This window comes from Cupressus sempervirens, chromosome 8, assembly GCF_028749045.1.
Source record: "Cupressus sempervirens isolate cs-2001-9-10 chromosome 8, ASM2874904v1, whole genome shotgun sequence".
Lineage (NCBI taxonomy): Eukaryota > Viridiplantae > Streptophyta > Pinopsida > Cupressales > Cupressaceae > Cupressus > Cupressus sempervirens.
Genome location: NC_143125.1, coordinates 277,244,855 through 277,316,943, shown reverse-complemented (window position 1 = coordinate 277,316,943; position 72,089 = coordinate 277,244,855).

Below are 72,089 nucleotides of genomic sequence, written 5' to 3'. Positions count from 1 at the left end.
AAGCTTGGCAAACAAACTTCATTTAACTTTCTCATCTAAACTTACTTAGTGTAACCAACCTTTGCAACCTTAAGTAAATTATCAATGCACTATAATATCACTGTCTTAATTGATTTTTGTACTCCTTTTCATATCATAACTCAACCTTTCCTCTAGGTGCTATTGGTATCTCATTTGATCAAATCCTCTTCATCAATCAAACAAATGATAGTACTTAAATCATATAGGTAATTGTCTTACCAACAAGAAGCAAGTTTAACATCACTGACAAAATAATGATTGAAACACATTTATCATACTTATATCAATCTATTTTCAACAGTAAAGAGGGCTACAACCAAGATCATGAGATAATGCAAGTACTATAGGTCCTGGTTAGACACTTAATGGACAACTATGTAGGGACTAACAACATGGAGAGTCTCTTGGCATGAAAAAGCCCAAGCTCAAATCATGTGCGGAATGAACCCCTCAAGAAACCATCACACTGAAATTAGGTACAAAATGAATTCCTCGGGAAACCATCACACTAGTGTGGAACAAATCCCTCAAGAAACCATCACACCCATGTGAAATGAATCCCTCAAAAAATATTCATGTCATGACTTTGGAAACATCATACAAAAATTCACTTATATGAATTAACTTTTATTACCCATTAATTAATTTAGTTAGTACTTGTTTAAAAACTTCTTCATGCCAATTGGGAAAATAGTCACCAAGGTTGTGAGGGAAGCTCGTCCACTGTCTACCCTACATACCCATGCTCATCACACGATGAGTGCCCAAAGGCAATGCAAGTTCCCAATGCAACCCTAATGAACATAACTCCATTAAAATACAACCAAGAGTTCAGGCCTCTCAAGTCACCCAAAAAATGCATGCACACATGATCGTGTGTGGTGCACCACCATCATGAAGATCATAAAACAAGGGTTCACTAAGAACACAAGAAAAATAACAGTTAACCGAATACAAGCTCAAAAGTATAGATTCTACATGAATCCCAATGAAAAATAAAATCATACGTCATGAACTCACTCAATTAGCCTCAATCCAGGAGAATGGATTCTACACAAATCCTAATGATGCAACAAAACCAAACACCATGGACTTTCTCAATTGGCTTCAATCGAGGAGAATGGATTCTACACAAATCCTAGTGTCCACAAAATAACAACAAGAGTCCAAAGGAAATAAAAACACCAAGTATAAAAATCACTCAACTGAATACAACGTCAGGAGTACAGATGCAATACACATCCCAATATAAAAATAAAGATGTAATAATGGTCAGATTGACATCCTATGGATAATATAAAACCATGACCAATACCATGCCAAGAAAACCCAAGAAAATTGGGTGGCACACAAATCGAAGTAAAAACCCCAAAATCTAGAAAACTTCAAAATTAAAACCCATTTGATCTTAGGGAATGAAAGCCACAAATATCAAATAAAAACTAGGTTTAGAGTTTGCATACAAAAATGGCCAGCATAATGATGCAAAAACCCAAACCTTTATCCCAAAAAATAGGAAAATGCTCATACCCAACTAATCTAGTAGAGCTAACATACAAAAACTAAGGGGAACACTAGTTCTCAGTCTCCTAACAAATGGATACAAAAAAAAAAAGTAGAAATGGAGCTAAAACATTAAAATAGGAGAGCCCCACCTCGCAACCAAAAGGGGCAAAATGGGAATTTGAACCATAAAATAAAAATCATGCAGAAGTTTCTAAAAATTGTGGCAATACAAGGTCTCCCTGAGCTGAATCTAATGAGATTGATCTCATGATAATCCTATGCCCATAGCTCCCACAACATACAAAACATTAATTCCTCATGAAGAGGATTTTGGGATTTACTCTCCAACTTTCTAATTCAAAAGTGAGAAGTGAGGAATTAAATTCTTTTTTCAATACTTATTCACTTTTTGAGTGAATAATCAATTAGGGCAAATAACTAGCCAACCTAGTTAAACCCTAAATTGACCCAAATGAAAATAGGATATTCCAAGTAATTGGAATTCATCTATGGAAAAGCTACCAAAAACTAAAAATCAATTAAATAAATCCTGAAAACCCAAAAACATGAAATGTCCTTAACAACTTCTACAATAATGTGAACCTCTAAATGCACAAACGCATTCATAGGTCTAGTCACATAATGCAAATGAGTTTGGATTTATTAAATCACTAGAAGGTTTAATTAAAATATTTAAATAAGATGTGATGACCATAAAGGTATGACATTGGTAAAATATGAACAGTCTAATCACTAACTCCATATGCCACTAATAGGGATATAAATCCTACACACTAAAATACATGATCAAATGCAATTACATGTAATAACATAGTCGAAGCAATAATTGCATTAAATACCTAATTTAACCATTTACTTAAATCTATTAAAATAATCCATTTACATCACTCACATTCGCATAAAGCATATCAAAGCAAGAATGAAGTAAATCACCATAGCATTAAATCCACATCTAATATAATCAGAGATATGTCCAACTAACAGATAACCAGATATCATCTTAACACATATTGTCATCTCAAAATGGCATCATCATGCAATTATGATAAACTAAATAGCATAGGAGTCTAACATCTAAGATACTAAAATAAAAGTATAATATCTAACTCTTGGGTCATCACAAATGTAAAATATAAAATGAGTAACAAGTATCTCTCAAGTGATGAAGAGTAGATAGTGCCAAAAACTCAAGTGCCTCAAGGTACTAAGGAGGCTCCCTCATGACCTCTAGGGGATCATTTAGCATGCATCCATTAATTTAGGAATTAGGATTCTAGATTTGGTCAGAAATTCTTCCCCTAGATAGATTTCAAGAATGGAGGAATGGCTTGAGATTTTCTCAAATGAGAACAAGGGGATTTGGACCAAGGTTAAGAAGAAGAAAAGTAGAGATCCTTCCCCAGTGTCACCAATAGTGACTAGGAGTCGAGTTAAAGCTGATATGGGGGTCAAACCAAAGACACTTGGCAGAAAGAGTTTAAGCCAAACCATTCAAGAGGAGGCTAGAAGGAATTTGGTTGATGGAAGCCAAAGAACCATCAAGGAGTGCTTTGTTAAAAATAAATGAAGATAATATCCTAGAATATAAGGGGGCTAAATGGAGCCCATAAATAGGAGGTAGTAAGGAACATGATTAGGGATCATAGACTTGATTTTATGTTGATCCGAGAAACTAAAATGAAGAAGGACCTGGTGGGTAAGATTTACTTTAGTAATAGCATGGATGGAGAGGCCACAAATTTTGAGGGAGCATTTGGATGATTGCTCACACTCTACAATAATAAGAATTTCCTAGTAACTACCATTTATAATGAAGGTAATTCACTATTATGTAAAATTCTCCATATTAATAGCAAAGACTCTTGGTTTCTTTTAAATGTGTATGCTTCTAATTCAAATTGGGAGAGGAAGGATTATTGGACCAAGCTTTATACTATAATTCAAAATTCTAACCTTAAAAAAGGAATAATAATGGGAGATTTTAATACTCCCCTTACTAATGAGGAAAAATCTAGGGGTTTTGCCTCAAACTTGCATAGCAAGTTGGATCTCTCAAATTTCATAAATAGTTTGGCTCTCCTGGATGTTGATCTTTCTGGTGAAGTTTTCACTTTATCCAATAGGCAAATAGGGAGTGATCGTATCTAGGTTCACCTTGATAGAGCTCTCATAGCACCAGACTGGTTGAACTCTCTCTCTTACAAGCTCTCCCTTCTTCCCAGAGTTGGGTCTAATCATTCCCCTATTTCCCTTTTGATAGCCTCTCTTGCAGCTAGGCAAAATTTTTCTTTTCATTTTGAATAGATGTGGATATCCCACCTGGACTTGTAATCTAGGATCTTCTCTTGGTGGACCATTAAGGTAGAAGGGACTACAATGTTTAGGGTTTCCAAGAAACTAAGAAATGTAAAATATAATATTAGAGTTTGGAACAAGAGATACTTTGGTCATATTTTCCAAGCCAAGGAGGAGAAGTCTGATTAGCTTCGTACTATTCAACATATAATACAACAAGAAGGATATAATGACCATAATAGGAACATAGAAATGTCTATTCTCTCTAATCTCTATAACATTATTAGTAAAGAAGAGAACTTTTGGAAACAAAGATCCAGAATTAACTGGCTTAAAGAGGGTAATCAAAATACCAAGTTTTTCCACCTTTCCACTCTTAAGCATAGAGAAAACAATAGGATTACAGGTATCAAGAAGGGCCAGTCTCTTTTGTCTAATGATAGTGATATTTCTACTAAGGTTCTTAATTTTTTCTCTTCACTTCTTTCTTGGGATCCTATGTTATTTGTGGAGGACCAGAAGGAAATTGTTTCATCTCTTCCCCTGTTGATTCAACCTCATCATAATTTTATGTGGAGGGCAATACTAGATTATCAAGAAGTAAAACAAGATCTTTTTTCTCTCTTCACTAATAAAGCTCTAGGGCCAGATGGTTTTCCTACTTTCTTCTTATAGGTGTATTCAGAGTTGGTTAAGGTGGATGTTATCAAGGTAGTATAGAAATTTTTGGAGCCAAGAATCTTCTGAAAGAGCTCAACTCTACCTTTCTGGTTCTTATTCCTAAAATCCTTGGGTCAAATACTATGGACCAATTTAGGGCAATTAGTCTCTCCAATTATTTTTACAAGATCATTTCAAAAGTTCTGATGACCAAAATCCTCAAATTTCTTCCTTTGATCATTTCCCTATAGTAGACAGGCTTTGTCCTTGGTAGACAGATCCTAGATTCTATTATGATCATTCATGAATTCATTCATTCATTGGAGGGTAGGAAGAGGGAAGGCCTTCTCCTCAAACTAGATCTCTCCAAATCTTATGACCAGGTGGATTGGACATTCCTTGGTTCAGTTCTTCAAGCTTTTGGCTTTGATCATCAAGTATGTAAACTCATCTCCCAACATGTTTCTACCTCTTCGCTTGCTATCATGATTAATGGGGCTCCATCAGATTTCTTCAAACCATCAAGAGGCTTAAGATAGGGAGATCCCCTATCTCTCATCCTTTTCATAATCTTGGTTGAGTGTATAGGGAGATTGATTCAGAGAAAAAGATAGGAAGGGATCTTGAAAGGAATAAAGCCCTCCCCAGGGCATGTTTCTTTCACTCACCAATAGTTTGTGGATGATATTATTATGGGAGGAGAAGCTTCGATTTAGGAAGCCAAATCAATGAAGAGATTATTGGACTTGTATACTAGGGGAATTGGCTAGGTAATTAATTGGGTAAAAAGCTTAGTTTTCTTTATCAACTCCCCTGTTGATAAACAAAGGAAGATTACTAGTATTCTTGGGTGTGGGGTGGGAAACCTGCCTTTGAACTATCTTGGACTTTCATTGGGGACAAATTTGCCAAACTCTTTTTGGAATGGGATTATTGGTAGGTTTAGTAAGAAGCTGGTAGGTTGGAAAGGTACCACTCTCAACCAAGCTGGAAAATGTCTTTTGGTGAAGTCCACTCTTCAAAATCTTCCAATGTATGCCTTGAGTCTCTTTGGGATCCCGATAAAACATGTTGTTAAAATGGAAAATATCCAAAGAGATTTTCTATGGTCTAGCCTAGAGGAACATAAAAGATACCCTCTAGTGTCCTAGGATAATGTATGTCTCCCCAAGTGCTATGGAGGGTTGGGAATTAGAAAACTTAGGCATCTCAATAATGCACTTCTAGCTAAGTAGGTATAGAAAATATTTAACAGTACTAGGGAATGGAGGGACATTTTGTTGGAGAAGTATATTAGGAGGCCATCTCTAAGGTTTTTTCTCAATGACCCTGACATCTCGAATGGTTTGGTTATTTGGAATAAAATCTTAAAGGCAAGATCTTAAGCTAACTCTAAGGAAAAATGGAAAGTGGGAAATAGAGAAAACATCCTCTTCTAGCATGATAATTGGTTGATTCAAGGTCCTCTCATTAATAACCCTACATATGATAATTGGGCCAATACTTCTATAAGGTTGTTCAAAATGAAAGTAAGAGACTATAGAATGGACCAAGGATGGAGAGACTTGTCTTTAATTTTGAATGACCTTAAGCCAATAATGGTGATGTTGAATTCTTTTTTTTTGAATAATAATAAGGATGAACTAATATGGGAGGTTAATCCTAGTGGATCATACTCAATGGCCTTGGGGTACAACTCCCTTTGGGCTAAGGCCTGGTTGCCTGGCCTTACCCCTAAAATTAACATTTTCTTTTTACTGATGCTCCAAGATAAAATTCTCACTATAGATAATTTGGAAAAAAGAGGTCAGTATATCCGTAACAGATGTATTCTTTGCAAGCACCATTAAAAGATGGTTAATCACATTTTCATCCATTTCCCTTATTCAATGGACGTCTGGGAATATCTCACCAAGAACTTCTTTTGTCAATGGGATAGCATGTACAAAGGCACAAAATCACATAGTATTAGCTTATGTACTTTGCCCCACTTCTGCTGGGGAGTTTGGGATGAGAGAAACAATTGAATTTTTAGAGATATAGAGGCTCCTACTTATGTACTTGTAGATAAAATCAATAGCACTATGAGAGAAAATTTTGTTATAAGGAAGGGTGGAGATATTGATGAAGGAGGTAAGAGTAAGGAAAGGTAAAAGAACATGAGATTGATATGACAAGAGGTGAAGTGTAAACCCCCCTCGAAGGATGGCATAAAGTCAATTTTGATGGAGTGGCTAAAGGTAAGGTAACCTTCATCCTTCAAGATGCAGGGGCATCATTAGAAATAGCCATGGTGTGGGTGTTGCTACTCTATCCTATCCCTTGGGAATTTAGACAAATCACTATGCAGAAGCCAGTGCTACTCTCCACACTATTAAACTGGCTCTAGAGGTAGGAGTCAAAAACCTATGGCTAGAGAGGGACTCATACAATATCATCAGATGTATTAAAGGATTTCTCCAACCTACCTAGACCATTGAAAATATAGTGGAAGAAATTTGTATAACACTTGGAAAATTTAAGAGTGTCCATGTCAGCCATGAGTACAAGGAGTCTAACTCAATGGCTAATTGGTTTACCAATGAGGTAGTCAAGAAATAAATTACAATGATATGGAACACCAAAGGGAATATTCTGTCAGTCGCAAAAGGCTTAATTGATCAGGAGAGGATCTAGGGAGGTATGGATGAAATCCCTAGTTAATTATGGGAACTAATGCAAATATGTGTGAAAGCCAATGCATTTATGGAAAATATAGGAGGAGTTGGTAGATGACACATTCAATGTCTAATTAGCATGCTTTATCGATTTCTTATTTTGTTTATCATTTCACTAGAACTGAAAGAAAAGATAGTTTTTGACTGAACAAAAAGAGGATAAAGGAAGGAGAGGAGAGGACTATGTTTTTGTGAAAGGGTATCACTAAGTTTATCAAGATGGTGGGAGAATGGAGTAGAAGAGAACCAGTGGGAGAGGTGGACAAATGGAAATAAAGAACCAAGGTCTAGGAGAAACTTGAAAAGGGTGGCATTGCAAACTACATTGCCAAGATTCATGGGTATGATTCAACGATTACCAATCTCATGGTAGAGTCTTGGAAGGATGGTAGAGTTAAGATTGATGGGGTGTCACATCATGTAAATGTGGAGGTCATTTCCCATAGCACAGAAATACCTGATGATGGTTTAAAGTTTCATAGAGACAAAAAAATTCTACAAAAGTGGTGAAGGATTTTGCCAAGAACATGAATCTGAGAAGGAGTTGGTGAAGAGTGAGACTTAATATGAGATGGACTTGATCAAGAAGCTTTGGAGGTATGTACTAAGGGATATTATCGAGTTTATTTCTTTGGACGTGAGGTTTGATAGGGTTAGAACCCATCATTTCATTTTTCTCAATCATTTCCATTATGGGGCTAAGATTTATTTTCCTTTTTATTTGTATTCTTCCATGAACAAGAATATTTTGGGTATAAGAAAAAACCTAGTGTTGACCCTACCCTACATGACAGTTTACTTATTTTTCTCTATGAATATTTAAAAGCTCAATCTAGGAGCAAATCTCTGGCTCAAACTATGGTTTCTTTGGAGGAGATAGGGAGCTCCAATTTATCCTCAGATACAGAGAAAATCCAGAGCATAAGCTCGAAGGATGAGGAAGAATATCATTCATTGAGGAAGAAAACTAGGGGAAAGACAAGGATAATCCTACTCCAAGTAAATTTCCCTACAAGAAAATCCCCAAGGCACATGTGTCTAAAATAGTTGGTCAATAGGAAGAAGTGTACAATGAGGAAGGAGAAGATATAAATATGGAGGATGAGAATGATGCAGAGCCCTCTGTATTTATCTTCAAAGAATCTTAGTTCAACTCAAGAGATTCACAATAGTCTGGTACACCCTCAAGGAACCAAGAACATCTCAAAGATTACAACAAAGAACCCTGACATTATACACCGATAAAGACAAAATCTTCACTCACACAATCAGATTTCTATGTCTGATTACATTCTTCATAACTTTAGTTCTAAATACCTTCTTGAAAAACCCTTTGGATGAATTGTTAAAAATTAGTATTTCTAAAACATATCCAAATCTGAGATCAATACAAGTAGTATATTATAAATTACATACTCTGAACCAAGACCCATTTTCTCTGTCATAAACCAGAACCAAAACTGGTAACCCTTCCTAGGGCATCACATAACGTTCACAAAACAAATTCAAATAACCCCAAACCAATTCCACATCATCCATTTGTGAGTCTAGTTTCCAAATCTGTAAGCCATTAATTTATCCAATACATAAATCAATGTATAATCACAAATCTTTGCCTGCAACACCATTGAAGGCATTTAAAAACCAATTTTCACTCAAATCTTCATAACTTTCACAAATCTATATAAAAAAAACCCAAACCAAACGGAAATGAAAGTTAATTCATGTATATTTACAATGAATATTTTTAGAGGTCTTTATTTTCCAAAATATTCCTGTACCAAAAGTTTCAATCTGACTGTAGTTGGGCATTCTCAAATCTGTAATTTACAAGCTTTGCCAAAACCTGCATAACTTCTTCATTTCTAAATGAAAAAAATACAAACCAAATCCAAAATAAATTTTATTCACTTATCTATCCAAATATATAAAATTTATATGGTTTCCAAGCTGTATATGTCCGTACAAGACCTGGAACCAACACTAAAACTGAAAACCAATCAAAATAACAACTCAGAATATTACCAAATTTGTTTCAAAATGTATCTATTCTTTTCATTAATTGCTTTGGTTCGACCTTACATCCATTTTTATAGATTTTTTAGTTGGTTATAACTTCCAAACCACCCTTTAAACTAACCCTTCACATTCTTTTGACCCTTTTGCATTCTTGACAACATTTTATGCATTTTATGCATTTTTACATTTCAACTTTCATACAAACACAACCTAGACCAACATTATGACTCAAATGACTTTAGATGGATGTCAATAGATCCATTCACCAATTAAATAAACATTTTTACATTATTTATCATATTAAGACCTCCTTTGACAACTTATTACAAATGGCTTCTCTAGCTTTTATATCTTTGTCTTCTTGAAATTTAGGTGCCTCTGCACCAGAGAAAAAGGAGGAGGATGTAGAGATTACAAAGGAACTGGCTGCTAACCCCAAAAAGAAGCAAAAGAGGAATAAAGAGGAGGACATGCCTCTAGAGGGGAAGAATGAAAAGGCTCCAGAGATCTCTATACCCCCTCCCCTTCCCATTCCTCCATAGGGGTAGGAAAAGGAGAATATGGAGGAGAGAAGCGGTGAGGTTGTTATAAAAGATAGTTGTATGGTTTGGAAAAGTTTCAATGCCAAAACCTCAAAATGTCGGGATTGTGAGAGAAATTATGAATCCTTAAATCCTTGAAGAAAAAGAGGGCAAGATCCAATTGGAGGAACTAATAGAACCAACGTTGGTGGCCATCACAAACAATGTGAGGGAAGTGGGCATGACTTTGCTCAATAATGCAAAAAATAGCATAATCAATAACTTTTGATCTATTAAATGGATTTTTCATGAGTTGGACGAGGTAAAAGAAAGAATGGGATAGATGGAAAGCCAAGGGAAAAGGAATGAACAAGGGATCCTAAGAGACCAGGGGGATTGAATAAGGTTGGTTGAAAAAAGGATTCAAAATCTGGATAATTACAACCATAACATGGCTAATCAAATACTCACTATTCTAAATTCTCTCAATGAAAATATTGTCAGTCTTGGTGGTAAGCTGAAAGCTAGGGTTTCACTATGGAGAAGGATGAGAAGGACAATGTTGAAGATAGAATAGAAGAGGACACCATAAGGAACATAACCCAAAGCTAGTTGGATTGGACCTATGAAAAAAGCTAGGAGCTCATGGCAGAGGAGAGCCAAAGAGCCTATGAAGTAGTAGAGACTATCCAAGACCTCAAAAGGAAGGAAGGGGAGTAAATAAAGAATTTTCAAGTTTCGTCCTTGGTTTCTATAGTCTTTGTAGGTCTTTGTCATTTTGGGTTTTTGCCTTTTTTTTGTTCTGGCCTTTCTATTGGTTGTTGTTCTGTTGATGGGCTTGTTATGTTCATTTGCAACCCTTTGTGATGTAAGAACTTTTGGGTTTTAGGATCCCTATAAAACCTATTTTTCTTAATCAAAAACAAGTATCTCTTAGAAACTCTAGGTTCCAAGTCCTTGTAAAACTTGGCTACTTTTTTATGGTTTAAACTTTTGGTTTTAGGTCCCTGTAAAACCTAGTTTCTTTGTTTAAACCTTTAGGTTTTGGGTCCTTGTAAAACCTGGTGGTGCTTAATGTTTATCTATATTTTTTTTAAAGTGTTTTGGATCCCTTCAAAAAAAAAATTTACCGTTATCTAAAACAAGTATCTCTTGGATCAAAATATAACAAGGTAAATATCTATAGCACATAACCAGAGGATCCAACTTGGATAATTCATTTGCAATTATTTAAGCATTTTAATAATGGTTGTCTAAACAACATAAAAAGGTACTTAAAAAACATAGTCAAACACAGTCATAAACATGACTAAGCACTACTAGAGGAACCTAGTCTAATGTTGCAAGGTAATAATAAATAGTGCAATCTCTGCACACATCTCAAGGTAATCATGGAACAACATCATGATATCACATTAATCCTAGTAACCACTGGCACAAACCTTAGTGAAACCATCTAACACATCATAATCTCATAAATCAGCCATCAGTATAATCAAAGCAACTGATATAGTAACATAAATCTAATCACCCCAAGGGTGTAGACCACTCATGGTCCCAAACATGATCACTTCACATAGAAATATCAACAAGGTTGCATCAATTCGGATGACTTATAGAAATCAACTGGGAGAGGCACTACATCTAGGATTTGATCATCATCTTCAAATCTAGGAGAGATTGATGCCAAGTTGAAATCTACAATATTCTTTACAATCAACTGAGTATAATCCATCTGTCATATATCCATAGTGTTTTGTAATTCAATCCAAAGATATTCTAGATTATGTATGTGCAAGAACTGCTTCCTCTTCTTGTCATGCAATCCTCTCCAATCAAAACAACTCTTGGTTGCACACTTTTTTAGTGTGATCCGTTGGAGTTCAAACCTCATGTTCTTTGTATTAGGTACAATGTCTATCAAGTATACTCCATTATTCAATGGGTTTCAAGATGATATCCCCACTCCAAGCCAGTGTAAACTAGACTAATAAGCTTGGATTTCCATAAGTTCCCTTGCAAATTCCATGAGTATGATTTTATCAGTAGGGTACCTCAGCAGTATGTATGGCTCTCCCTTGAAGCATCCAACTCACATATATTTGAAGTTGGGGAACCATAAATAATATACAACCATAGTCATTTACCTTATTCCATGCGTCATTAGATACTCATCTATTAGGAAGTTCTTTATCAAATAATAACATAAAATGCCCAAAGAAGGCATCATGAACCCTTCTAAAGTGTGTCTAAATTTTCTTTAAGGGTAGCTTCTTATAGTACTCTCACACATTAACAATAGGCCTATCATATCTTTTTGATAAACCAAAAAAGGTTCTTAGAGAAACAATAAGTATACCATGTAGGAGTTCACATTGAACACACCAGTATATAATACGTTCACCAATTGTTCACATATTGATTCACTCACAATTTCAACTCAAAATACATTCTTTTTTTTACCATATTATGAGTGATATGTACTTATACATCCAGGGTTCAAAGATGTTTGAATCCTTGAGAACTACCAAGTGATTGAGAAGTGTAATGAGGTCATTGACTTCTTCCTTGAAATCACATAGGTGCACTCCCTTGACTAGCCATTTGATAAGATTTGGCCTCTTAGTAATCAGCCAGTTGTCATTTACAAACTTGGTACAATAAGGAGTATCCTCATTCCACTACTCCAAATCCTTCTTCCTTGTGATATTTGTAACAACTAGAGTGTGAGGAACATGAAATATACAATCAATAGTCTCAAGATCAAGACTAATAATATTATTACCATCTTGGTCTTTAATAGTTTGTGAGGCTGCATCAAAGTGTCTCACACATAAAAGTATGAATTTTGGTTCATGAGCTGCCAAGGGGAAAGTAGACAAAAAATAAATATGATTCCTCTCAATCCATGCCATATCTTCAATAGCTGCAACATCAACTCTTGCAAGGAAATCTGCAATATTCATGTGAGAAGTATTTGTATCTCGTACTTCATCATAGTATGATGTTACTTGTGATGAAGGGATGGAGTTATGATATTGATCATATTGATACTTCATAATATTTTTGTCTTTTCTCTTTACTGGAGTTAGTTCTCTTGACATTGTAAAATGGTATGTCTGCACAATTGTTACATGAAAATCCTATAAAATGAGAACGTCTTCACGTGAAGAATCGATAGAAATATTTTGATGGATTTTGGACAAGGCATGGATGGGAAAATGGATGAAATAAATAAGGATGGAGATAAAACAATTGGGTCAGGTTCAAAATGGCTAAAATAGTTTAAAATGGGATTTTTGGAGTGAATTACATATGCGACCAGCAAGCTTGAGATTAAGTGAGCAAGGGGGAAAATGAATAACACATTGAAAATCTCATATTTTAACAAGTGTAAATTGTGAAACACTATCTAATAAGCAAGTGGGAAAAAATTCAACCATAGGGCAACCATATGGAAGCACATAAAATGCATAATGGTGGGGTTTTAACTTGTATTTGCATGTGAGTGAAAAAGAAAACTTATCTTTCTTTTAAGAACTAGATTTTACAACCGAATGCATATGCAAGTAAGATAAAATCTTGTATTGTCCCCACTATTAGGGTTAGTTTGGGACAAGTAGTACTGTTAGCATGAATGTTGATGATATTAAATTGGGGGAATATCCTAAGCATTGGAGTGTATTGACATGTTGTATTCCTGACTGTGTTTGTCATTGATGTCAACATAGCATTATTTCTATAAAGACTGGGAGAATATCAGTCAGAGATCTTACTAGTAAAAACAATGATTTGATTGTCTAGTGATGTGAAATTAAGGACATATTCTAGACTATTTCTTGATGATGTGGTTAAGTGCACAAAGTGTAGGTCAAAGGCATACGATAGTTGTACATGATTTATTAAGAGTAGTATAGAAATAGAGTATTGGAGGAACAACATTTTGATGTTTGATTGCTATCTTACATCTGAGATGCAATAAAGAAGTGCATAGTCACACAATAATAGAGGATATTCAAATGGTGACATCAATGAGTGCGCAAGCCCTAGTATTGCACATATGAATTTTTTTTATAGACTGTGAGCCAACAGTTCCATTGTAATTGTAATTAATTAATTATTTTATTATAATCAATTGGGAAAGCCTCACAGCCAACTCAAAGAATTATTATGAAGATATGGTATAAAGCAAAGTTGTTTTCCTTGTTTGTAAAGTATCCATGTTGTATCAAGTAGAAGCGCAAAGTACAAAAATTAGTAGAGTGTTTACTGAATGCAAGTAAGTGATCCAAGGGATTATTGGATGCAAAATATGTGATCTGGCCACAAGATCTAAAGAAGAAGAAGTCTAGTTAATAGGATAGAGATAGAGGAAGGAACTACATTTCATTTCTATTATTTTGCAAGGAATAATATAGAGATCATTTGGAGAGTAGGTTCATTGGTCTTAACCTTGAATTGTTTTGGGTACTGGGTCCAACTATCTTTCACAACTCCTAGCAGGGTTGGCACAACTCCTAACAGGGTTAGAATCTTCTAACAAGGACTTAAAGTCTCCTAATAGAGACTGATATGTACTAAATGTTGTAATAGAATCATAATAGGGTACATCCTCTAACAAAGAATATTAATATTAGTACATCATCTTGTGGATACCATCACCATTGGGGTTTTCCCTCTGATCAAGGGTTTCTCTAGTTAATATATCTGGTATTAATTGGGTATGAGTATCTTATTATGGTTTCAGTTTATATTTCTCATATGGTTAAATTTTTTTAAGGTTGATAATTGTGATAATAGTTGGATAATTGATTCCCCCCCCCCCCACTCTCAATTATATTAATGGACTATATATTCTAACAATTGGTATCAGAGCTTTAGGTCCTTGAGGGATAAGTTTAACAGCTTTGGGAGATCAATGGAGAATCTTTTTAGAAAGGATAGTCCTAGATTTGATGGGGCCAACTATGATAATTGGAAGGAGAAGATGAAGACTCATCTTTTGTCATTGGATCTTGAAAAAGAGTGAGAAGATGATTATGGATGAAGAATAACTTGAATAGTGTACTGAAGCAGAGAGAGATATGTTCATGTGTAACATGAGAGCTAGAGAAGCCCTACTATCAACTCTTCCAGAGAATGAATACAATCAAGTAAAGTCACTTCACACATCTCATGAAATTTGGAAAGTATTAGAAGATACTTTTGAAGGTGATACACATGCAAAGAGAATGAGATTGTAGAATTGGATATGTGCATTTCAAGATGCTAAGATGATGGGAGATGAATCTATAAGAACTTATATTGGTAGAATATCAAAAAATGTTGTAGGAATTTGGTCACTTGGTGGAACTAAGGAAGATGATGAAGTAATATGGAAGATCTTGAAAAGCTTGACACTACCATTCAAGCAAGTGGCTAAGATGATTCAGCTAGTAATGCCCTGCACTACAATTTTCACAAAGGAAATGTTGCTTGGAAGATTAGAATCTATAGAAGTAGATCTAAGATGGTCTGGAGATCTAGCTAGAGTTGAAATAGCTTTTAGTTCCCTAAATATTTGACCTAATCTAACAAGTATTGCAAGCACATGTGAAGATTTTGTTGGTAATAGCAGATCTAATGAAGACAAGATGATTAAGGAAGGAATAGCCCTTTTTGTGAGAAGAGAAAAAGATGGTAAGAAAATTTTTAAATGTTGGACTTGTGATGAATCTGGTCATTATGCATCTAAATGTCCTAAAAGAGAGAAAAAAGTTTAAGAAAAAGTTTAAGCCTAAAAGAGATAGAGATAGAAATTGTTTTTTTGCTAATGAAGATGAAGAATCTGATGAGAGTGGTCAATGTAAGTGATGATGAATTGAGATTTGTGGCTATCAAGGAAGATGATCTTGATAAAAAAATTAGAGAAGAAAGAGCTCTGATTTCCCAAGTTAAAAAGAAGTTTTATTAGATTATTGATAGTGGTTGTTCACATCACATGATTGGTAATATGAATAAGTTTGTTAAGTTCAAAACCTATGATGGAGGTATTGTTAGGGTTGGTAACAATGCATCCTATCATATTATAGGGATTGGATCTATTACTTTAGATGGAAGGACTAACACTAACAATTTTTATTTTGTTGATGGATTGAAAAATATTTTTTGAGTGTTGGACAGTTGGTGGACAAGGGATATCAATCGCAATTCACAAAGAAGACCCACATTATCAAGGATAAGGATGGTAAGATAATTGGTTCGGGAACTAGATCTAGAGGTAATGTATTTTAGTTAAATCCTATTGAAATATAATGTTTGGTTGAAAATTTTGATAAAATTTGATTATGGAATAGGAGATTTTGTCATATAAACTTTGATAATATTGTGAAAGTTAGTAGCACATTTGTAGTTAGAGATTTTCCTAAGATAACAAAGCCTACTAATGTTGTTCACAAATAATGTATTTTGGCTAAATATAAGAAAGTTTCATTTCCTAGCAAGAAGTTCGCTACCATAGAGAATTTGGAGATCATTCACACAAACCTGAGTTGTCTTTCAAGAACAAGAGGACTCTATGGTGAAAGGTGTTTTATGATTTTCGTTGATGATTTTACTATAAATATGTGGGTAGCATTTCTTAAAGAGAAATCTAAAGCTTTTGAGAAGTTTAAGATATTTAAGAATAGATTTGAGAATGAATCTGGTGTTAAGATAAAGTGTTTGAGATTAGATAGAGGAGGAGAAATCACCTCTAGAGAGTTTAACATCTGTTGTGAAGAAATGGAATGAAAGGGTAGCTATCCTCACCTAGAACACCTAAGCAGAATGGGGTTGTTTAAAGAAGAAATAAATTAGTAGTAGAGGCAGCTAAAGGAATTTTTTTTGAGAATGATGTTTTTTAAGACATTCTAGAGAGAAGCAATTAATACAATAGTGTACACTCTAAATAGAGTATAGATCAAAAAAGGTATGACCAAGACACCTTATGAGTTATGGTTTGTTCATTTACCATCAGTCAAATATTTCAAAATATTTGGGAGAAAATTTTGTGGTAAGAGAGATGACTACATGGGTAAGTTTGATCCAAGAAGTGATGAAGATATGTTTCTTAGATACTCATTAAAAAGAAAGGCATACAAATGTTTCAACTATAAAACTAAGACAATAGTTGAATGCACAAATGTAAGGATTGATGAAAAGTTTGGTACTAAAGAAAATATGATAGATTATAATTCAGATGAAGAAGAAGACAATTTTGAAATTGGTAGATAGAATGCTAAAGTTTTCTTTGAGACTAAAAATGATTTGCAGAATGATGTGCTATCTGTTGAGCATAGAGGAGAACAGAGGTCTGAACCTAGAGATGAGATAATATTTGAGATGTCAACTCCTACCTCCAATAGAAACATGACATAGAATCACTCACTAGAGCAGATAATTGGAAGTAAAGATAAAGGTGTGATGACAAGGAACAAAGTGAATGAGGAATTGTGTCTAATTTCTCAAGTTGAACTTAAGAGCATAGATGAAGCATGTAAGGATGATCATTAGATTCAAGCAATGAAGGAAGAATTGGACCATATTGTGAAGAATGAGACATGGAAATCAGTTCTTAGATGTAAAGACAAGAATGTGATAGGAACCAAATGGGTATTCAAGAATAAGATGAATGTACAAGGAGAAGTTATGAGAAATAACTCCATACTTGTTTGTGAAGGTTACTCATAGTAAGATGGAATAGATTATGAGGAGACATATGCATCTGTATCTAGAATGGAAGCAATAAGAATGTTCTTGGCTTATGCAGCAAGTAAGAAGTTCAAGGTATATTCGATGGATGTCAAGTTAGCTTTTCTGAATGGAGAGCTTAAAGAAGAAGTCTACATTGAGCAACCTGATGGATTCCCTCTAATAGAAAAAAAAAAAAAAAGATGATAGATGGTAATATGTATTTGAGAGAAGTTGATGATGGTTTATTTATCATAGTAATATTTTTTGACGACATAATATTTGGAGGTAATGATAAAGAAAGTGATAAATTTTCTAAAGAGATGAAAAATGAGTTTGAAATGAGCATGATAGGAGAAATGATTTTTTTCCTAGGATGCTCAGTTGTGTAAAATAGTGATGGTATTTTCCTTTCATAAGCTAAGTACTTGAAAGACTTGTTGAAAAGATTTGGTTTTAAAATTTGCAAGCCTATTGGTACACCTATGATAACTAGTCACTAGTTATCTAGTAAGGATGAGACACCTACAGTTGAGCAGAAGAAGTATAGATCCATGATTTAAGGATTGCAATATCTGACTCACACTAGACCAGATATAGAAAATATAGTTGGGATTGTAGCTATATTTCAATTTGATCCTAAAGAGTATCATTATGTAGCAATAAAGGGAATATTCAAATATTTGAAAGGAACATCTGATTATGGTATTTGGTATGACAGATCAAGTGATTTCACTTTGTGTGCATATACTAATGTGGATTGGAAGGGCACTAATGGTGGAGGATTCTTTCTTGGAGGAAGATTGGTTTCTTGGCTAAGCAAGAAATAGGACTGTATTTCACAAAGTACAGCTGAGGTAGAGTATGTTACAACAACAAATAATTGTAGTCAAGTTATGTGGATGAAGTAGAGGTTGAAGGATATTGAGATTGAGTTTACAGAACCTGTTATCATTTACTATGATAATATAAGTATAGTAAGTATGTTTATGAATCTCATATTGCATTCTAAGATTAAGCATATATCTATTAAGTATCGTGTATTGAGAGAAAATGCAATAGAAAAAGAGATCATATTGGAGTATGTGAGCACTAAATCTCAGATTGAAGATATTTTAATGAAGCCTTTTCCTAAAGATACATTTGAGTATCTAAGAGGTATTCTTGTGATTGTGCCCCTGCCTACTTATGAGTAAATGATGCAGAAGTGTGTCACTCCAGTGGTATAGAGCACTATTGTTAGAGTGGACTGAATGTTGATGCTTTCTAAATGGGGGAGTATTTGTGATGTGCTAAGTAACTGAGGACTCTTGGTATTTGGTATTTGGTATTTGGTATTTGGTATTAAACAGTGTCTTTGGAAAATTGAGTTGGTCGAAGAGTTGGAGAAGTATATGTTAAAATTGGTATTTGTATTTTGTATTATTAAGGCCTTTGATATTGATGTCAATGAGAGAGAGAATATGTATGAAAAACATTTCCTAAGCAATGGGGGAGAAGAAATTATAAGTAAGTATGAGGGAGAGATATCTCTTTAGGGAGATTTAGAAAGATTCATGTAAGGAAGTAGGAATATACACTTGATGTATTGTGAATTGTTTAGTGTGAAGTGAAAAATTGACATCAATCTAGAAGAAGAATGAGCACCTATGGTGTTGAGTTTTTTAAATGTGTGGATAGATGGTGTCAATTCTAGAATCCAAAGAATAGTAGCAGCAATAGAGTACTATTTGGTATTTTTGGAACTTAAATATTTTTCATCTATGTTGTCATCAATGCCAAAGGGGGAGATTGTTAGCATGAATTCTAATGAAACTACATTGGGGGAGTATCCTAAGCATTGGAGTGCATTGAAATGTTGCATTAATAATTGTGTTTCTCATTGATGTCAACATAGCATTGTTTTTGTAAAGACTGAGAGAACAACTGTCAGAGATCTTACTGATATGGACAATGGTTTGATTCTCTAGTGATGTGTAGTTAAGGACATGTTCTATACTATGTCCTAATGATGTGGTTAATTTCACAAAGTCTAAGTCAAAGGCATACAATAGTTGTACCTGATTTATTGAGAGCAATATAGAAATAGAGTATTGGAGGAACAATGTTCTGATGTTTGATTGCTATCATACATCTAAGATGCAATGATGAAGGGTGCAGTCACACAATGATAGATTATAGTCATATGGTGATGTTAGCGAGTGTGCAAGCCATAGTATCACACTTGTGAATTTTTTTATAGATTGTGAGCTAACAATGCTATTGTAATCATAATTAATTAATTATCTTATTATAATTAATTGGGAAAGCCTCAAGGCTGACTCAAGGAATTATTATGAAGATATGGTATAAAAGAAAGTTTTTTCCCTTGTCTACAAAGTATTTATTATTATACCAAGTAGAAGTGTGAAGAAAAAAATTGAGAAGAGTGCTTACAAAATGCAAGTAAGTGATCTAACAAATTATTGGATGCAAATTATGTGATCTGGTAACAAGATCTAAAGAAGAAGTTTGGTTGATAGGTTATAGATAGAGGAAGGAAGTACATTTCATTTCTATTATTCTATAAGGAATAATATAGAGATCATTTGGATAGTGGGTTCATTGTTCTTAACCTTGAAGTTGTTTGGGTAGTGGGTCCAACTATCTTCCATAACTCCTAATAGGGTTGGAATATCCTAACAGGGATCCAAAGTCTCCTAATAGGGACTGATATGTATGAAATGTTGCAATAGACTCCTAACATGGTCCATCCCCTAACAAGTAATATTTACATTAGTACATCATCTTGTGGGTACCATCCCCATTGGGGTTTTCCCTCTGATCAAGGGTTTCCCTAGTTAACATATTTGGTGTTAATTATGTATGGGTATCTTGTTGTGGTTTCATTTTATATTTCTCATATGGTTAAGTTTGTTTAATGTTGATAATTATGATAATAGTTGGATAACTTATTCACCACCCCCCCCCCCCTCTTAGTTATATCAGTGGACTATATATTCTAACAAGTACCTAAAAAATAATAGTTAAAGTCATAACAATAATAACATTAACTATACTATTCCACCTTCTAATTTAACCCCAATCTTAAGGAAGTCTCTAGATTAGACTTCCTAGCTCATAGCTACCTCATTGTCCTCCCAGGAGTGCCCCTTAATATTTTTCTTGGATGGGACATCCTCTATCCAAGGCCAATCACATATGCATATATTGATATCCTTAGAATATTTCTCATCCATGACAGACAATGGAGATCTTAATATCTCACATGCTCCATGCTTCAAGTCTCATTAATTTCCATGTTGCTAACCCCATAGGTAAACACAACATTATCTATTTCTTAACTAGCCATTCATTTAGGGTTACTCATCTCTCACACTAGCATGAAAATCATTCACATGAGGATCTCACCCCTGAATTCCTAAATTAGAACTACAAATATTTATCTCACTTCTTGGATCCATAAAGTATTGTCTCATAAATAATTTTTTATATTGAACAAACATGATAATATACTAAATATTGATTTAGATGAATATTTATTTTTAATACCATAATGCATGTGAATCATAGTCTTATATAAAATATTTTGAATCATATTCTAATATATAAAATATTGAGAGAAAGATATCTATCATACTATACCTTAGAACCTTACCTCCTTGTGAGGACCTATGCTTGCCCACTCTCCTTTAAACTTGATATATCGAAACATATCATTATTCATACCTCTAAGTAGGGAATATATTTTTGGTACACCATTTATATTTTTTTCTTGATATTATTCTTTACATGTTTAGTTTTTATTATTGATGGGTTCTTACTTGTCTATTGCTTATACTCCTTTGTCGGTTGTTTTCCCCTCAGACTTCTAATTCGTCCCCATCATACTTGATACGTTCCTAGGAGAAGGGTTTGTCTTACATAATGGATCTTTCTTATATTTTTATTGTGCCATGAGCTGGTGATTTTATTTGGTCATTGTTTATGTCTGACATATATACCCATTCACAACTTAATTCTTCCTTTGCATATGTCTTTGGAACTCTCATGTTCTTTTCCTTAAAACAGTGTGTATGTTTGATCTTCATATATATCATTTTTGTAGGGTCAATTCTATGCATTTCATATTTATTTTCATTCCATCCCCCCTTCTCTTCGCTCGATGTGGTACTATGAGTACCCCATCTTACTTGATTGGTTGTGTGTCCTCACTTTAGTCTTATGGTGACCAACCATTATATTAGGTTTAATCATAGGTTATATTAGTTAGTTTAATTTAATACTATATATATGTATCGATTTATTTATTTTAAATTTATCTTTATTAATCAATTTCACTAATGTATTCAATTCAATTAAATATATTTTATAATGAAGTACTCAATAATTATAGATGGTAAATATTGTAATTGACTAAACAATATAGTAATCATCATAGTATTTAATCAATTATAGAGTTGTAAACTATTTAATATTTAATTCTACTATTAGAGGGAGTATTACACTCATACCCTCTCAAAATTTCTTGTCCTCAAGCAATTTCAATTTTCAATTGATTCTTTAGATCTTGTTATATAACTTGTTTTATTTAACACAACCAAGAGTTTACATGATAAATTGATGAGTGTATTTATCAAAGGATATGAGTTATTCAATTTATAGGTTTTGGTTTTTGCATCATATAGAAGGACCTATTGTGGGTCATTAAATGGATTTCATAATGTTTGGCTTGATGAGTCACTGAAGCATAATTTTGATTTATGACTTCATGATTAAATTGTGAATGTATGATGGATCAAAAGATATAGTATGATTGATCCCTATAGTTTCTATATATTTTCCTTGATGATTCATTTAATGAAATATATTGAATAGTTTAGCATATTGAGCTCAATTCCTTTCATGTTTCATACATTACCTCCTTAAGAGGATGAAAATCTCAATGTCACAGGGTGCTAGATACCTATCTACAAGTAGGCTCCCTCAAGGCATTGGGACTGCATGTTTGTACCCATCTTGGATTCTTTCCTTAGGAATTTTAGAATAATGTTCTTACCTATCTTGGAATCCTTCCTCAAGGCATTCAAAACCATGTCCTTGCATATCTTATACTCTTTCCACAAGGCATTGGAACCCATGTCCTTACCTATCTTGGGATCTACCTATCTCAAGCAGATTTACTCTGTCTCTCCCACCTTAATAATATGTCACTCATATGAGCTTATATTTATCATTTATTTAATCATATTTCCAATATTCTTTAACAATTGTATTCAACAGTTTGAACTTTTCATAATTATCTTCACCCTACATGATGGAAAGATCATGCTCTAATGCCATTGTATTGTCCTCACTATTGGGGATGGTTTGGGACAAGTAATACCTAAAAAATAATGGTTAGAATCACAATAATAATAATACAAACTATACTATGAAACCCTCTAATTTAAGCCAAAATTTTAAGAACATCTTCAGATCGAGCTTTCGAGCTCATAGCTACCTTGTCGTCTTCCCAAAAGTGCACTTAAGATTCTTCTTGGATAGGACATCCTCTATCCTTGGGCAATCACATATGCATATGTTGACATTATCAAAATATTTTGACACATTGATTCTTGGCCATGGCAAACAATGGAGATCTTAATATCTCACATGCTCCATGCTTCGAGTCTCATTAATTTCCATGATGCTAATCCCATAAATCAACACAAAATTATCCATTACTTAACTAGTCATTCATTTAGGGTTACTCATCTCTTGCACTAGCATGATAGCATGAGATAACTTTAAGAAACCCCTCTTTGGAAAAAAGTATAAAATTTTGGCCAATTAAAAATTAGTTTTCGGGAAAAAATTAATTTCTATTGCCAAATTTATTTTTTTGACTAGGAAATTTTTTAATTTTATTGGCAATTATTTTCAATAGAATGAAACTTCTTTAAAATCTTGGAAAATCTTTCATTATTGTACAATAGTACATGCCTAAAAACTATTATTTTATTGTTATTATATGGATCCTAATTAATTTTTAAACTTGAAGGTTAAATTTAGCCCAGTTTTATTACTGTATAGTTTCACTCCAAATTATTGAATGGTGGTTTGGAGGTAGCGCCCCTATTATTTATAACCATTAGATGATCTTAAATCAATGACCTAAATCCTATTTCAAGCCAAACTTTTAAAAGGATACCAAGTTTTAACAAAATTCCCAAAAATAAAGACATGTCCCCAATATAATCTACTTTGGGCTAAAGTGAGAAAGGATAAAAAGTTTCATGGAAAGTCTTTGGAATAGAGACACGTGTCAAATCTACATACTTAACCTTATAACCTAACTTAAATTTCTACCAAATATTGTTGACTATGACCATTAAATAAGACAAGCCTTAGAAATTATAGGCAAAAATATTTAATTTACTTCATAGAAAAATTAGATTCTATTGGCAAAGTCATCAAGAAAATGAAAATACTTCTGTATTATTATTGGTGATTGGCCTAAGCATGGGACCCAAAAAAATTTAAGTGCAAGTGACATGGCCACCTCAAAAGTGCAAAAAAAATCCAAATTTGGGGTCCTTGATGAGTGAGATTAGCCAATTAGTGAATATTGGAGACTAAAGTTTTCCTTGATAATAGTCATCTATACAAGGATCTCACCCACAAATTAGCACTACAAATATTGAGCTCATTTCTTAAATCCATAAAGTATTATCTCATAAATAATTATTTATATTAAACAAACACGATAATATGATAAATATTTATTTATATGTATATTTATTTTAAATACCATAGCGCATGCGAATCATATTATTATATTAAATATTATGAATCATATTCTAATATATAAAATATTGAGAGAAAACCATCTATCAAACTATACCTTATAACCTTACCTCTTTTGTGATGTGGACCCTAATCAGACACAAAGGTTTATTTTATGTAGTTTCCCCCTAGATTATTTCTACAAGGGTTTGGGGGAATCACCCACAAGACGAGGTCAAGGAGCAATGCCCCTTGTGCGGTCTGAGGGTAGTATCCCAGGTGTGCTCCCTATCGAGGATTTTCAAGGATAATGAGCCAAAAATGACTACTATTGTAAAAGGTGTCCACTATTATTTTTCTATTGGACAACTTATTGTAGCCCTAATTTTGTAAGTGAAAAAATATCTTATAAAAAGGGTTAGGGTTAGGGATTTCAAAATGAATGATGAGATTGTAGCTTCTTGCAGCAATATTGAGATGTAAGGGATTATGGATTGTAATCATTGAATAATAATAATATTGGACTTATTGTTGGTAGACATAGCTCAAGAATTGGATGAACCGTGTTAAATCCTTGTGTCTTGTGTTTTCTTTTGTGTAATTGATTATTTTTGGATATTGGTTATATTTGCATGTAACTATTATTTCTATCTGTTGTTAATCCAAACAAGTGGTATTAGAGCCAGCTATCATCATTTTTCAAAGCTATCCTCTATAGGAAGGTCTTATGGTTGAGTGGGAGTGATGGAAGATAAGAGTAAGTTAAAGGTTAAGAAGTTTAATGGGCAAAACTTTCAATTATGAAAAATACAAATGGAGGACTATCTTTATCAGAAGGATTTATGGTAGCCATTGGAAGGAAAAGACAAGAAATAGGGAACTTTGACAGATGAGGACTGGGAGATTTTTAGACATAAAGGTACTTAGAAGTATTCAATTATGATTGGCACCATCAGTGACATTTAACATTACAAAATTGAACACAAAGGAAGAGTTGATGTAAACCCTATCAAAGTTGTATGAAAAACCCTCTGCTTCAAACAAGGTATTTCTCATGAAGCTTTTATTTAATATGAAGATAATAGAAGGTGGATCTATTGGAGATCATTTAAATGATTTTAATATAATTCATATTCAGGTGTCTTGTGTGAATGCTAATTTTGATGAAGAAATTAGGGCTTTCTTGATTTTGTATTATTTTCCTAAGAGCTAGAATAGCTTGGTAATGGTTGTGAATAATTCTATTTCTGGATCTAATACCCTAATATTTTATGATGTTATTATGTTATTCTAAGTGAGGAAACTTGTAGGAAAATATCAAGTGGATCTACATCAAGAAGTGCTTTGAATGCACAAACCAGAGACATAATGATTGAGAGAGGAAGTAATTCTAGAAATCATGGAAAATCAAGAGGAAAATCAAAGGGGAAGAAGTCTCAATCTAGAGGACCAAGAGATTATTGGTACTTTGAGAAAATAGGGCATAAGAAGAAATATTGTTGGACTTGAAAGAAAAATAAAGGAGATAAATCAAATTGAAACAAGGAGGCAAATGTGGTAAGTAATAAATCCGAAGAGGATGCTTTCTTCTTTCCTTAGAAAGTTTAGATAATTATTAGGTTTTAACTAGCTTTATTTCATGCTAAACCCCATAGAGGTTATTTTATTGATTATGTCCAAGGGGATTTTGGGCTTGTTTATTTGGCAGATAATGAACCCTATAAAATTGTTGGAAAGGGAAAAGTTAAGATTAAGTTGTAGAATTGGAATCATTGGCTACTACATGAGCTAAGACATGTGCCAAGGTTGAGTAGGAATTTAATTTTAGTAGGGCAACTAGGTGATGAGGGTAGCGTAGCTACTTTTATTGATAAAAATTGGAAGGTTTCAAAAGGTTCCCTTGTAGTATCAAAAGGTGTGAAAGTAGGAACCTTATATCTTTGTACATGTCATACTATTCATTCTACTTTATACACTAGTACATTTGCACCCAAATTGTGATGGCAAGTTTGTCACAATTATGGCATAGCAACCTGTTGTCATTGCAATTGCAATGACAATCACAATTTGGGTACAAATGTAGTAATGTAAATTATTTCATAGAAATATGAGTATTCAGGAACAATTGTTGCAGTCAAGAAGGGAGAACAAAAAATTGTTGTGGATTATGATATAGCACTATGGCACAACAGAGTTGGGCACATGAGTGAGAAATGTAGGAAATTAATTCATTCAAAGAAATTTTTACTAGGTCTAAAATGTGTCAATATGGATTTCCTTAAAAGTTGTGTGTATGAAAAACAAAAGAGAATGAGTTTTGTGAAGAATGGGAAGGAAAAGAAAAATGAGTAATTAGAGATTGTGCATACATATGTATGGGGATCATCTCAGATATCTTCTCTTGGTGGCTCTCATTATTGTGTTACATTTATTGATGATGCAACTAGAAAAGTATGGGTTTATTTCCTTAGACATAAATCTGATGTATTTCAAAATTTTAAGAAATAGAAATGATTATTTGAAAATGAGACTGGTAAAAGATTAAAATGTCTCACATCTTATAATGGTGGTGAGTGTTGCAGCAATGAATTTTAATATTATTGTTGCTCTAATGGTATTTTTAGAGAAAAAACTATTCCAAGGACTCCACAGGAAAATAGAGTGGTTGAATGCATGAATAGGGCAATAATGGAGCGTGCAAGGAGCATGAGGTTTCATGTTGGGTTTCCCTTAAACATTTGGGTCAAGGCTTTCAAAATTATTGTATATTTAATCAATATAGGTCTCTCTACTCCTTTGGGCTATGGTATTCCAAAGGAAGCATGGACTGATAAGATGGTGAGTTATTCTTTTCTTAGAACCTTTAGTTGTGAAGTATTTGCACATATCAACTCTGAAAATAGAACCAAGCTAGAAGATAAGTAAAAGAAATATGTATATTTTGGATATGGCATTGATAAATTTGGTCATAGGATTTGGGATTTTAAAATTTGTAAAATTTTAAGAAGCGGAGATGTCATATTCAATGAGAAATTGTTGTACAAATATCTATTGCACTAGCATGAGAAGAAAGAAAATGATTATGTAGTTAATACTCCAAAAGATGATTTTTCGGTAGTTCCTCATGCTCTATAACAACTATAACAACAAATACCACACACCCCATTGAATGCTAGATAGTCAAAAAGGCTAAGTAGACCTCCAAAAAGGTTTTCTCCATCTTTATATTATATTTTATTGACAAATGTTGGTGAACCTGAATATTATAATGAAGTTGTGTAGATGGATACAAAGATTGAATGGGAGCCTACAATGAAATAAGAAATGGACTCCTTTTTGAAAAATAAAATATGGGACTTATGCAAATTGTTTGTAGGTAAAGGGGCTTTACAAAATAAATGGGTTTATAGGTTGAAAGAAGAGGATGGAGGTAAGAAAATATTTAAGGTCAAGTTAGTGGTAAAGGATTTTCACAGAAAAATGGCATTGATTTTGATGAGATGTTTTCTCTTGTTATTAAAATGACTTTTATTTGTATAATTTTAAGTATTGTGGCTATTGAAAAATTTTCATTTGGAGCATCTTGATGTTAAAATAACATTTCTTCATTGTAATCTGGATGGATATATATATATATATATATATATATATATAAATACACATATACATATACATATACATATACATATATGGTATTTGAGGTCAAAGGTAAGGAGAACTTAGTGTTTAGATTGAAGAAAAGTTTATATGTCTTGAAGCAAGCACCTTGATAATGGTATCTTCAATTTGATATTTTTATGAATGAGCATGGTTATACTCAATGTCATTCTAACTATTGTGTTTATTTTAATAGGTTATATGATGACAAATATATTATTTTTTGTTTATATGTTGATGATATGCTTCTAGTTGGTTCTAACATGGATCACATTAAGGGGTTGAAATGATAGTTAGCACATTCATTTTCTATGAAGGATTTTGGGGTAGCAAAACAAAATCTTTGGTATGAAGATTTGTAGAGATAGAAAAAAATAGAAAATTGAATTTGTCTCATATTGATTATATTGCAAAGGTGTTGTAATATTTCTCTATGGAGAATGCCAAAGTTGTCAACACACCTTTACCTAGTCATTTAGAATTGACTAAGGAGATGTGTCCCATGACATAGGAAAAGAAGGATAAAATGTCTAGGGTAACCTATGCTTCAGCTATAGGAACTTTGATGTATGTCATGGTATGTACAAGGCTAGTTATTGTACATGTAGTGGGAGTTGTTAGCAGGTATATGATTCATCCTGGAATTGAGCATTGGAATATAGTCAAATGGATTCACAGACATTTGAGAAGAACATCCAGTAAGTTTTTACATTTTGGGGGCTCTACTACTAATTTATAGGAACATGTTGACAAAAATTTGGCAAGGGATATTGATACTAGGTTGAGTATGATAGGTTATGTATTTACTATTGGTGGGGTAGCAGTAAGTTGGGTTTCTCAATTATAGAAGGTGAATGCTTTATCCACTATAGAGGAAAAGTATGTTGCTTCTACAAAGGTAGCCAAGGAGATGATATGGTTTCATTTCTTCATGGAAGAATTGGGACACCCATAAAGACATAATTATTTGTTCACAGATATATAGAGTGTTATTCATCTTGCAAAGAATTTTTCTCTACATTCAAAGATAAAATACATATAGTTGTGATACCATTAATTCAATCAATTTTGGATGATTGATAGTTAAAGCTAGAAAAGACACATATAGATGATAATCCAACATACATGTTTACCAAGGTAGTAATAAGGGAGAAGTTGAACTCCTCTTCATCTTTGGTTTGTCTTTTAGACTGAACAGAATAAAAGAGCAACAAAGTCTAGGGTAGTTTGATATTCTAGTGGGAACTAAAGGTTTAGTAGTGTTATTATCAGTCTCCAAGTGGGAGATTATTATTGTGGAGTTTGATCAGTCTCCAAGTGGGAACTTATTTTGATGTGGAGCCTAATCAAACTTAGAGGTTTATTTGGCATGGTTTCCCACAAAATTATTTATATAGGGGTTTGGGGGTAGTGCCCCCAAGATGGGGTCCCTATTGTAGTACAAGGTGGGATTGAGGGACAATGCCCCCACAAGGATTTTTGGGGGCAGTGCCCTCAAAGCCAAAAATGAATCTACTATTGTAAAGATGTCAGCTATTATTTTTCTATTGGATGACTTATTCTAGCCCTAATTTAATAAGTGACAAAAGCTTGTATACAAAGGATTAGGGTTAGGGATTTCACAAGGTATGATGAGATTGTAGCTTCTTGTGGCAATATTGAGTTGTAAGAAATTATGGATTGTAATCACTAGATAATAATAATATTGGACTAGATGTTGGTGGACATGGCCTAGGGATTAGATGAACCACATTAAATCCTTATGTCTTGTGTTCTCTTCAGTGTGATTTATTATTTTTTGGTATTGGTTATATTTGCATGTAATTATTATTTATGCATGTGGTTAATCCTAACAATCTCCTTGTGAGGACCCGCACTTGTACACTCTCCTTTAAACCTGATGTATCAAAACATGTCACCTATTTATGTTGTTGACTAGGGAAGATTTTTTGGTACACCATTTATATAGTTTTTCCTAATATTATTCTTTATGTGTTTATTTCTTATTATTGATGGGCTCTTACTTGTCTGTTGTGTATACTCCTTTGTTGGTTGTTTCACCCTTAGACTTGTAATTCGTCCACATCATACTTGTTATATGCCTAGGACAAGGGTTTGTCTTACATAGTGGACCCCACTTGTATTATGCTTGTGCCACAAGTCAATAATTGCATTTGTTTACTATTTATGTCTGACGTATATACCCATGTACAACTTGATTCTTCCTTTGCATACATCTTTAGAACCCATGTGTTCTTTTCCTTCCAACAATGTGTATGTTTCATCTTCATATATATCATTTTTTGGGGTCAATTCTATGTATTTCATATTAATTTTTATTCCATCCCCCTTCTCTTCATTCGATGTGGTACTATAAGTACCCCATCTTACTTGATTGATTGTATCTCCTCACTTTAGTCTTATGGTGATTGATCATTATATTAGGTTTATTTGTAGGTTATATTTTTTAGATTAATTTAATATTATATATTGATTTATTTATTTGAAAATTATATTTATTAATCAATTTCACTAATGTATTTAACTGAATTAAATATATTCTACAATGAATTATTTAATAATTATAGATGGTAAATATTGTAATTGATTAAATAATATAATAATCATCATATTATTCAATCAATTATAGAGTTGTCAACTATATAATATTTATTTCCATTATTAAAGAGGGTATTACAGTCCTACCCTTTCAAAATTGTTTGTCCTCAAGTAATTCTAATTTTCAATTGATTTGTTAGATCTTGTTATACAACTTGTTTTATTTAACACAACCAAGAGTTTCCAAGATAAATTGATAAGTTTATTTATCAAAGGATATGAGTGATTCAATTTATAAGATTTAGTGATTTCATCATATAAAAGGGCCTATTGTGGGTCATTAAATGCATTTAATAATGTTTAGCTTGATGAGTCAGCCAAAGCATAATTTTGATTCATGACTTCATGAGTAAATAGTGAATGTATGATGGATCAAAAGATATAGTATGATCAATCCTTATAGTTTCAATATATTTTCCTTAATGATTAATTTAATGAGATAAATTGAATAGGTTAGCATATTGTGCTTAAATCCTTTTGTTTTTTGTACATTACCTCCTTAAGAGGATGAAAATCTCAATGTCGTGAGGCACTAGGTACATATCTACGAGTAGGCTCCCTCAAGGCATAGAAAACGCATGTTTGTACCCATCTTGGATTCTTTCCTCATGGATTTTTCAATCATGTTCTACCTATATTGAACTCTTTCCTCAAGGCATTCAAAACCATGTCCTCACCCATCTTGGACTCTTTTCTTAAGGCATTGGAACCCATGTCCTTACCTATCTTGGAATCTACCTATCTTAGGCGGATTTAATCTGCCTCTCTCATCTTGATAATAAATCACTAGTAGGAACTTGGATTGTTCATTTTTTAAATCATATTTCTAGGCTTTTTTAACAATTATATTCAATAATTTGATCTTTTTATAATTGTCTTCACCCTATATGATGGAAATATCATGCTCTGATACCACTGTATTGTCCCCACTATTAGGGTTAGTTTGGGACAAGTAATACCTACAAAATAATGATTAGAATCACAATAATAATAATATTAACTATACTATTCTATCCTCTAATATAACCCCAATCTTAAGGATGTCTCCTAAATGGGCTTCCTAGCTCATAGCTACCGCGTAGTCTTCCTAGGAGTGCACCCCTTAAGATTATTCTTGGATGGCACATCCTCTATCCAAGGCCAATCACATATGCATATCTTGACATCATCAAAATATTCTCACATTGATTCTTGACCATAGTGGATAATGGAGATATTAATATCTCACATGATTTATGCTTCTAGTCCTAGTTTATCCATGATGCTAACCCTGTAGGTTAACACAACATTATCCATTTCTTAACTAGTCATTCAATTAGGGTTACTCATCTTTGGCACTGGCATGATAACCTACATGAGGATCTCACCCCAAAATTAGCACTACAAATATTTAGCTCATTTCTTAGATCCATAAAGTATTATCTCGTAAATAATTATTTATATTAAACAAACATGATAATATAGTAAATATTGATTTAGATGTGTTAGTGGACAAATTTTCCCTTCAAAAAGAAATGTAAATAATGACTCAATATGCCCCAAAAAAACAAAAAAAACACTAATAGTTGGATGAGTTATCATCGGTTGATAACTCTCCTCTGAATTGAGAGGTACAACTCCCTTGTAAAGATATTCAACCAATGTGATAACTGATTATGTATTTAACTCAAAGACACAAAGGGTTGCTAACATTTACCCATCAATATGGAATGAATGTGATTGCAAGTTTTAAGAATGGAATAAAGAAACAAAGCATAGAAAGTAGCCATATGGCTAATTATTTGACTTCTTTTGCATTATAGAGAAATGGGGAAAACATATTCTATTCTACAATTATAACCTAGGACTGGATTCAAAACATGAAAGAAGTGATCACATGATCAACAACAATCAAATAATTACATTTTTAGACCACATGATTTGATAAACATAACATATCTTTATTATGAACACAGAGCACAAAACCATAAGATAATATGCACCTACAGTTACAATTGAAATACAGAATAATAAATAAACGCCAAATCTCCTATTATAGTCTAATTATCATCCCCCTCTCCTGGCAACACTATGACTTGCAGAAAAAGAAGAACCCTTGAATCGACTTTTAGTTGCATATTTATCTTCTCCTCCTATCAGTTCTCTTTCAGTTACAAAAACTAATTCTTGGACATCATATCCCCTTTACAAATATTTTTAAAAATTTATAATGTTTAGTTCCATGAACATTATTTGGATATGAACAATATAATTATAATTTGGGCTTATTATATAAGACACACATAACACATACCTATTTGACATGTGGTCTAATGAATATTCTTCGTGTCTTCTTAGATGTAATACTTTAATCTGCAGAACTGACTAAGTTGTTGTAAGTATAGATATACGAAGTTGATCAAGACAATGCCTTTGACACTTTGCATTGAGATGCTTCCCAAAAGAACTTTACATCTGTTGTTGTGTTATGCCTGGGAGAAACTAAAATATGATCGACTCATGTGGTGATGGTTTTGAATTCCTTAATTCTATCCCCAAGTATGCACGACTTAAAAATACAAGATCTGACTATTATGTGCCCTTGATTGTGCTTTAATTAATAATATCCTATCTTCTCCCACCATAATATTAGCCTTCATATATTGGTAGAGGGATTTCTCTCAAATAAATTCTAAATTTGATTTATGTTCCCATCAATTTAGTGCTTTATTCAATTATCTTTAGCATCAAAACTAAAACCATCATTCGAGCATTTACTCCAGTGATTCACTTGTCTTAGTGGTTGCCAAAATTGAGATTGTAAACCTTCTATTCTGTTGACTCACATGGGTGTACTGTAATCATGAAAGTATGGCCTAATAATGATTTTAAGATCTTTTTATGGACTATTAGGATGAACTTGTGGATATTTTCCCAATTTGCACAAAAGGGAAAGCTTGGAACATACCAGACATACTTCAATTTGACTCAAATGCTTCAAATTCACAAGTCCTTCCTTCTTTGAAAGAAACTATATGAAGTTCCCCATCATCCAAGTATATTTACATTGACTCATCATTGGCACTTTGTCAAACATATGGTGCATGTATCAGGTTTCTCTTACACATGCAATTTATGATATGTCCCTCCCTATGTATTCATGATTTATGTTTATCAATACTTCCTCTGATAGCTATGGTGATTCACATGTCACCTATTCTACTTCACGTTTAAATTCCCATGACAAGTCACAATAGAGGTTTCTCCCTTCATGACTCGATATGAATTTACAAGATGAAGGGTCCCTAATTTGAATGATTCAAGATTGTTCCCTTTTGAAGTGGTGATTAGTCACAACTTTAGTTTATTTCCATATTGTGTAATGTTTTGTGAATAGGAAAAATTTGTTTCATTCCCATCATGATCCTCTTTATTTGTCAAAATACATTCCTTTGCTACTGGTGGCTAGTCTTGTTTGAATCAAGAGCCTGAACATAGAGACAATCTCCAGTCAGTTTCTAATACACAAAGACATTTGTATATTATTTTAATCCCTTATTCGATGAACCATTATCATAGACTTCAAATTCCAACATCATTTGTGCCAGTAGACTTGATGAGAGATATCCTCCTTTTATAATGAATACACAAGGATCCATATAACAGGGCTTTTATGTGTCAGTCTTTAAATTGCATCATGCCACAATGAATTTACAAGCAATGTTGTCGATTGTTGTACCCGGTCGATTATCAAGGAAGTTTTCACTTGTCTTCTAAAATTAAGAGTAAACATTTTATGACAATGCCTTACCGCACATCTCATGGAACTCATTGCCTTAATTTCCATGTAGATACAATGGTCTTTAGAGGAATATCTTCTACAAATAAGGTTAAGAGGAGGTCTGATGAATGTTTCATCCTCAATGGTCGGGGTATGAAACAATGTGCTAAATTCTTCATCTTTAGACCAACAAATGTGTACCTATGCTTTGGGGTTCAAGCCATTGATTGGAATTTGTGAGCATTCACACTTTGAATTGTCACACTAGTATCTTTGAACCTTGAATTTTTGGATTTACGAGCTCAATTTTGAAATTTGAACTTGACTACAAGTTTGAACTGCCCACCTATGTTTTCAAACTTGACATTTGAATTTCTATCCTGAGAACATTCAAGTTGAACTTCCCTTAATCAACCAACATGTGCTTTGAAGCTAAACTTTGGATCTGCACCTGAACCTATTTCATCTTTCTGAACTATTGAACTTCTGAATTTGCATCCTTGAATTTGTAGATGTTGAGCCTTCAAATTCTAAACCTTGAATCTAAATTCCTAAATCAATGAACTTGCATTCTAAACTTTGAAAGTTGAACTTTAGGGTTCAAGTTCAAGTTCAAGTTTAACATGATCTCAAAAAACTACTTCTTCATAGATCAAACTGTAAAAGGAATTGTTAGTAACAAAAATTGACAAGAAACTAAACCCATTCCCCATGAGACCAATTTACAAAGTTTAAAACTTGAGTGCTAAAAGAATGCTTATAGTTGGATCTAACTGGGGATGTGGGCCACAAGGGAGATGAAGAAACCTAAAGTCTCTGGTAGGAGACTAGTCCTTAGCCATTAGGAAAATAGAGTCATAGGATAGTAAATAATGAGGAGTTGCTTACAGAGAGGGGAAAAGCAGGGGAAGACCCAAAAACACCTAAACTACCAACAAGAAAAAACCAACCAACTAAACCAAACACCACAAAAATATTAGAGATAAGCAAGCTATTTACAAGTATATACATGTGAGAAGAACTCACCAAAGAAACAAAGATGAGAAAACTTACACAAAGCCATTTACTAGCTACAAGAAGAAAAATCCTTTTTGGAACAATGGGCTACTCTTAGATGAGATAGCCCAACATAACCTCTACATGGAAAACTCTTTTTTGTTGTGAATCTAGTTGATAGAATGCAAAAAATAATCAAGCTGATATTTGTTTTTGAAAAACCATGTCTTTTCATAGATCACCTCTCCTACTCAAGTTTTCAGCATGAATATTTCAAGGTCTTCTTTTATTGGTGGCTGAAAAAAAATCCGCTCACATATTGCCAATGATAAGATCATGCTATCCAATAGATTAGCACTCACAGAATCTTGATCATGAGAAGGATTTTCAATGTTTGAGGTATTTTTAAAATAGGAATACCCTTCATCCAGCATAGGATCATTACTAATTAGGCTAGCTTCATCATCTTTTTGTTGCAACCACCCCAAGGACCATACTATCCAGCTTAAATGCATCAATCAAATCAAAATTTGGATGTTTACCTTTGGAATCTTCACACTTAATTGATGATAAAAACCTTTCAACAATCTCTTCTTTGTTAAAATTATCACCACTTAGGAAGCCAATAATGATTGAGATTAATCAACCTCCTCATCATCATAGGGTGTTGCATACAACCCATCTTTTTCTTCTACTATCAAACTCATAAAACCCAAAGGACTCATTTTTAGATTATAGAAGTGGGAATTCTAAACTTGTTGATACTTGATCTTCATGAGGCTACACCATCCTTGAGCATGATTCTGCAATGTCCTCATCATCGTACTCAACATGTAGATGATATATTATAGACACATCATTAGGATTGGTTTTAATTATAGGAAGCATTAGAAAATCCTCTACACTAAAAACTGTTAGAATTTGACAAGAGGAAACTGGGGATGTCAGTTTAGCCCTTTTGAGAATAAGCCATTTTTTAACAGGCTTCACCTTCAGATAATGTTGCTATTCATAAGTTCCTATTTCTTCGTGTGATGGTTTAGCATATCTCAATCCATTAATGATCATATCATCATCTAAGCTAATAGCCTCCTTATGTGCATCTTGCAACCTTTGTACTTTTAGATGTAGAAGTAAGAATCTAACTTCAGTTTGTATGGCAGCAATGAAAACACACAACTGATTGTTTTCATTTGGTTGAATGGTTAGATAAATCTTACCAACGGTTCTATTAAATCTATCAACTAAATGCCTCATGGTCTCTCCCTTTTCCATCTTGATTTGGAAGAAATCAAATAAAAATTTAGCAACATCAAGTGCGGGCATAAACCTTTGAAGAAATTTTACCTAAACATCATCCCAACAAGTGATACAACCATATAAAAAATTTTGGAATTGATATGTTGCACTTCCAGTTAGGCTTCCAACAAATAATCTGACAAGATGTTCTCCTCCTACACACCAAGAATCCCATAGGAGACTATAGCTTCTTTAATGTGATCCTCTAGGTCTTGATTTGTGTTGCCAGAAAACTCTAGGAAGTATTTGCTTGATCTTTTAGGTAGAGATGAATATTAGGATAAAGAAAATGGCCCAATCTGAGCACCCCATGGCTGGGCTCCAACCAAAGCCATAACACACTAGACTTCTTTTACTAAATCAAATCAAAGTCACCAACCTTTGTCCTTGAGGAGGTACCTTCAGATATCCAAGGAAAGAAAGCACTGGAACTTTTCTTTCTCTCCCCAGTAGAGTCACCAAAAATCTATTATTGAACGAATTTTCCCTATGGAAAGAAATGTAAATAATGAATCAATATGCCCAAAAAGAAGAACAAAAAGTACTAATAGTTGGATGAGTTATCATTAGTTGATAACTCTCCTCTAAATTGAGAGGTACAACTCCCTCATAAAGATATTCAACCAATCTAATAACTAATTATGTCTTTAACCCGAAGACACAAAGGGTTGCTAGCATTCACCCATCAATGTGGAATGAATGTGATTACAAGTTTTAAGAATGGAATAAAGAAAGAAATCATAGAAATTAGTCATACAACTGATTATTTGACTTTATTTGCATTATAGAGAAATGGGGAAAAATATTTAATTCTACAACTATGGGTAACCCAGGACTAGATTCAAAACATGAAAGAAGTGATCACACAATCAAAAACAATCCAAGAAGTACATCTTTATACCACATGATTCGATAAACATAACCTATATTTATTATGAACACACAACACACAACCATAAGATAATACACCCCTACAATTACAATTGAAATATAGAATAACAAATAAACCTTAAATATCTTGTTAGAGTCCAATTGTCATCCCCCTCCCCTAGCAACCCTACAACTTGAAAAAAAAGAAGAACCCTTGAATCAACTTTCAGTTGCATATTTATCTTCTCCTCCTGTTGGTTCTCTTTCAGTCAGGAAAACTAATTCTTGGAAATCATATCCCCTTTACAATTTTTTTGAAAATTTTATAATGTTTAGTTCCAAGAACATTATTTGGATATGAGCAATATAATTATAATTTTAGCTTATTATACAACACACACGTAACAAATACCTATTTGACATGTGGCCCAATGAAAATTCTTTGTGTCTTCTTAGATGGAATACTTTAATCTGCAGAACTGACTAAGTTGTTGTAAGTACAGAAATACAAAGTTTATCAAGACAATGCCTTTGACACTTCACATTGAGATGCTTCCCAAGAGGACTTTACATATTTTTTTGTGTCATGCCTAGGAGAAACTAAAATATGATTGACTCATGTGGTCATGGTTCTAAATTCCTTATGTCTATTCCTAAGTATGCATGACTTAAAACTACAAGATTTGACTATTATGTGCCCTCGATTGTGCTTCAATTAATAATGTCATATATTCTCCCACCATACTATCGGCCTTCATATATTGATAGAGGAATTTCTCTCATATAGACTCTTAATTCAATTTATGTTCCCATCAATTTAATGCTTTATGCAATTGTCTTTAGCATCAAAACTAAAATTATCATTTGAGCATTTACTCCAATGATTTTCTTGTCTTAGTGGTTACCAAAATTGAGATTGTAAATATTCTATTTTGTCGGCTCACATGGGTGCACCATCATCATAAGAGTATGGCCTCATTATGATGTCAAGATCTTTCTATGGACCATCAGGATAAACTCGTGGAGATTTTTCCAATCTGCACAAAAGGGATCACTTGGAACATACTGTACATACTTTGATTATGACTCGGGTGCTTCAAATTTGAAAGTCCTTCCTACTTTGAAAGAAACTATCTAAAGTTCCCTATTGTCCAAGTATATTTACATTGAATCATCATTGGCACTTTGTCAAACATATGGTGTACGCATTGGGTTTTTCTTACACATGCAATTTATGATATGACCCTCTGTGTGCATCCATGATTTGTGTGTATCAATACTTCCTTTGATAACTATGGTGATTCACATGTCACCTATTTTACTTCACATTTGACTTCCAGCGATAGGTCACAATAACGGTGACTCTTGTCTTGACTTGAGATGAAATTACAAGGTGAAGGGGCCTTGATTTAAATGATTTGAGATTGTTCCCTTTTGAAGTGGTGATTAGTCACAACTTTAGTTTATTTCCATATTGCACGATATGTTGTAGATAGGAAATTTTTACATCATACCCACCAACGTCCTCTTTATTTGTGTAAATACATTCCTTTGCTATTGGTGGCTTGTCTCCTCTGAATCGAGAGCCTAAACATAGAGATAGTCTTAGGTCAGTTTTTGATACACCAAAATGTTTGTATATTATCTTAATCACTTATTTGATTAACCATTATCATAGACTTGAAATTCCAACATTGTTTGTGCCACTAGACTTGATGAGAGACATCCTCCTTTTTAATGAATACACAGGGATCCATATAATAGGGCTTTTATGTATCAACCTTTAAATTGCATCATGCCACAATGAATTTACAAGAAATGTTGTCTTTTTTTGTACCCGATTAGTTATCAAGAAAGTTCACACTTTTCTTCTAAAAGAAAGAGTAAACATTTGATGATAATGCCTAATCTCACATCTCATGGAACTCATTTCCTTAATGTCCATGTAGATAGAATGGTCTTCGATGGAACATCTTATAAAAATAAGGCTAAGAGGAGGTCTGATGAATATTTCCTCAATGGTTAGGGTATCAAATAATGTGCTAAATTCTTCATATTTAGACCAAAAAATGTGTTCCTATGCTTTGGGGTTGAATCCATTGATTGGAATTTGTGAGCATTCATACTTTGAACTATCACATTGATATCTTTGAACCTTAACTTTTTGGATTTGTGAGCTCAATTTTGAAATTTGAACTTGAACTAGAAATCTAAACTGGTCGCCTATCTTTTCAAACCTGACCTTTGAATTTCTATCCTAAGAACCTTGAAGTTGAACTTCTCTTAATCAACCAATATGTGCTTTGAAGCTAAACTTTAGATCTACGCCTAAACTTATTTCATCTTTTTTAACTATTCAACTTCTGAATATGAATCCTTGAATTTGTAGATGTTGAACCTTCAAATTCTGAACCTTAAACCTAAATTCCTGAATCAATAAACCTACATTCTAAACTTTGAACTTTGAACTTTGGGGTTCAAGTTCAAGTTTAACACTATCCCAAAATACTGCTTCTTTGTAGATCAAACTTTACAAAGGAATTGTTAGTAACAAAAACTAACAAGAAACTAAAACCATTTCCCCATAGAACCAATTTGCAAAGTTTAAAACTCAAGTGTTGAAAGCATGCTTACAAGATGAATATTTATTTTAAATACTATAGTGCATATGAATCCTATTCTTATATAAAATATTGTGAATCATATTCTACGATATAAAATGTTGGATAATTGTATCTATCATACTATACCTTATAACCTTACCTCCTTATGAGGACCCATGCTTGCCCACTCTCCTTTAAACCTGATGTATCGAAACATGTCACTTGTTCGTACCACTGACTAGGGAAGATATTTTTGGTAGACCATTTATACTATTTTTCTTGATATTATTCTTTATGTGTTTAGTTCTTATTATTGATGTGATGGGGAGCTTCTTTACTTTAGAGCTTTCTCACCCTTCTGATGTAGGAGCATCTTTGGTGTAAGATGTTGAAAGAGGAGAAGTCCTAGTTAATAGAATAATCTTGCTAAGTGGTGAGAATGAACCTGATCAAAGAAGGAGCTTGTTTCACACAAGGTGTAGATTTGAAGATAAGTGTTGTGATGTGATCATTGATGGTGGAAGTACTAAAAATATGGTGTCAGAAATGATGGTCACCAAGTTGAAACTAAAGAGACACAAACACCCATGTCCATACTGTATTGCTTGGGTGCAAGATAATCACAAGGTCATGGTCAATGAGCAGTGCTCAATGAATTTCAAGATTGAAAGTTACCAAGATGAGGTACTTTGTGATGTCATACCTATGGACATATGTCATAAGTTTCTAAGTAGGCCATGGCAGTTTGATAGGCATGTTGTACACGATGGACAAGAAAATACCTACACTCTGACCAAGGATGAAGTGAAACATAAGTTAGAGCCATTGAAGGAGAAATAAGAAAAGGTATGTAGTGCTAGCATAATATCTTTTTTTGATGGAAAAGAGTTTCTTAAAGGTATGAAGCATGAGTATATGTGTTTTTCTATAATTCCAAAAGATAGTAAAGAAGAAGTAGAGGAGGTACCTATAGAAGTTGAAAATATGTTGGAATATTTTTTTAATATTGTATCAGATAATGTACTTGATGGATTGCCCCTAATGAGCAAGATCAGTCACCAAATGGATTTGGTTCCCGAAGCCAATTTTCCAAACAAGGCAACACACAGAATGACACCAGTAGAAAGTGGAGAGTTGAACAAGAAAATTCATGAGTTTTTGTAGAAGGGGTTGATTTGAGAGAGTCTAAGTCCATGTGTTGTACCAGCCATATTAGCACCAAAGAATAATGGAGAATGGAGGATGTGCATAGATTCTCATGCTAACAAGATCACAATCAAGTACAGATTTCCATTGCCAAGGATGGATGATATTATGGACTATTTGAGTGAAGCTTAGTATTTCAAAAATATAGATTTGAAGAGAGGATACCATTAGATTTGTATCAGAGAAGGTGATGAGTGAAAGACTACTTTCAAGACAAGGGAAGGACTGTATGAATGGCTAGTCATGCCTTTTGGGCTAACCAATGCACTGAGCACATTCATGAGGCTAATGAATGAGGTACTGAAGGAGTTTCTAGGTGAGTTTTTCATTGTTTACCTAGATGATATTTTGATCTTTAGTAAGACATTGGAGGAGCATTTGATCCATATTCGCAAGGTGTTTGACAAGTTGAGGGAACTAAACTTGTCGATAAATCTAAAGAAGTGTAGTTTTGTAAAGAAGGAGTTGGTGTACCTTGGATTTGCAGTTTTAGTAGAAGGTCTGAAAATGGACCAATAGAAGGTGAAGGTTGTCCTTGAATGGCCTACTCCAAGGAGTATGAGAGAGGTAAGATATTTTCATGGACTGGCTAAGAGGTTTTAGTAGTATTTGTGGACCCTTAACTAAAAAAATAAGAGAGGATAGGAAAGAATTTAAGTGGATTGTAGGAGCTGATAAGAGTTTTATTCTATTGAAATAGAAAGTTACTAAGTAGCCTATTTTAGCACTTCTTGATTTTAACAAGGTGTTTCAAGTAGACTGTGATGCTAGTGGTACTGCAATAGGAGCTATTATGAGCCAAGAAGGTAGACCTTTTGCTTATTTTAGTGAGAAGTTGAATGATGCAAAGAGAAAATATTATGTTTATGATCAACAATTTTATGCTATAGTTCAAGCATTGAAGAAGTGGAGACACTATCTTCTTCCTAAGGAGTTCTTTTTGTATATTGATCATCAAGCTTTACAATATTTGAATTGTCAAGAAAATTGAACCAAATGCATTTGAAGTGGGTTGAGTTTTTGTAGAGTTATACATTTGTTTTGAAACATAGGAGTGGGAAGTCTAAAAGAGTTATAGATGCTCTTAGTAGAAGACAACTTTTGCTAATAGAAATGTAGATAGAGGTGGTTGGGTACAAGGAACTTAGTACTTTGTATCTAGATGATCCTAATTTTGGTAAAGCATGGAAGGCTTGTATAGAACCTATTACATTTAACATGACAAAGTGGTTGGATTTCATGATCCAAGATAGTATGTTGTTCAAAGGAAGCCAATTGTGCATTCCTAGAAGTTTAATGATAGAGAATCTCATCAAGGAGAAGCATAGTGGAGGATTAGTTGGACATTTTAGTAGAGATAAGACCATTACTTTGGTTGCCAATAATTATTATTGGCCACAATTGTATCAAGATGTGACAAAGTTTGTACAGAGTTGTCGAGTATGTCATATGGTGAAAGGAGTAAAGCAGAATACAGGGTTGTATCAACCATTACCTATACTAGAGAAGTCATGGGAGGATGTCAGCATGGATTTTATTCTTGGATTACTGAGGGCTCAGCATGGCCATTATTCTATTTTTGTGGTGGTTGATAGGTTTTCAAAGATGGCATATTTTATTCCTTGCAAAGAGACTAGTGATGTTGTTCATGTCGCAAAGTTTTTTTTCAGAGAAGTGGTGAGAAGTTGAAGATGGAGTTGAATTTTAGTTCATCACATCATCCATAGACTAATGGACAGATAGAAGTTGTGAATTGCAATTTGGAAAACTTGTTGAGATGTTTGGTTGCAGATAAACCAAAAGGATGGGATATGATTTTACCATGGGAAAAAATTTCATATAATAATTATGTAAATAGGAGTACTGGTAAATCACCATTCTAGATTGTATGTGGGAGTAGTCCTAGAAATGTTTCTAAATTGAGGTAGTTGGATAAAGGAGAGATAAGTAGTGCAGAAGCAGAAGATTTTGCTGAACATTTGAAGAACATCCATGAGGAGGTGAAGAAGTACATCATAAAGATGAATACATAGTATAAGGCTAAGGAAGATGTGAAAAGGAGGTATAAGAAATTTTAGATTGGAGATGAAGTCATGGTTCATTTGAGAAAAGAGTTTTTTCCAATGGGTACATATAATAAGATGATGATGAAGAAATTTGGACCATGCAAGATAGTGAAAAAGCATGATTTTGGAAATGCTTATGAAGTGGAGGTGCCTATTGAATTGAATATTTCACTAGTATTTAACATTTTAGATTTGACAAAGTATTATGAAGGAGGTGATGGAGATGAAGCTGTAGAAGCATAGTGGAGTATTCCAATAGCTAGTTCAATTACAAAGGAGATTGAGGAGATATTGGATAGTCATATTGGCAAAAGTACCAAGAAAAAAACTTATGAGGAATATCTAGTCAGATGGAAAAGTAAGCCAATAGAGGATTCATCATGGCTAGCAAAGGAGGAGGTTAACCGAATTGGTTTCCTCTACACACCTGAGACATGACAGGGTCACTTCTCAAATTACCCTGGGTGTCTGATGCAGGAGCATCCTATGTGTAAGAGCAATCTTGCATCACCCAAAAATATTTTTTCTTTTCAATCTTTTCTATTTTAATAAGGACTAGTAGATGGGGTCGTTACTATTTATAGGAACTTGCTAGTTTTAGTAATTTTCTTATATGAGCTCAAAATGTTCTCATTTTCTATAGGTAGGTTCATTTTGGAATTATAAGCCTACCATAAAAATCTCATTTCTCCAGCTTAAGTATCAAAGAAGTTATTCCAGATTTTCAGTGGAAAAATTTGCAAAAAAGTATTCAAGCTCACCGTTGGAGGCCTTATAGTGCCTGAATGAGGTCTAAAAACTTGATGAAAGGTCACTTGTGCAATTCCAAGCCTGTAGATCAAGAGCTGGCATTTTTGAAAAGTGGTTATAATAGCCAATCGGAGCAACGATTTGAGATTTATGGCCTTCGAAAGTTGGGATATCAAAATTTTTAAAATAATTTGTCAAAAATGTATTTAGCTGACTCTATATGTATTATTAGGGTTTGTCGACCCTAGGTATTAAGTTTGAGCATTTAGAACCTTCCTGGGTGGCATAAAATTGCCTATTTAAGAAAGGCCCAAACATTGTCTAAGACAACTTTGGGTGATAGTTCACAGCTTGTCTTGCAAATTAGTGTAATGAAGGCAGCCACATGGGTTAGCATATTGTACTTGTGAATTTTTTAATTCCACATTTGCAGCACAAATAAGAAGTCCATCTTTTGTTCTCTCATTTTCTGTTGTTTATTTATTTTATGTTATGTTTTATGGTATTAAGGGGAGCACCCTTCATCACCTTCCAAGGCTACACCTAGCCTACTTAGGGTTATTATCTCAAACCCCAACCTATAGGACTCCTTCCCAATCTCCTTTCACCAAGAAACTCACCCAACAATTTAGTTTCCCTTCTCCTCCCTTTAATTCACCAAGTATGCATTATCTAGGTTAGAATGCCAAAACTCCTCCAAGGGTGCCAAAATGGAAAAAATAAAGTCTTAACCATCTTTTTGAGATTTTTGACACATTTCCTAGAATTATGCATTATTCTTTCAAGTTTCACACTCATACAACTCCAAATTTCCTAGTTAGCCCTTGTAGCTCTAGGAGCCCTTATTAGCCCTCCTAGAAACAAGGGATGTGCAATAAGTTACAAAAACACTTGACAAGGCCTTCTAGTATCTTGAGGACTTTGTTTCCTATTGACCTAGACTTGAATATTTTTTAGGTCTTAGGCTCATGTGATGATCTTACAGTACGGTTTTAGAAAACCCTCATTTTAAGGGTTTCACAAGCAATGTTATTGAATCCTTTCCCACTGGTTTCAAACTCCACTTCCAGCCTCCTCCTCTAAGTTTTGAACCCTTCATACACTACTCCTTCATTTCCTACTCAATATTAGCTCATCACAATCCATTTTTTCTCTTAAAACTCCAATTAAAGCTTTATTGCATACTGCCAAGCTTACATTGCTTGCCTAGGGCTCACTTGAAAAATTAGCTTCCTAACTTGTAAAAACCTCAAAATCCATATGTACACTATTTACAAAGGCTATTTCTTTGTTTCCAAGAGCCATAGTATTTTGACCAAGGAAACTCAAGCTACAGCCATTTTCATGTTGGCAATGCAAAACTAGACAATAGGAACACCAAAACTAATTAATTTTCTAAATCCTAACAAATGAAAAATTGAAACAAAAAAAGTATACATAGATTCAAAACATGACTCCAAGTCTCTATTCCATTCAAAATAGTCAAAATTTACATGACATAGCCTCTTGTTCCATAACCATACATCATCAGTTTGAACAATGAGACAAGAAGCATCATCCATGTCTAAGTAGAACAAATTACTCCTAGTCTGATCACCTTTTCCTATTAGACTTCCTTTAGAGTCATAGATCTTGGCAACTCCATTTTCAAATTCAACCTTGCATCCTATGTTGCCTAACTATGAGACACTTAACAAGTTATAATTTAGGCCTTCAACATAGTATGCATTATCACATGATATCTTTTTAGTAAGCTTGATACTACCTTTCCCTTTGATCTGACATGGTGCATTGTTACAAAATCTAACACTATTTCCTTCATATTGTATAAAGGTAATGAACTTACTTTTATCTCCAATCATGTGATGAGAGCATCTACTATCAATGATCCATTTGTTACTCTTGTTCATGTAGGTTACCAAGGCAGTTGCTTCATCTTCATCTGATTCATCTTTCATAGCCACATAGACTACTTCATCATCATTCTCACCAGAGTCTTCTTCAACAATGTAGCATCTTTTTCCTTTACCTATATAGTTCGTGTTGTCCTCTTTCTTGTTCTTGAGGTTGCCTCCATCCTTGTAATTTTTCTTTTGTGTGCATCTGGCTGTAATGTGACCAACTTCATTACAATTGAAACAAATGATTGGTAGCTTACCTTTGAATTTGTCTCTTCCTCTATGAAATCTTTTTGCTAGTAATGCCTCCAATTGGTCTACATCATCTTCATCAATCTTGCTGTCACTAGATACATACTTTCCTTTTCCACTTTTTTTCTTTGTTTGCACCTTCTCGTTGTCTTTTATTGTCATCTTGGCTTTGAATGTAGATTCAAAGTTTTATGACTTGTAGTTGTCAAAGTTGTATAGCTCAAAGGAAATGAGTCTTGCAATTATTCCTTCAAATGACAATGTGTTTCCTGGTACACACCTTAGCTCTTGGATGGTTGATAGTCTTATAGCATAGATAGGAAGCAAAGTTCTCAAGTATTTACTACTTACTATTTCTTATGATAGTTGTCCTCCTAGGCATCTTATGGAACCTCTACTTCTTTCATCCTTGCACCATATTGAGTAGCATTCTCTCCTTCTTCCATTTTCATGTCATCAAACTTTCCTCTTAGGCTCTCTCTTTTGGCTCTCTTGAAATTATCATCTCCTCCATAGATTCTTGATAATGTTTCCCACATTTGATGTGCAATACCACATTCTTTGATGTCATCATACTAGAAATAGCTTAGTGCTAAAGCAATATCTAACATCGCTTAATTGTGCTTCTTCTTCTTGCTCATGTCTTCTACAGTGAGAGGTCCTACAGGGTCTACATGATCAATTGTGATTAAGGTCTATGCATAGTCACCTATTGATCCAAGGTGTAACTTCATCAGACTTTTCCATGTAACAAAGTTGTCTTTGTTTAGCTTGGGAACTTCTCTCTTGGACATCTTGATCTTCCTGCTGCTAGTACCTTGAAACAAATCAGCAGTGGGCTCTAATACCAATTGTTAGAATTCTTTTAGAATAACTAAGAGGGGGGGTGAATCAGTTATTCAAAGTCCAATAATCTCCAATACAACTTTTTGTTTCTAGCCTTTTTACTTTCTTGTCAAATCCTTAATGGCATATAATTGAAATTATCATGCATACAATTAAACATTAAACAATCATGAAAAGTAAACATGCATCACCACATAACACAAAGGATTTTGGTGACCCAGAAACCATCCAAGAATAAGAAGGAAAAATTGGGGTGGTGATGATACCCACAAAGTAACTGCACAATTGATTTCAACCACTTCTGATGGTTTGCCCTATTAAAGGCTACAACACACTATTAAATATGACCCTATTAAAGGATTTCTACACCCTGTTAGGAGTGTGCCTTGTTAGAGGACTTAAGAACATTCAACTTAGAATGACACACTGTTAAAAGATTTACATAGAGTTGTTAGGCCCACCCAATTCCATGGGATTTACAGTCACCTTCTCAAAAGAATCTTTCATCCCTCTCTAAGGATCTCCTATCCTTCTCCTAACGATCTCTTATCCTTCTCCTGGGGATCTTCTATCCTTTTCTTGAGGCTTATCCACCTAGCTATTAAGCTAACCTAGCAATGTAGGATTTCAATGTCTAATACAATGGTAAGAAAGTATTAGAAAGGTTTTGACCTGATAAAGATTGCAACTCCAACCTTGCAAATTTCATATCACTCTTTAGTTATTTTATTTGCTTGGTTTTTCTTCCTTGCAGTGTTGATAGCTTGTTCACCCTTCAAGATCTGTCTCTTTCAATTCTTCCACTCATTATTCCAATGCACTCTATGGTCACTTGATCAACTCAAAGTCTCGATGCTTTGTGCTTGCTCCACACTGTGTCCTCTTCTTGACACTTCACACTAGCCTTCTCTTGGCTTCTTCACATGACCACACTTATGACCAACTCCCTCTCTCTCTTGATCTCTGACCTATAACTCCTTATAAAGAAGTTATGTTCTTCATTTCTCGCTCAAATCTTCTCGCTCATCAATTTGATTTGATCTGAGAAAATGATATTGTTTTCCCTCCAAATTGTTTCTTCCAGAAACTTCATGATAAGTCTGTCAGTATTCACCTTGAATTGGTTTGCATGGTTTACATAAAATTTTGTGACATCTACTCATCATCCTTATCATCCAACTAATTCACAAAATTCAATGTAACAAACTTATCGTTACTGATCTGGTGAATCTTTTGACTTAACAAATAATGCAGCAACTCGACGTCATTGGTTTACTGATGCTCGGCACCTTCTGTGTTACTCAGCTTCTACTGCATGTATTGATGCTCGGCACTTGAACAATCCTATGTTACTGGGCACCTAAACAATCTTGTGTTACTTAGAACCTAAATAATCCTGTGTTACTCGACACCTCAAGGATTGCTCGACACATACTAAAGTTGAACTTTCTCAGCTTCAACTAAGAATTTTCTCCAACTCTCTCAAATGAACTTAGTTAAACCTTACATCTTTGATGTGTCTTAGTGTGTCCATTTCCTATGTCTTAGAGTATGTCATCAATACACTATTTCATCAATGGCTTAACTGATCCTTATACTTCATTACAACATCATAACTTTGACCTTTCTCTAGGTGCTCTAGTTACATCTAATTGATTGCCTCCTCCTTGTCAATCAACCAATTGATAGTATTTGGATCACTTAAGCAATTGTCATTCCTGCAAGTAGCAAGTTTGACATCAATGAAAAAAAAATGATTGAAAACATTCTTTACCAGTTCCATCATTCTTCATTCAAAGATCTTTTCAATCATTTCCAATAGAAATGACATGGTTTTGAGCAAAAAAATTCCACTTTTGACTTAGGCTAAAAGAGAACAATGTATTTTATTTAAAAACATATGTATTTGGGTCCAAAATTACCATTTTGAATTAAAATGAATAACGAACTCATTTACATTTACATATAAATGAGTTTCAAAAACCCACTTTAAATGGTGATTTAAAAACACATATGCATTTAATTATTAAAAATGAAATTTAAATGCAATCACATTTAAAAAGTACACTTTCAATGATGTTGGGACTTAGAATTTATTGAAAGTGGATTTTCATAGAGTATTTTGCATATGGATATATGCGATATGAAATAAAAATCTCACTTATACACTTAAGTTATCTCATGTAATTATATTTACTATTTAACTATAGTTTTGATAAAGTAAGATCAAAAATCACCTTTAAAAAGCCATTTTCATATAACATAAAAAAAATCATGGTCAAATCAACTCAGAATGAGTTGAAATTTTAAAATGGACCATAAAATCCATTTTAAATATCAAATATAACTTTATATTATGTAATTTTCAATAAAAACCCCACTTTAATGAGGTTTTTAATAAAAATTTGTAGTTGACCTAAAAAACCTCACTTTTTCCATTATAACTTGATCTAGACAACTCTGATTTGGACCTAAGTTAGCTTGAATCGAGTGGAACTCCAAGGGCTATTCACCTAAGAAAAAAAAAAAGACTATAAACTATTTACAACACAAAGAAAAGAAAAGAAAATATGATAAATTTAACCAAAAATTGAGTGTTTGCAATGGAAGAAAGTCCCTACAAATAATTGTGGATAATCTCGACAGAGAACTTTCAAAAGAACACATAAATAAGATTGCATAATAAATAATTTAGAGATAATAAATTATTTTCATAATTCCTTATGAATGTGTTAAAACAAAGATGATGCACCTACGAATCCATGAGAAAATTGTGTAGGATTGCCTCAATTTTGTGATGTCAAAATATAGGGAAACACTTATGAAAGCTTATTTAGAACTTTTATTTACTATAATAGTCATTGATTGTGGTAATCAGTCATTAAAAGGGCATCTAACCTTATCATTCTCACCAAAATTTCTACAGAGGGCCCAATTCTATTTTGTAAAAGAATGGCCCTACATTTAAGAAAAAAAGGCAAAAGGTTAGCCAAAAGTATTAATAACTCATGTTGATCTTGTAGATAGTTTTGGTCAAATGACCATGGAAGAAAATATTATTAATAAATTGATTCATACAACACTGCTTCAACTAGCACTTGACAAATGCTTTCATCTTAAAAATTTCACAATAAAGAAAATGTCCTCATGTGAAAGAGGAGGTGCTAACTGTTGTCTTGAGTTCAGTCTATATAAAAAAAGCATTTGAAATAATTGACAAAGTTTGCAAGAAAAATAATACAAAAATTCGAATCGATCAAATCAGTCAATACATATCGAATAGGGATAATAGGTGTTCTTGTGGAAATTATTAGTAAAACAGTGACCCACTTTTAGATACATGTTAAATATGGAGAGTCGGTATCTGATACAACTATAATAACACATCTAATTATAAGCCTATTTTTTCTTTCTTCTTGTATTATAAAATTGAAACACCACAACAATAAACAAATGTATGTCTTTCATAAGTTACAATTTTAAGAAACCATGGCAATGCATATGCAAACAAAGAGGAATATATATCATAAAATTAAATTTTCTGCTTTCGTTGACAAGATCAATGGAAACATTACAAAGGCCACTCTCTAGAAACTTTCTTCCTCAAACATATAGTTATGCAACAAAATATTTCATCTTAGATAGAATAATATTTTCTATATATCAAATTATAGTGATTTTTAACATCTTTTATTGTATTGTGTCCAATGGTAGGTTACTAGGCTACTAAGAACACAAAATGACCATCAGCCACGGTATCAACCTCTTTGTGAAAAATTATGTTGAAACATAGTTTCTTTCATAAACACATCAACCACAAACATTAGTCACCTAAATACATGTAAACATGCAAAATATTTTACATGCCAACCATACTTCAAATGCACATTTGACACTAAAAATGGCATAGTTGATTGCAACTTGCACACCATGCTCTTGCAAAAAGAGATTCTTGAAACTTCAAATAGATAATTTAAAAGATAAAAATAAAAGCATGTTTGCAACTTCATCTGTCATGCATAGATTTCAAATACAAGGAATACATGTGCTTTCTATTAATAGTTACATTATTGCTATTGCAAAGAAGCTATAATACTTTGGAAATTGCTCATTGAGAGTTGTGAAAATTTTAAAACATAATAACAATATTTGAATATCAAATCTAATTATATTATTCTATGTAATTTACAGATTGTCAAAAAAAATTATACAATGCAATGTAAATTTCTCTAGTTTGCACATATATTTTGATCTCATACTTTTTCTATAGGGATGATGACTGATTTTTATTTTTTGGTCATTTACTCCCATGTCATTGGTTCATGGTTTTAGTGTACAATTGTGCAACTTTTAGCTCTACTTATATTTTATAGCAATGTGAAACATTGTAGAGTTACATTGAATTCTATAGTAAAATCTTTTCAATTCTTATCTATTTCCTTATATGAACTAAATTTTTAAGTGCTTCTCACTTACACAACTAGAACAATGAAAAAAAAATCAGCCACTAGTATGGTAATTACTTGGTATTTGTATTCCTAACTTAAGGTAAGCCATAGGTATTGTTGACACAAAAGTCTGCACCCTTTCTTGAGGTATGACCCTCAAGTGTTCTTGTGTAACACGAAAAAAACCTCCAAGTGTGGGACTTGAACTTTGAAGTTGAATCTCTAGAGAAGGCCAGCTTTCTTACAATTAGGATGCACCTAAACTACAACTTTTGAGGAAAAGAGAGAAGAAGATGCTGAAATTAAAATATTGAAAGAGAAAGGTGATGCACCATATTGAAATTTTGTTATTAGCTATGCCTAGCATTATACTATACATTAATAAATCACCCTAAACATACACAACTCTCAACTCTATTTTTTTTTTCCTATAAAAGGATCATACACAAATTAGATTTCATGACATGCTACAAGGGAGATTAATTCACTTATATAGAATTCATAAGAAAAATAGGCACAGCATATTAAGTGTAGAAAATAAGAAAGAAAACATTTAGCATAAGGAAAATAATATGTGCAAATAAAAAATGTTGAAAATAGTAAAACATGGATAATTCTATTAATGGAAGGCAAAAGGAATTATAGTTACAGAGCATAAGGCTACTAGAAAAATACAATAGAGAAGAACCTAAAAAATATGTACAAAGTTTCCTTTTAAAGAGATTAAGCATAACTCAATTATAACATTTGAGTACAAACTCAACTACACTGGAGTTAAGATTACGAGTACAAATAAAGAAAAAATTATTAAAAATATGATTTTGTATAAAAATGTACTCATGAAGTGATAGAAAATGGGTCAATAGATGCTCCTCAAGTCAAGAAAATAATGTCCATACCCTCTACAAGTGGGAAAAAAAGAGAGGAAAAGCTTTTACATCGCATGTAGAACCCAAATATGTAATTCAACCATAAGTATCGAGCTCTCAAGTCATATCATAGTTAGCAAAAAAAATTGACACAGGCACAAAAACACACCAAATTTTTTACCCATGCACCATCATAGTGAATATTTTTTTTGTGCATAAAAGACTTATGATGTCACACAAGTACAAAAAATAAACAAAATTTTTTACACCTATACATATCGAAAGAAAAAAATGTTAAATGAGTAAAAAGATTCTTACGATGACCAAACTCATTAATGCCAACACTGATGATACACAAAAATGCACAGCATTTTTAGCCTGCACAACATCACAACTATTGGAATATTCAAATATGGAAAGAGTACTTATGAGAGGGGGGGGGGGGGGGGGAGGGGAGGGTGAATCATAAGTATCACACTTTAGCCAATAAAACTTTTAACTAAAAGTAAACTGCATGCATGTAAATACATCAAGTAAACATGAAATTTAACACATGCATCAACAACTCATAACACTGGAATTTGGTAACCCAGAAACCCTCCAGGAATAAGAAGGTAAAACTGGGGTGGGGATGATACCCACAAAAATTACTGCAGCAATATTGTTCAACCACTTCTAATGGTCTACCTTGTTAAAGGCTTTACACTGTATTAATAGTGACCTGGTTAGAGGATTTCAAACACTTAACATGAAGTGTCACCCTGTTAAAGGATTTAATCACCTAATCAAAGGATCTAGAAAATAGCTGTTAAGCTAACCTATCACCATAGGATTTTCATTCTAATACAATTGCTAGAAAGTAGTAGGTATAATGAACCTGATAGATTACAATCCTTGATTGTTGAATGTAGGCACCTTTTCCGCTTTCTCTAATCTTGATCCTTTTGTGATCTGATAACCCTCGCTTTTGAAAATAGTTTTCCCTTGTGCACCCTTGTATGTCCATTCATGTATTTTTACAATGAAATTTCATCTTCCTTATAAAGACTTCAAAGACTTAGGGTTTGATTTGGATCTACGATCCATATTGAATCTCAATTTCCCACTCAATACTTGTCTTTTATAGATTGGTTGCATGCCTTTATCATTTTTCTTATTAGGTGCATGTAGATTGCATGGGAAAAATAAAAGATTTGATCTCATCATTAAACTCTTCAAAGTTTACCTTATGTCGGCTGCAAAAACTATTTGCATCATAGTTTGTGCAATTTCAAACTATTATGTTGATATTCTGTATTACTCGGCTCCTGAAGCATTGATGATGCTCAGCACATGTTGTTTCCTGGATAGCTCGGCACCTAAACAAAATTGTATCCCTCGACACCTGTTAACACTGGGCACTTATTACTCTCGGCACTTGTTGACACTTGGTACTTGTTACCACTCAGCACTTGTTAACACTCGGCACTTGTTAACACTCGACACTTGTTATACTCGGCACTTGTTACACTTGGCACTTGTTACCACTCGGCACTTGATATAGCTTGGCACTTCATCTTACTCGGCACTTACTCTTGATCTTGGTTAAGTGTATTGACACTCAGTTTTCAAATTTATTCTTTAAGCTAACAATCTCCCCCTTTGACATGAGTGGCAAAAACACTTAACAAAGATCCTTGTGACTCCTTATTAATTGATCATGTATGTACACTCAGTGAGTTTTGTCCTATTCAAAATTTGCTATCTCAAAATTTGTTATCTCCCCCTTTTATCATACTTATCATTTCATATATTCTATACTTAACTCCCCCATACTTAATCACTTCTTATCACTTCCCCATACTTATTCTCCCTCTTTTTGACACTTATGTCAAGGGTCTTACAAGGAAATACCATACTTGGCCAAAAATGTATTATTTACTTCAAGGAGTACCTTTAGAGCTGCATCCCAATTTGTTAATGCGACATCCAATGTCTTATGCTAGATGGCAATCTCTGCTGCTAGGTGTACAAGTCCATCAGATGAAGAAAGATTGGGGTCTTTCTTGAGGACTGTCTCTGCATTTATCTGCTCCTTGTGAAGTAGTTCCAAATGAGGAGTTATTGATGATTTAATTTGCATCAATTTAGCTTTTTTGGTTGCCTCCTTTGCTACTAAGATAGCTAACTCTCTTTGTGTGTGAAGCAATTGGACAAAATGCTTCTCACTCTGAGTTGGATCTGTGGGGAGTTGCATGCTGGAAATCTTCAGATTGTTTTCCAAGCTCAGTATTTTTTGGCTAGTGTCTTGTGTGAATGTGAAAAAATCACACAACTTGTTGTATAGGGAAAAGATGTTTCCTAGTAAAATTTTAACTGTTATAACTTTCTTTGCCAGTTCTTCTTGTGACAGTGCTATATCACCAAATATTTTACTATTTACCTTGCATTGGAACTTCCTTTCTGACCATTCAAGCAATCTGGCATTTGTTTCCTGGTCTTCATTAGTCACCTGGTCAACTATATCAAATAGTTGCTCTATAATTGGTCTTGACTCATCTGGAGACTGTAAGCAAAAAGCTTCTATGAATATATCTTTGATTTCATTCAGCATAAGCTTATGCTTATGTTCTTTTCTTAGTGCTTCTTGTCTCCTTCTTCTGTCCAATGCACTCTGAATTTCATTGATCTTTTCTTCAGTAAGAGTGCTAGATTCATAATATGGGATCTTTATTTCTTCATCAAGCTCAAGAACTCCATAGTGAAGTTTCCTGACTGCCTTTGATGAGCTCGAGCCTGGTGTCCTGATTTGTAGTTGTAACCCATCTGTACTCGGCTGCTGAAGAGTCTATGTTGGAGTACCAAATTTTGGTAATGCAACTAGTTTTTGTATTTTTGTCTCTTCCTTCTTCTTTGTCTCATCTTTTTCTTCAGCTTGAGTATCCCTTTTATGACTGCTCAGTGGGGTTGAACTTGTTGGTTGTTCAGATGTTTCTTTTATTTCCCCTATTGCTGTACTCAGCATTTGAAGTGTATATGTGACTACACTTAGTGGAGGTGGTGGTGGAAGAAATAGAATACTAGTAGTTTGTATGGTCAAATGTGGCACTTGTGTTTTTACCTTGACTATCTCTATTTTAACTTCTAGATTTTGTAATTCATCAACACTGACCAATACAAGATTTGAACTTAATTTTGCTACTAGTGATGATTGGTCAAGGATTTCTAAATCCTCTGCAGTTAATGGATTGATGTTTGGATTTGAAGTGTCTATAACATCTTTTATTTTTATAATATCTGTAGGTGTGATGGTGGCATGAGGAGGACTAGGAGGAGATACCTATATGTCTTGCATACTTTGATCTTGTGGCTCAGCTGTATCTTTCTCTTCCTTTTTCTCCTCTTTATGTGCCTCTTCTTCCTTTTCTTCTTTACTCTTCTTCTCCACTTGTTCCTTCTCTTTTTCTTTGGTTCCTGACACCTTCTTTTCCCTTGTCTTGGAACTTGCCTCTGCCTTATATTCTTCATTATATACATCATCTATTTTCTTGTAAACTATTCTCCACAATCCTGTGGATTTAGTAACTACTTCTTCAATTTTATTCTGCAATATGCTGAATGCTCTATACTTGGGAGTGAATCAATTATCATGCCTTTTTACTACATTAGTTACTTGATCTTTAGTCAAATCAGGCAATAATCTGGCTAAAGTTGACTCCCTTATCTCTTTTTCCATTTGTAAACAAAAATGCCATTTATCCTCTACAATTTTATACAGTTCTTTTGGCATAGATTCATCTAATTCTAGAGGTATGTGCTTATATTCAACCAACATAGTATACACAGATTCCTCTAATTTATTTTTCTCTTCTTTGGTGAGCTTAAAAAAAATAGGTTCTTTAAACCTTTCAAATCATCATTCCTAATTTTTGAACATAATTTATCAATAGCAATCTGGGGTTTGTGTCTTACCACTTGAAATTGATTGTTGTCCTCTAACTTTGTCTTCTCCTCATCTGTTTCTGGCTGGGGAATAAATTTTCTTTTCTTTGACTCGACAGCAGTCTTCTTTGAGTCTTTCTTCTTTCCTTTTGCCTCCTCTTGGGCTTTTTGTGTTGCAGCCCTTGTGGTAGGTCTCTTTGGTACAAGAGAAGCTACTTTCTTCCCCTTGGTTTGAGGAGCAAGAGGAGTTGTGGTCTTTCTTTTAACTAGTGCTTCCTTGGCTTCTTCTACCTCAGCACTTTCCTCTTTATCTTCTCCTAACCCTTGAGTTAGAACTTGAAGTTTATCTCCTTCTTCAATGTCTTCTCCTTCCTCTTCTGTTGTTTCTTCTTCTTCAATGCCAAATTTTCTCTTGATTTGTCTCACCATTTTCTCTTTCTTCTTTACTGCAGAAGTAGTCTTCAAATCTGTTATCACCCTTGATTTGACAACATCATAGGTTCCAAAAGTTTTTGCATTTTTATCAGCTTCTTCTGCAAGTAGGGCTATTATTGTTGCAGAAGCTTGATCAATATCAAGTTCATAACCTAGTGGCCTAAGCCATCTTACTCTAGGTATAACTGCTTGTATGTAGGTATAATCTATATCTACAAGAAAAAAAATGTCCTTTTCATATTTCTCAGTCAATGAGACTAGAATTCTCATTCTTTGTTTCATGGACTTTTTGAAGTCCTCAAAATAACCAGTCATTTGGGCATCTAAATTTTCACCCATCTGTTCAATGTATCCATTGATTTATTCAACAATTGTTTTGTCTGGATTCTATCTTACCTTACCCATAGAAGGGAATTCTTTCATCAGATAGAAAAACATGCACATTAAAACTGATCCAAATTTGCATTGAGCTCCCTTGCTCTTCCTTATACTTCCAGATTTTCATTGATCTGTTGAAACATGAGCTCCGCTAAATCATAAGTGTGATCCTTTTTTATTATCTTGTATGCAACATCAACTGCTATACAAGGTACACTGTTTAACCTACTTGATTGATAGAATTTGTGTGAAATGATTCCCACAACAAAATCTAGTAGGGGATATGTGATTGTGTCAATAGTCATTCCTCTGTTGTTCCATTTAGCACCTATATTTTTCTCTATTACTTCCCTTTTGTCATTTCGTAGGGTCTTTAGCCGATCTAGGGTTGGAATACCAGTAACCCTATGAATAGTTTTCTTGGTGAATTTTACTGGCCCTAACTCTAACCAAAAAGCTCCATCGTGTATTCGGCTCAGAACTATCCGTACCCATTCAGTTTTGAAAACAATCAAAAATGCTAGGGTTTTGGTTAATCCTTTTCTTTCTATTATTGAGAACTCATCTTTCAGTCTTTTATTCTCACATAGTTTATCATATTCATTATAGATTTCTAAATCTCCTATGGCACCAATTTTGTAGTTATAACATCTGTGAACATCTTGGACCATAACAACTTTATCTGGAATGACTGATAATGCACCTGCAGGATCATTTTTGTATGCTACTTTTGGAATGGGCTTAAATTCAAGTTGTTTAACTTCATTGCTAACCAACTGTATCTCATGACTCTCTCTACCCTTAGTGGTTCCTGACCTAGATGCCATTGTTTTCCAAACTAGGGTTTATGATTTAAACAAGTTTATAAGTTCTACGTAGCTCGGCACTTAAGTAAAATACCTCAAATTGATGAAACTTGTCCTGAATCGCTATTGAAATCTTCACAAATGGCTTTTGAGCTGATCTTGATCTTCTCCACTCTTCTTGTCTTTGCTTCTCATTTGAATCATGGGAAAATGGTCGAAAAAAGAATTTATGTACCCTTCAAAATAGAGTAATTAATGTTTAGTGCGCTGCCAACTATCTACTTGGCACCTAAAAGGTTTCACCATGACTCGGCTTCCATTGTGTTTTACTTTGCTCGGCTCCTATTGATATTTCATAGCTCGACATCAATTATCAACTCGGTCGCTATTAGCAACTCGACTTCTGAAGGAAACTTTGACAAATCTTGCAAAGTTCTCAGTTTTGACTTGGCATCTTTGCTTATGCTGATTTCTTCTTTGCAGTTCTTCTATGTCTTGGGACTGATGTATAATATGACTTGGTTTATCAATCCCACACACTTATTCTTGCTTAATTTGATGAAGTATGATCACTTGACTTGTTAGGTGAAGTGATCTCTACACTTGATGTCTTATACTCATCTTTCTTCTTCCATGTCTTATTCATTTCACTTCTGATATGTCCAACATCTATCTTTGCCTTTCCATTGTTGAACTTAGAACTTGATGCCTTTGACCTTGTTGGGCAATTCTTGCTGACATGACCAGTTTTTAAGCAACTGAAACATGTATTTTGACTCAACCATCTTTTGTAGTTCCCTCTAAAATGTGTTCTTATGCAGTTCTGCGGTATATGTCCATATTCTTGACAATAGTGACAGCTGTACCTAGTGTTGTAATCCCAAAATTCATGGTTTGATGTCTTTGCTGGTTGATTTACTGTCCACATAGGCTTTGATCTACATCCAAAAGCTCTATCTCCATACTTTTTGCAATTATAACAATGTCCATCAAATCTTGATGTCTTAGTAGTTTTGGTTCTGCACTCATATGCTTGATGACCTTGCTTCTTGCATCTATGAAAATGATTTATGCTTTTGGGTTTATCATGTTGATGGGCATTCTTGCTTCTACATACATTAGATGTATGTCCTTTCTTTCCACAGAAATGACGTATAGGTTTAACATCTTTACCTTCATCACTTCTTTGTTCTGCACTCTTTGATGATTCTCCAACTTTAGTGATGTTGTATCCAAGTCCTGTTGTATCATGGGTTGATCTTGGAGATTTCAGTATTTGCTCAAAATATTTGATGGCTTCAATTGATTTTTTGAGATTCTCTACCACCTCTCTTTCTCTATTCAATTCATTCTGCATTTGTTCATTCTGCATCTTCAAAGTAGAGATCTTAATATCTTTCACATTGAGTTCATGATGAAGGTTCATCATTTGAGCAAGTGTATCCATATGCATGTTTGAGATCCTGGTCAATTCAGTACATTTTTCTTCAAGTCTGTTTGCAAGATTTCTTTTGTTATTTTCCATCATGTACTTATCTTCAACTGCTCTTTTCTTGTGTTCAGTGATTTCACATATCATTATGGCCTGTGACTCATGTTCCATCTTGAGAGATCTCATCTCATCTACTTGAACTTTGTTTTTCTCCATTAATTCTGCTATTGCTACATCAAACTCTTTAGTGTCTTCGTTGGAAAATATGTTGGTGGTATCAATCTCTTTGTAGTGTATATCATTTTCAGCTATGGCTAGATCCTTCCTTTTTTTTAATGAGTTTTTCAACTTTTTTCTAAATTCCTCCAAGCTATGCAGAGCAAGTTGCACATCTATCACCTAATTTTCAATGATCTTTCCAAGTTTGAAAGCTTCCATCTTTAGATCTTTTCCTCCAAGTTGTTAGGCTTTTCTTTGTGAGAACCTGAATTAGCTCTGATACCAATTGTTGGAATATTCAAATATGGAAAGAGTACTTATGAGGGGGGGGTGAATCATAAGTATCACACTTTAGCCAATAAAACTTTTAATTGAAAGTAAACTGCATGCATGTAAATACATAAAGTAAACATGAAATTTAACACATGCATCAACAACTCATAACACTAGAATTTGGTAACCCAAAAACCCTCTAGGAATAAGAAGGTAAAGCTAGGGTGGGGATGATACCCACAAAAATTACTGCAGCAATATTGTTCAACCACTTCTGATGGTCTACCCTGTTAAAGGCTTTACACTATATTAATAGTGACCTGGTTAGAGGATTTCAAACACTTAACATGAAGTGTCACCCTGTTAAAGGATTTAATCACCTAATTAAAGGATCTACAAAATAGTTGTTAAGCTAACCTATCACCATAGGATTTTCATTCTAATACAATTGCTAGAAAGTATTAGGTATAATGAACTTGATAGATTACAATCCTTGATTGCTGAATGCAGGCACCTTTTTCGCTTTCTCTGATCTTGATCCTTTTGTGATCTGATAACCCTCACTTCTAAAAATAGTTTTCCCTTGTGCACCCTTGTATGTCCATTCATGTATTTTTACAATGAAATTTTGTCTTCCTTATAAAGACTTCAAAGACTTAGAGTTTGATTTGGATCTACGATCCATATTGAATCTCAATTTCCCACTCAATACTTGTCTTTTATAGATTGGTTGCATGCCTTTATCATTTTTCTTATTGGGTGCATGTAGATTGCATGGGAAAAATAAAAGATTCAATCTCATCATTAAATTCTTTGAAGTTTACCTTATGTCAGCTGCAAAAACTGTTTGCATCATAGTTTGTGCAATTTCAAACTATTATGCTGATATTCTGTGTTACTCGACTCCTAAAGCATTGCTGATGCTCGGCACATGTTGTTTCCTGGATAGCTCAACACCTAAAAAAAATTGTATCCCTCAACACCTGTTAACACTCGGTACTTATTACTCTCGGCACTTGTTGAAACTCAGTACTTGTTACCACTCGGCACTTGTTAACACTTAGCACTTGTTATACTCGGCACTTGTTACACTCGGAACTTGTTACCACTCGGCACTTGTTATACTCGGCACTTGATATAGCTCGGCACTTCATCTTACTCAGCACTTACTCTTGATCTTGGTTAAGTGTATTGACACTCAGTTGTCAAATTTATTCTTTAAGCTAACAGCAACAAAGAGTCCCTTCTCTTCAAACTATTTTGTGATCCTACATGGGTACAAAAATGCACAACATTTTTTACCTTTGAATGTCAAAGAAGAAAAAAAATATTTTTTTGATAAGCCAAACTCCTTTGAAAAACTCCTACAATTGCAAAAAAAAAAATCATGTGCTTGAGAATTCTAAAAATACACACATTTTTCTAGCCAAAAATAAATAGAACTTAGCACATAAAGAATGTCCCTAATTGGTTATCTACAATGGGCTAAAGAGTGACAAAAACTATCAATATTTATGGTGAGTAAAGGGGGATTCTTGCCTACTAAGCATATGATCAATGGCCTTGAAGCAATCCATTGGGCATGGATCCATAAAGAACAAAACATGATACACATCTCTATCACAAGATAAAATTTGCAACTCTGCAACTGGGAAAAACATCAAAAATTGTTATCTCCAAGGGAAGAAAACTTGTGCTCATGCACTTCTTGGAAAAATGAAAAATATATAACCTACTTTGTACAATAATTTACAAGAAAATAATCAAACAAATCCATTAATTGTCTTGTTGAAGTAGCTACCCTTCCTTACTAGTTTCTTGTTCCTTCCATGTAAGTGGGCAGTCAAAAGCATTAGCAAGCATGAAAAGCATATAGCTATGTGTAATACCTTCTCAATGCTAAAAAAAAAAGCTCTCCAACATTGCACATTGTCCCTTTGAGAAAGACAGACTTTCTCCTTCTTGTAATACTCATCCTCATGCTCTGAAATAAGCATGATCAAGAGAAACTTACAATTTTTTTCTTAGCTAGATGTCTTATGGGGCATCCTCTATATGAAAACAAGTCTAAGAAATCAGCCTTGACCATGCTATTGTGCTCTAAAATGGTGGTATCTTTTTGGTTTCAAAGTGGCTCCTCATCATCTTGTGAAGAAATAATCGCCACTTTGTCTTCATATTACTCATGAGCCACCTCCTTGGGAGCTACTAGTATAGTGTGCATCTCCACTTTTTTTACTACAACTCATGATTTTCAAATGGAGGAGAAGAGGTCTTGACATCCATGGATGAGAAAAATAATTTTAGCTCATCCCAAAAGTTCTCTTCTTCATCAGAATCGTCTAGCTCTACTGTAGTAATATGCATAGGTTCAAGAACAACCTCATGCATATTAGCATGTTCCTCCTCAAGGATAGGGATATCCTTGGGGCTCTCTTTCCCATCCTCCATATCATGAAAGATTTCCTATTGCCATAATTGATCTTGTAATATTACTATCAGGATTTAACTATATAGTTATTGAGTCAAATCTGATGACCCATGTACCATGAGTAATGATTCACACATGAATCCATCTCTCATAAGAATAAATGTAATAGTTAGCACTCATTGGATCTAGGTGATGCTCATAGAGGTGAAGCACCAAGACTTCCTGGGAGGTCACCCATCCTAATACTACTCCCACTCGACAATGGAGTGACCTCCCGAGAAGTCTCGGTGCTTCACCTCTGTGAGCATCACCTAGATCCAATGAGTGCTAAGTATTACATTTATTCTTATGAGAGATGGATTCATGTTTGAATCACTACTCATGATACATGGGTCATCGGGTTTGAATCAATAACTACATAGTCAAATCATGATAGAAATATCACAATTTGACTTGTGGAAAATACCTCTTACTTAATAATTGATCTTCTTCCTCTTTCTCTTCCAATAGATCCTCATTTTATTGTAAAGGCTCAAAAGCCATCATCTATTCCTCATGTGAGGCCTCACCTCGACCCATCATAGCATAGATACTATATTTTTATTTTGTGACTTAGGATGGGATATCTTGACATATATTTCGATACTTGATGGACAGTAAATTTTGCTACTTATCTTATGATATTTACCTTGTGATTTTCCATTATGATCTGTATTAGGAGTTAATTGGCATAGTCGATGAAATTAATGGATGTTTAATTAGTACTTCATTATCATGATAGAAAATGGAATTTTTTTTTATTCAAACGCTTAAATTATTCTTGCTAGGAAGTCAGTATTATGCAAATTTTTGAGGTTTAATGATTAAATGTATGTAAGCAAATGATGGAGAATAGGAAGTTAATTATGAAATGTGTTATATGTGAAATGTAGAATAATGAAATTATCATGTATCTTTACTTTCATATGTATTTTATATGGGATTATTCATTGGATTATCGATGCTCAAGTTTAGTGTGCAAGAAAGGCACCTTGGAAACATAACAGGGAAACAAGGTATAAACACATGTTAATATGCCACTGCCAAGGTGAATCTTTAGAAGATTTGTAAACCTTTTTTGTGATGTTTTTATTTTGTAAATGTGAGATGTATGTGTGTAGTATGTATTTCATGAGTAGATTCAGAACATGTCATGTGTGATGTATAGTAAATTTTGTGTGTATCACTTGACACTTGTACTTGTTATGTGAAAATGACATGTTCTCTTATGATGGATCATGTAGCCACCTTATCTCAAGTTAAATTCCTTAATTATGAATTAGACTCAATTGCCTTGATTTAATAAGGGGAACAAAGGTTACTCCCATAAGAAATTTGAATTGGACTTTACCTAGCATTGTGAGGGCTAAAAAGTATCTCTAAGGTGAATTTGTGATGAAAATAAACCCTACCCATGATAATACTTAAAGTTAGGGGGCTAATAGTGACCACTAGGGTACCTACAAGACCTAGGAGACCCCCAAAAGAATGCATTTTATATTGAATCTGAAAATGGGAGTCATATATAGAGGCAAAGCCAACTTAGAAACCCACTTTCCCACTCTCTAACTTTAGAGACCTTTAGGGTTTGGAGGAAGAGGATAAGGAGCTCTACTACAACTTTCATTGCCATTGTTTGGAGTGAGATTGGTATCCATGATCCATGGTGTCTCTTCATTTCATTATAGATTTGATATGGTGTTTTCTTCATTTCATTGTAGGATTGATATGGTGTTTCTTCATTGTATTGTAGATTTGTTATGGTGTAGATATGGATTTGTGAAGAATCTTGTTGTATGTGTGTTGAATGTGAGAAGTTTTATGACATTTCTTTCTTGAATCTTGTTTTGTTCATGATTAATTGTCTGTGTAAAATGGGTGTGAAGCATCACTCACCCTTGGGAGGGAAGAGATGCTTGGGTGAAGGGGTTATTTGGGCTCACTCATGTAGTTGAGAAACTCTCCCATGTGTGGAGATGATTTTGGTGTGTTTCAATGGAGTATGGACTTCATGATTACTTGCATTCTTGAGAGGTATAAGGAGGTGTATGAAGGGGAAAGATATCGATAAGCCTTGAAGGGCATGTTACTTATGGGAATATGTGATTTTATGAGATTCATGGATTTGAAATTCTCCTCATGGAGAGAGCCCACCCTCACCCTATATCTTGATTCTATGGAAGAATCTATGTGCAAGCCTTGGGATGGGTTGTATTGTGTTGTGTTGAATTGTGTTGTTATAGTTTGCATGATATGTGATTGTGAAGGTGTGTAACTACTTGTGCCTTGTTTCCCCAAGCTTGATGGGTGGCATCCTTGAGGCCTAGGTTGGGAGGTGAGCCTCCATGGTTCCCCATTTTTGTCTCTATTTTGCAAGTTTTATTTGATGATCTTGGAAACTTGGAGTTCATGTAGTCTATTCATTTCATAGGAGAAGAAGACTCTATTGTATTGTGATGAAAATAGAGAAACAAATTCCATCTTGTTATGTGAATTAGTTTGTATTGTAAGAGTGTTGTTATTAATCTCATTCATTTGTTATTAGAGAGATTGTTGATCATCTATGTATTGTAAATGATCCCTCCATGTGAATATCTTGATAGGGTGATTTCACCACCTTAGATGCATGCTTGATAAATGTTGGATGAAAGCTTGAAAGGATTATGAAAGAAATACTTATTGTAGTGATGTTGTTGGTTCATAATCTTGGATATGAATGCATTGAAGAGAAGAGTTAAGAATCAATGTAGGCATTAGTATGATGAAAATAAGACTATCCATTGTTATTCTATTATTCTCCATGCTCATAGAAATAATTAAATGCATTTGGTGATCAATCTTGATTCATAAATGGTTGCAGAATATGCATTTGTTAGATAATGGATTCATATTTAGTTTAAATCATGAAATGGAAATCATTATGGAATTTGAATACTAGTTGTTTCTGAAGTTGCATGTAAAAGATTTCAATTATGTTCATATAGAAGTATCTTGTAATTCAGTTTGATTGCAATAAGATAATTGTTATGAACACTATCATTATATTTACTCTATAGAATAAGCATTGAAATGGATTATACTATGTTAAAATATCATCAATACACTTTGAAACAATCCTTAGAATCCATGAAGAAAACTAGGCAAAAAGTTTAACTTCAAAAGAAGCCTGTAGGTGCATATTAACTTGCTGGAAAATATATGGCATTTCAAAAAAAAACCTCACTCCAACAATACAGTCAATAAAATAATAACATTAGAATAAAATAATATTTTTCCCTACCAATACCAATTTCAAAAAAAACATTAAGTCACCATCATATTAATATTGCCCTATAGAGGTTATTTCAAAAAAAACTAAGTACACTGTCATCAACCCACCTAATAGTCAATGGACTAAATAAATAAAATATTAAAAAATATTCATATTCCAACCTAAGGACAGCCTACATATTAAAGCGATAAGAGGGTTGGTTGGAAAAAGGAAATTTAAAATGCAAATTTGAAGGGAAGTGGTCAAACCTTCCCACCTTCCTACCTAGCGGCCTTACCCCATTAAAAGAGGGGGGCATTAAAGGATGGGAGGTACTTTAGAAGTACATCACTCTCTCCCCTCTTTTCCCATGTGAGAAGTGAGGGAGAGAAAAGGGTGGCTTGGAGGATGGGGGGGTAGGACTAGTTAGAAGTAGGTTAGGAATTTAAGGAAATAAAGAAAGTTGGGCATAGTTTTATAGTATTTGAAATTTATTTATTTTAATTTTTTTATGTGATAATTTAAGTTAATTGCTAGGGGTGGACTTGCAGTATAGACAATAGGATTAGCTTTGAATAAATATGTTTATATATATATATATATATATATATATATATATATATATATATATATATATATATATATATATATATATATATATATTGTTGGATAAGAACTAGATAAGGGCATAGTCTTAGGTTAAAAGTGGGATAAGTATATAGAACATAAAATTTGTATTTAAGAGATAAATTAGTAAATTAAAGAAATGTAATAATACTATTAATAATAAATTAATTAATTAATTAAATAAATAAATAAAAATTAATTCAAATAATTATCAATGGAGACTAAGTTAGTAGTGCATAATCAAACAATCAAGTAAAGGAAAAAAAAAGGTAGTAAGAAGTTCATCAAGAGGAATATATTTATGCAACTAAATGAAGTGGAAGACATAGGGGTAGATGTGTATGTATCTTGTGGTAGGGAAACATGTGTTCAAAAAAAAATTAGGTTAATCATAAAACATCTTCACGTCACTATACCCTTGAACCATTGACTAGAAAATTGAATTTTCACATGCATTGTGAAGTGTATTAATTTGGAGTAATGAAGGTGATGGGCTTATAACCATAATGTCTTAAACATAGTTTTGCATTCAGTAATAAGAAACTAGGTGACTATCTCATAGGAAACTTGAAATCCAGATTCTGAGTGGAGTAATCTTTGTCCCATCAGCTAACTTAAACAACTCCAAGTTAAAGTATAGATTATGTATCTTCTTATCTAATCAAAATTCAAAATAGTAGGGCAATGTCCAAATCTTCATCGTAACTCGTAATCTTAGAATGCAACTTACACATTTAATTATAACAGAGTACCATTCAAGTATAACCACAACCTGATAGGAGTGTAAACCCTTTCAAATTAAACATCAAGTCATTTGACTAAATTATAAACATTAATGTATCTTTCAAAAAAAAAAGACATTAGTTGTGTTTCTGCCTTGTTGAATTTTGGGCATAACACCTCAAGAGTAGGAAAAACCTTGTTTATTTCTTCTTCCTCCACAATAGAGGGGATCTCTTCAAATATGAGGATTGGATCCTCTTCCTTATGTTCAACCTCCATCTCTTTGTCCTTCTCAATGGGTTGCAACTCCTCCAATGGTAGTTTTAGCTTTGTCTCATTCCCCCAAAATGGTATATTAGGACCATAAGGAGTCCATACAACTGGTCCACCCTAAAAGAGTGAAATAGAAATAGGTACAAAATGCTAATAGAGCCATATTTTTTGCACATGGATTCGAGAAGTTATAGTAGAAGGATCATGTAATGGAGATGGCTTCTTAAATGATGAAGGGTGCTCCCCTTAAAACCATAAACTCATAACAGAAACAAAGAAACAAAAGCAAATGTGAGAACAAAATATGGACTTCTCATTTGTGTTGCAAATGTGGAATTATAGAATTCACAAGTATAAAATGGTAACCCACATCAGTGCTTTCAATACAGTAATCTACAAGACTAAGCTATGAACTACCACCCAAAGATGTCCTAGACAATGTTTAGGCCTTTCTTAAATAGGTAATTTTATGCCACCCGAGAAGGTTCTAGAAATTGAAACTTAATACCTAGGGCCAAAAAACCCTAAAAATACATAAAAAGTCAACCAAATACATCTTTGACAATTATTTTAGATATTTCAAGTAACCCAACTTTGAAATACCATAACTCACAAACTATTGCTTTGATTAGCTATTATAACCACTTTTGGGAAACACTAGCTCGTGATCTATAGGGTTAGAATTGCACAAGCGCCCTTCCATTGAATTTTTGGACCTCATATGGGCACTCTAAGGCCTCCAACGGTGAGCCTAGAGATTTTTTTACAAATATTTCTACCAAAAATCTACAATAACTTCTCTAATACTTAAGCTTGAGCAGTGAGATTTTTATAGTAGCCTTATAACTCTAAAATGAACCTTCCTATAGAAAATAATAACATTATAAGCTCATATGAAAAACTTACTAAAAATAGAAAGTTACCATAAATAGTAACCACCATGTCTACTAGTCCTTATTAAAATAGAAAAGACTGAAATGAAAATATTTTTGGGTGATGCAAGATTTCTCTTACACCCAAGATGCTCCTATACTAATAAAGCTAGAAATGACATATTTTAGAGAAGGGGATGCATCTACTTCTTTGGTCAGAAAATGAGCCATCTTGAGCCTCAATTCCTCCTCTTTTGCTACAACAACTTGTCATGCAACATTCTTCTTGAAATGTCTATGTTTCATCTCCCTCTCTTCTTGTTGTTGGAGATAGGCTTGTTATTCCATCTCCTCCTTTTTTAGGTCTAATTCTTGTCACCTCTCAATCTCATCAAGCTTCCAATCATAGGCCAACAACTACTCATCCTATTCATGAAACCACACATCCATTTTCCTACTCTGTTAATGAAACTTCATGTCAATATTCTTTTGGAATTCCAACATCACATCTTCAATCTTTTTATATGGGGATTTTGGGATGGGTGGAGTAGGGGTAGGAGGATAGTAATAATTTTGACCATATTGGCTATAACCAGCTTGAGGTAGAGATTGGAATTGATAATATAAGGATTGGGGGTAGTATTTTCATGATATGGGTGTTGGAAATATAAGAGGAGTAACTGAGAGGGGAGGGGTGAATTAGTTACTACTAAAATAAATCTCATATCCCTTAGATGTCAGTACAGAAATGCAAACTAAAAAATGAGTACATTTGAAGCTTGGTAAACACACATAGAACATTGTGACTCGGTAATGAATAAATTAACTTTGTAAACATATAAACTTTTAGATGTTGTCTATGATTACCATTACTTTAACTAAGTTGTGAACACATAACAGAAAATAGCATGAACACATTTGACACCAGGATTAAATGTGAAAACCCAATTTGGGAAAAACCATCAATTGCAACTAGTTACTATTTTCACTCTTCTAAAGTGAGCCTTGTTAGGATCCAACCCTATTGAAGGTTACAAAACACACTGTTAGGTGTGATCCTATTAGAGGATTTAATAACCCTGTTATGAGTGGCCTTGTTAAATTTCTTGAGACAATTCAATAGAATTGTCACCTTGTTAGAGGATTTGCAAATAGCTATTAAGCCAACTTTGTTAAGATATTTAGATCACTACTACAATGGTTAGAGAGTAACAATGAGATGACCTAATTTGAATGCAACTAGTTTTCTAATTATAGATCTTTGTTTTGGCTTGTACTTGATCCTTCCTGATAGTTTTTTTGCTCCACAAGGATATTCTACTTATCCTTCAAATTTTCTTCCTCTTCTCATCACTAAATCTTCAATAACATCTTCATGAATTACACACTTTGAAATAACAACTTGACCTTATACTTATATCTTCCACTTTGTCAAGCCATCTCAAATACAACTTAGAATCATTAATATTCATCACCTTAGTCGGCTAGAATCAATAGATAAATCAATTAAGCCTAATATGAAAAAATAATAAAATCCTTCATTAGTCGACCTAGCTTAGTAGACACTAACTCAAAAATGATTTCCTTTGTTAACCAATAGAAGCTTGATTAACATTGCATCCTTTGACAATTGAGTGAGCTTGTTTAGCACTAGTTCCATCTAACTTTCCTTTGTTAACCAAGTGAGCTCAGTTAACACTCACTTTCTACAACTTTTCTTTTGATATTCGAGTGAACTCGGTAGACACTGTCTTCTGAACTAGGCAAACACAGGAATGCTCGGTAGACAATGAGAACTATCTTCACTACCCAAGTGAGCTTGGCATATACTAAGTGATAATGATTATGACATTTGTGTAACATCAAAGACAACACACAATTAATCAATTGTATCCAACAATCTCCCTCTCTGGTATTGATGGCAACACAACATGTCATAGTACAATGAAATTTTGGATTTAGACTTGAGAACTCCCTCTATAAATAAGAGCTCTTCCTTTCACTGGATTCTATCTACAACAACTGCTAGCAAGTTCATTCAAAACATTCTCCCTCTTTCAGAAAACTTCTTCTTTTGAAATCTTCTCCCTCTTTGGTTTCTTTCTTTATTCTGGTTTCAAAATTTTCTCAAAGATATGACAGTAAATTTCTCCCTCTTTGACAACACATGCCAAAGACAATAATTCTATAAATACTAATGTACCTTAAGTACTAATTCATCTACAATATGCCCTTGCTAATTCTACACCAACTGATTGATCTTCAACAGGTTCTAGTTGATGCATTCACTAATCTTCATTTAGTGAATTTTAGATAAGGGAATGACCCCTAGCTTACCTCTTAGATACAAAAATGCATCCTTAGGTAATGACTTGGTGAATATGTCTGCAATCTGTTCCTTTGTATTCACATATTCCAATTTGACTTCTTTTTTCTGCACGAATTCTCTTAAGAAGTGATATTTTATAGCAATGTGTTTTGTTTTGGAATGCATTATTGGATTCTTTGATATGTTAATTGCACTAGTGTTATCACAATATATGACTACTGGATCTTTGATTTCTACCTTTGTTCCTTCCAACAATTGTTTGAACCAAACAACATTAGAACAATTGACTATTGCTACCACATATTTTGCCTCTTCTATGGATTGAGATGTACAATTTTGCTTCTTGGTTGTCCAAGATACTAGTCTTTTACCAAGAAAGAATGCTCCACCACTAGTTTTTTTTTTGTCATCAATACTTCCTGCCCAATCAACATCAGTAAACACTTTGAAGTCCAAATTGCCTCTAAGTTTGTACTATAAATCATAGTCTTTAGTACCTTACAAATATCTCATGATTCTCTTAATTGCCATCATGTGATTTTCCTTGGGATTTGTTGAGAATCTTGCCACTATTCCAACTGCTAGAGCAATATCAGGTCTTGTGTGTACTACATAGTGCAATTTTTCAATCATTGATCTATATGTGGTCTTATCTACTTCTTTGGAATCATCATTTTTGAAAAGCTTATGTCTAGTAGACATAGGTGTTCCAACTGGTCTTGAATTTTCCATTCCAAATTTCTTTAGTATCTCCTTGATATACTTAGATTGAGTGATGTAGATACCATTTTTGTTCTACTGTATTTGCAATCCAACAAAGAATTTTATCTCACCAAATATGGACATCTCAAATTCTTTATTCATTTCTTTTGAAAATGATTTGCACAAGTCATCATTTCTTGTAAATAGAGTATCACCAAAAAATATTTCTACCAACACAATCTTCTTGTTTAGTCCTTCCTTGATATACAAACTTCTATTATCATTTTTCCTTTGAAAACCAATCTGTACCAAGTAATTATGAATTCTTTCATAACAAGCTCTGGGAGCTTGCTTGAGACCATATAATTCTTTGTGTAATTTGCAAACCATGTCCCTTTTTTTAGGATCTACAAAACCTTCTAGTTGTTCAATGTAGACTTCTTCATCAAGAATTCCATTCAAGAATGCAGATTTGACATCCATTTGATATACTTTAAATCCTTTATGTGTTGCATGTGCTAGTAAGGTTTGAACACCTTCGAGTCTTGTCACAGGAGCAAAAGTCTCACCATAGTCAATGCCTTCTTCTTGAGAATAACCTTTGCACACCAATCTTTCTTTGTTTCTTGAAACTTTTCCATCTTCATTTAGCTTATTCTAAATACCCACTTTGTACCAATTAAATTTTTATCCTTGGGTCTAGGAACAAGAGTCTAGGTCTTGTTCTTTTCTATTTGTTCTATCTCTTCATTCATTGCTTCAATCCAACTTTCATTTTCCAGGGAATCCTTAACACTTCTAGGTTCAAATTCAGCAATTAAACATGTACCTTTTACTTTGTTTCTTGTCATTATGCCATCTTATTTGTCTCCAATGATCTGATCAGGTGCATGATGCCTTCTGACATATCTTGCTAACATTGGCTCTTTGGTCTATGATTGAGTTTCACCATCTTCATCTTGAATTTCATTTTCAAGCTCAGGTCCTTCTGTTTGTGACTCG